Consider the following 72,089-nt stretch of genomic DNA (forward strand, 5'->3'; position numbering starts at 1 on the left):
TACTTCTTACTATGCAATTATTAGATTGTAGACCTGATTAAACAGTTTGGTTAAAAGAATTCCATTAACATCATTACAATGATATAGAAAATAATGTGCACAATAGAGTCACAGGCATGATCCTGACCTCAGGACTCAAATTAAAATAAAAGTGTCATATTTCTCCATGGTTCACATTGGCATCACCTAATAGAACTCTGACAAAAGAAAGTGTTTTGTTACTTTGTCTGTTGCCAAGAACACCTTAGAATGTAATTAATGCAATACACTTCTTAATGTGCATGTATGAATGGATACAAGTCATTTCATGTGCTGTAAAAACAGTTATCATTTCCAGTGTGATGATAGCAACAATTTCTACTAAAAACAATCAGCTTAATAAAGATAATGGAAAATCTCAGAGCACAGTGAACATAACTTGAGTGGCTGAGCATAAAGAAGAGTATTTAACACCATCGCAATTTATTCTTAGAGAAGAAATGTAAGTCCCTGAAGAATTTTCACGACTCTTTCTGCCATGCTATTTGTCAATGTCATGTAATAAGTGGTCCATAGCTTAGCTGGCAGCTCTGTCTTCTGTGCTGACCTTTTCTCTGCATGACCAGTGAGATTTGGTGTTCTTTATGGCAACAGTTACTACTCACTGCATATATAAATCAGTTGAAGAATGTGAACATGTAGGTTCTAACTCAACAGATGAGTGTTTATGCTTCATATAATTGTGTTTTCCTAACATGTGTGCAAGTCTGGTTATCACAGAAGAGGGGGAACAGATGGAGGGATGGGGCAGGAAGTTTATTTAAAAAAACAAGCATCCATTTATTGAACATAATGGTTGTAAATTACGCCATTTTCATTTTCATAACTAACTTATGATCTTTGGAAGTATTTTGGATGTTTTAGGTTTTTTTTCCTTTTTTCTCTGCAATGCCTTTTGTAATTAGTTGATTTCTTTTATTTTGGTATATTATGCTTGTGCTTAAAGATTTTCAGAAGTTTATCACATACTTAAGATAGTAATCCATTCATATTTGCAAGTTTACTTAAATATTTTACATAATATTTTAAGTACCCATGTTTACCCACAAGGCCAAGGTTACCTAATATGGCTGCAAGGAATTAAATCATGTCAGTTAGAGGGGCCAAAGCAAAACTGAGGCTGTGATGATTTTATTGAGAATAATCATACTTTTTATACCTTTATTAAAACATAATATAATGACAATTGTCTGGGCCAATATAGTTGTAGTTGCCAGAATGCAATGAAGTTTGCAAGTCATACAGCGTTCAGAAAGTTAATGTCGAAAACCAATTTTCTTGTTAAGTTCACATGTTTTCTTGACTACTATGGAAACATACAAAGAAACACAAAGTGGCCTGAATGTTTCACTGTCTGAGGGAGTGCATCGGTCTCTCAGGAACAGGAAGGCACATTGTGGCCCACGAGCTATGGGCTCTCCTCTGGAAACTTATGACAACTGCCTCTCAAAGCATGCAGACCAGGCCAACTCGATGGTTCCGGTAATAATATGTTTTTATTTTTTGAAGTACATATTTTCTGCTTCCTACTGCCTAATATGCTTTAGTGTTGTTATTTATGTCTACTTAATTTTCTCTTGTTCTAGGTTGCTTGCCATACCTATTTTATAACTTCACATATAGAAATATTCACTATTTTTAAGTATATACTTAGACTTTGATGAGTCGGTTAGTCCTTACCAGAGTGAAGATAAAGACAGTTTTTGCAACTGCAAAAGAGACCAATTTGTTTTCCCACAGGTGACTACCACATTTCCAATATTTCAGCCTCTCCATTTCCTGTTCCTGACTGTGCCACAAAGGAGATCACTTGATACAGAGGCTTTGGTGTCAGAATGTTTTCTGTAGCATCCCGTGCTTGTTTAATAGTTTATCTTTAAGTAGTATTTAGCTGTAAAGGGGAATCATATTTTTTGTGAGTTTTTGAGATTGAGTTTCTCTGTGTAGCTTTGTAGACCAGGCAGACCTCAAACACACAGATATCCACCTGCCTCTGCCTCCTGAGTGTTGGGATTAAAGGCATGTGCCACCACCTCCCAGCTGGGGAATCATATTTTTTAAAATGTATTTGCCAGTTGATAGGCATTTGAGATATTCTTAGGTTTTAGAGATCATATGCAAGTCATTATGTAACATTGCCTATTTTTATTATATAACATTGTCTACATGAGTCCTTGTGGAAGCCTACATTTTCTGTTTACTGGTTAAATAAATAGGATTGTCATTTCTGGGTTCTGTCATTAGCTGTCTTGGATGGCTAAATGTTTTTATTGTTACCAGCAGTATGTGAGAACTGCAGTTGCTCATGTGTTTGGTTTAGTTGTTGTTCATTTTATTTTTGTTTGTTTTATTTTCAGTCATCACTTGGTATGTTGCATTTTATGTGTGAAAATAACCATTGTAGTTTTAAATTTTATTTCTATGATATCTAATGATGTACTTCTTAACTTTATACTTGAATAAAAAAATCTATTCAAAAATTTTATCTTTTAAAAATTTTAGGTTGTTAGTTTCCTTAGTAGTTCATTGAAATATATAATTTCTGATGACCAAACCTAACTCACTTATGTGTTTTTCTTTGATGATCTTTGACATTTAGTATGTTCCATTTTACTATTAACAGTGTAGTTCAATAGTCATTTTCAAATTAATTGAGGTCAATTTAACCAGTTTTACTTTTGTGTTTGCCTTTTGAGTTTTATTTAAGAAAAAGAGTCAAAATTATGAAGATCTTTGTGTAATTTATTTTAGTTTAGATGTTATAGATGTTTAGGCAATGAATGGTTCTAATCCCAGGACTCAGGAAACCAAGGCAGAGTATGTATCAATCATGGGTTCAGTGCCAGTGGGTTTTAAATAGTCTGTCCAAGCTTTTTATGTAGTCTGAGCTAAACGTTGATAAACTAGTTTGATAAACAAACCAGCCAAAAAATAATTATTGTGTCTGTATAATCAGGAGATTTATTAATTTGGAGATTTAGTGGTATAGAATAGTGCCAGGGACTAGAATGCTGAGGGAATGGGGCAGTGTTAGGAAACAAAAGTATTGTCCAAAAGAACAGAAAGCCCAGGTGAAAATACAGGAAGGTATCTTAGTAGGCAAGAGTAGAGGAATCTAAGCATTGAGAAATGCAAAGGGCTACAGGGAATTCCAAGCATAAACAATGGTTTAATAATGGTTTCCATGTGTTCGAAATATTTAACTAATTAAACAAATTTCAGACAGGAATGGGAAGACAAACTCATGTAAAAGTGTCATTTTGGCACCAGGCAAAGAGAATGTCAAACTCATCCACAAAGTGGATATTGTGTTTGAAAGTTTGGAATTTGACCTTTAAAAGGTATAAGATTCAAGTTAATGGGGTAATAGTATCTTTAATTTGTGTATCAAAAGATAATTAGAGTAATGCTGGAACCAAGTTTGCCAGGAATTTTTAATTTATATTTTAGTCACAGTCTTGAAGAGCAAATTATAGCCAGGGTATTTATACGAAATATATACTGTAGCATATGTTAATATCAATAATAATTTATAAAAGAGTTGGATGTGGAAAATGGTTTCACTATATTTTAATTAAAAATATTTAAGATAAATAGATAAAAGACATACTACCACACTCCAAAAAAGAAAGATATGAAGGGATGAAACATCAGGATGTGACTCATGGAGTTGATTTAGCACAGAAAATCCAAGGATTTTCTGATAATTTTATTTGATGTGTAATTGAAAAGAAGTAGTTAAGAATTCCAATATATTGCCTGCATAATGAGAAGGACCAGAGTGTCATAAACAAATAGAAAGGCATAATTAAGGTAAGGAGAGATATCAGGAAGCAAGTAAAGGCATCTTAAATCTATGATGTTTAAGAGATGTTACAGGAAGAGTTAAGTATTATGGGATTGTTATCTGCCTTTTGGTAGTAGCTAGGACCTGTAGAGATGAAAATTTGAAAGAAACAACAAAATCTCTGTGGAAAGGATTATAAATAGAATCAAGAACAAAAGATGATGACCTTAGATGCGCCGATCTCAAGATGTAGTGACCTGGTAAAATTGCCATAGGTATGTACAGCAGTAAGAGTTGAAACAATTTTGTTTCTGTCTGCTTCTATTTTTTTTTTCTTTTTAGTGAAACACGGGAGCATGGTCATTAGCTAAGAGCAAAGTGGAGGAGGGGTAACAAGAGCTTTGAGAAGACTCGAGTTCTCAAATAATGTCCTGGAAAAATGTGATGGTTTCTCTTAATAGTCAACTTAATGGAATTTAGAATTACCAAGGAAACAAACCTCTGAACATGTGTGTGAGGGACTTTCTAAATGAGAATAATTAAGATGGGAGACCCATCATAACTGGATGATACCATTTCATGAAAAAGGGTAGTCTGAGGTCTTAGAATGAATTAAAAGGAATTCATTCCTTTGCCTTAACAATGAAAATGTAATGAATGAAGAAAGTGAATGAAGGGACAGACAAGTAAACTGGAGTATGAATTCCTTGTGAGTGTGCAGTATAAGCTCTTAGAGTTCATGTTCATGAATTTAAGCTGGATTCAACAGCACTGGATTCAACTACACTGCTTTTCTTCAGATACATCCTGCAGCATTGTAAGTATAGAACAGGTAAGGAAATGCATTTAACTATTTTATTTTATCAAAGAAAAAAATGAAAGAAGGAGAGAACCATCGGTATCTAAAAAACTAAAAGAAAGGAGTCATTTGGACCAATGGTTCATTTACAAAAGAATCTGAAGGAAATGGCATTACATTTTTTTTGTAAATCATTGCTTACTTTCAGTATAAAATACATTCACTAAGAAAAGAAGGTACCAAAATAAAGACAACAAGATAAATGGAAGAGGGAAAAGATAAAGGGAAGGGCTATCAGGAGCTCCACAATAGCCTATTACATATAATTTCCATATATTTATAATCTTCTGAGTTTTACCATTATGCTATTGCTTATAATTGTTGTTCTTATTTCATTCCCTGAGAATTTCATACATGTATAATCACATTCTAATTACTCTTATTGTCCAGACCTCTGTCAGCCAAGCCTCTTCCTTCCACCATTTCTCATGTTCATGTCCTTTAGATTTGTGACGCACTGAGTTTACCTAGGGTCCTCAGTATGACCACAGGTATGAGCTATCTTTGGAACTTGATAGGATCACCAGTTCGGACACATCTGAAAATAATGACTCCATATCCCCTTCAGTAATCAATAGTTCAGCAGGAAAGAGCAGAGCTCCATGAGCTCCTCCCTCATTTAGGACTAATAGTTGTCAGGTCTAGTCTTGTATAAACAACCACAACTGATGACTTTATGATTGCAAACTGTGTCATGACCATAAAAATGGAATTTTGCCAGCCTTCCCCCATCTTCTAGTGTTTACATTCTCTTCACCTTTTCTTACTATATTCTGTGAGTTTTTAATGGAGTGGTATAAAGGTCCTGTTTAGTAATGAACACTCAGCCATCTTTTTTTTTTTTTCTCAGCACCCTGATCTACTTAAGGCTATGTGCAACTCAAAGGACATATCTACAAGTGGTGAATTCAGCTTTACATATATCTGTTTAAACTGTGAGAATAAGATTTTTCTATGAGATATGCAGGTGTACAAATTCTGTGCCATTTGTTGCTAAAACTTTCTAAACAATGAAGAACCATTTACCAATTATTTGAATATGGTATATGCTCAATGGAATTATGACAGAAATCAATGCTCAATGTTTTAACAAGAGCATTGGCATGGCAGTTTTAGAATTGCATTATGATAGTCTACTTTTGTCATTCACTTCAGAAAATGATGAAATAGTCATTAGCACATGATGATATTACAGCACAGTAATCGTTTTTCTTCTACTCTTGTGTTAGATTGAGTGCACACCTGATGAGAGCTGTGACTGTTTTAAATCATGACCTTTTCATGTTCCCGAGGCTGCTAGGCTGCTTTTGGATACTTCACTTGGAAGTTCACCCATATGGTTAGCTAAAACACTAACATTGTTAATAAGACTATGAACTTGTTTGGAAACACAGGCTTTGCTTCCTTTGATGAGCTGGGAAGAGAAGCCTTGGCACAGAATCACATCCTTTCCTGGCATTACTTAAATAACATTTAATGAGTTTGATCTGGGGATGAGTCACTGTTCTGAGAATTGGAGGTCTTACAAAATGGTCACCTTGTTAGAAGGGAACTAAGTATGTAATTCCTTCATCACACTTCTATGATCTCAGTGTCTGCTATAAAGCTCATAGGAAAAAATTAAAAGTAAATTAATGTTTTCTGTGAAAATATTTCCTGTTTTAACAACAGTAAAGTGCATGTTACAAAATGTAAGATTAATTTTGTTCCAGTACCTTTATTCCTAAATAAGAAAAATTTCAGGTTATTCATTCCTGGTTCAATCTTTTCAAGATCATTCTCTACGGTAAAATGCTTGCATTTCATAATGTAGGTGCTAGACCATGGGACCGTATCTGTCATTGTTGCTTACAGAATAAAACAGGGAGGAAGAAAATAGAGGAGCTGATGAATATTTAATAATGTTTTTAATCAGTCCCACCAAATAAACATTCCTTGTGTTGTTTTGAAAATGAGGTTTCCCTATCATAGAAGCTTGCAAAGGGTAATTTTTCTTTTCTCCAGTGACACCTTAGGAAACTAGTTGGATAGTTAATGATTTTGTGATCATCAGTGAGTTCTGCCACAAGAAAAAAAAATGTGTTTTCTTAGTGAAGTTATCAATATATATATATATATTATATATATATATATATATATTTATGTTTCCTAAAATATTCACATATAAACATGCTATTTTACATTTTTTATATTTAGGAAATTTTTTGTTCTCTACATATCACCAAGCCTTTTTTATTGGCTTATTTCATAATTCAGTAGCATCAAGGAAAAATAGCAATCATAAGACATAAGCCATAAGGGCTTTTTTACATCATAGTTAAAACTAGAAATTTTAATAAATTCTTTGTGACAAGAGATGAAAATCTTCTTCTGGTGGAACCATTTTCAGTAAATTAGATAATAGTCACAAACTACAAGAAAAGCAGTCAGCACTGAGGAAAGGAGAATACTATACAGAATATTGTTGAAAAATAGGATAGAACTTAAATGAGGCCCAGAGATAGCAAAATATTTTTTTCAGATCAATTGTAATCATGTGAACTCCAGTTGGCTGCATGGGTCATTAGGGTAAAAAAGGTGTGTGCTCTTCGAAGTGAGCAATTTGAAGTTGTCTTCGTAATATAGCAAATTGGTACCTTAAGGATCTCTAGAAATGTGTGAAATGATGATTTTTATTTTGTTTTATTTGGCTGTATAGGCTATATGTGTGTATATGTGTGCATGTGTATGTCAAATGAATAATTCATAGCAAATGGGCTCTTCTTGGTTTTATTTTTATGGTTAACTATTATTATATGGAGAAAATGAACTCTACATTATTGAAAGAAACATCATGGGAAAAATTATGTTCTAATTTTATGTTTCTCTGGACTCTTTTCACGTTTTAAAGATTTTAACTAACTGAAAATACAAAGACAAAAAAGTGAGAGTACTAGTGGTGACTGGCAGTGAAAGAGGAGGTGGTTTTCATAATGGTCAAACTAAGTTACTAAAACATGTTTGCCACAACATGAATGTTAAAGCACGGCAGTTATGGCATTTCCTGATGTATAATGTTTAAATTTTACCACCAAGGAGTGTTAACACCCATTGAATTTTGAATGGAAGTCCTACATAATTAGTACTAAACTCTAGATTTCTGTACATTTTTTCAGGTTAAAAATAGTTTTCTGGAGGACTTTGAGAACCAGATTGGTAAAGATGGTCAAGGATCTGCCAGATCCTTGCTAAATATCCATGTTCTTCAATCTCCTGCAATCTTGCAATCTTCTTGGTTTTACAAACTTATTTTCTAGAAGCTTTAGATTGGAATGCTTAGAGGAAAACAGTTTTTCTGTATTTATCTTCAAGGAATGGCCATGCTTACACTTTTCCTTTTTAAGGTTTGTGTATAGAATTTCCCATTATCTCATTGCCTAGGTAAGTTCCATTTCTCACCTCAATCAAGGAAAAGCCACATGTTATGACATAATCTTCTTAAACAGCAAATAATTTGAATGATAGATATTATTTCTCCTCCTCCTATAAGTATATTTTAAAGCCAATCTATCAGAGGTTGAAGAGAAGCTTATATTCTCTTCTATAAAATGTGATTCATTTAAATGTCTCCTAGAAGGCTTACATAGCAGGCTGGCAGAGAAGAGTCTGGCTCTCCGGAGACAACATAAAGTAAGACCATTGTAAAAAAAAACTTTATTGACAGAATGATTACAGGTTGAAGTACTGTATATAATAAGATAGCTACTAAAGTGTTTAGGAAATCCTCCTGAACTTTTAAAAAACCTATGGGTAGCTATAAGTAAGTCTTTGCATGTAGTGTTGGTACTGAATAGCTAAAACAATAAAAATTATATATTGTTTTTATTTCTAAATAATGTAAGGTCTACAACAAATCCTGTAGTAGATGCACAGATTTTTCGGAAACTCTATATCCTGTCATATGCACAAACTTTCATAGAGCCAATATCCTGCACTAGTATGATACCCTTCATGCAATCAATGATCCTACAGAGTCATGATATCATCAGCCCAAAGTCCACATTTCACATTGAAGTTCAGTGATAAAAGGGAAAATAAGGGATATTCTTGAACTACTTGGTGTAGGGTAAGACTTTTTGAACAGAACACTGGTAGCAGAGGCACCTAGAACAACAATTAATTAATGAAACTGAAAAGCTTCTGCACAGTAAAGGACATCATCATTCAGACAAAGCAACAGCCTACAGAATGAGAAATACATCTGAAAGAGGCCAATATCCAACAATATAAATAATTTTAAAAAGTCCATACATCAGAAAAACAAATAACTTAATTAAAAATGTGATACAGACCTAAACAGAGAATTTTCAACAGAGAAAACGCAAATGTCTGAGAAACCCTTTAAAAAGTGTTCAACATCCTTAGTCATCAAGGAAATGCAAATTAAAAATATTTTGAGATTTCATCTTACACCCTTCAGAATGCCACCACATAAAGCCATGTAATTGAATGGCTTCAATAAAAAAATATGACAGCTCACAATGGCAAGAGCGTGAAATAAAGGGAACTTATACAGGCACTATGGAAGTCAGTATGCAGTTTGTAAGGAAGCTGGGAATAGATCTATCTCAAGAGCCAGCTTACCACTCTTTGGCATATATCCAAAGGACACTTCATCCTATCACAGAGACAATTACTCAGTCATGCTCATTGCTGCTCTATACATAATATCCAGAAATTGAAAACAACTTAGGTGTCTCTTAACAGAAGAATGTATAAAGAAATGTAGTATATCTACACAATGGAATATTGCTCATCTTTTATTAAAAATAAATTTTCCATGTAAATGGATGGAAATTTTAAAAAAAGCAACTTGAATGAGGTATCCCAGAGCCAGAAAGACAAATATCATATATTTTTGCTTATATGTGGATATTATCTCTTAAGTCAATGAAAAACAAGCTAAAGTTCTTAGCTATAATGAGGCTATATTGAGAGTAAAGGACTAGTAGGAAAGATAGATCTCTCTAGAAAAGAGAAATAGAATAATTATGAACAGGTGGGGGACAGGAAGCTGGAAAAGAATAATCAAGCAGGAGGTAGAGGGAGAGAAAAAGGAGACAAGCGAGAAAGTACCAAAAGAGATAAGTATATATAAGGGCTATTTGAGGGGTTGTATGGAAATCAAATAGAGTAGAAGTGTACTAAAACATATAATATATTAAAATTAAATGAAATTGGAAAATATCAGGGAAGACAGAGCACCAACTGGACATCACTCATTTCCAACTAAAGCTTCCAGTCCTGGAATTGTATTACTTCTAATTGAGATGTATTCCTATGAGGTCCCTTGCAAGCAACAAAAGAACTTGTGGTAGTTTGAATGTACTTGGCCCCATAGCTCTTAAAGAATGATACTATTAAAAGGTGTGGCTTTGATGGAAAACGTATGGCCTTATTGGAGGAAGTGTGTCACTATGGGGGTGGGATTTGAGGTCTCATATGCTCAAACAATTCCCCGTAACTAAGTTCACTTCCTGTTCCTTTGGAAAGATGTAAGAATTCTCATCTACTTCTCCAGTGCCATTTCTGCCTGCATGGTATCTTGCTTTCTACCATGATGATAATGGACTAAACTTATGAAATATAAACTAGCTACCCCAATTATTTTCCTTTATAAGAGTTTCTGTGGTCATGGTAACTCTTCACAAGAGTAAAAACCTTAACTAAGTCACTGCTGCAACCTAGTTTGTAGCCAAGGTTATAGATTGCCTTCCACAAACTTAAGGCAAAGCCTTATTTTTGAAGGAAACACCAACACAGCTTATCGAACACAGATAAGTCAAGCTGGTACCTATATAGAGCCTTCAAACCTACTGGCTAGTATTCCAGGAGCCAGAAGATACTTTGCACACTACCAAAGGGTAAACATAAGCTCCATCCAAGCTATGAACACTTTGATCTATAATGGTGTCCTTCTTGCAAGATATGCTAGTTCAATGGTGGCACAAAATTTCTGGGAGTAAGCAAACAATATCTTATAGGTTCCATTCAGCAAAGATGGAACCTATACAGGCCACTGTCTGTATGGCCAAGAACCCGAGACTAGACAGGCCAGGGACCTAGGGTAAAAACTAAATTTTGCCATTCTACTAAAGGAACTTAGAAATATAATGAATGAGTCTTATTGCATTCTGTGACATTCCCACATCAGTGTCTTGCTCAGCCACCATCAGTGCTTCGTCCTCCTGTAGCCAATGTAAACAAAATCAGAGACCTACATGAAGACATTACTCATAGTGAGACACTATGAAATACTCAGTCCTAAATAGGATTTCTCCACAAAATCCCTACTGTCAAGCGTCAGAGAACTCTGCAGAAGAGGAGGTGAAAGAGTTTAGGTGCCAAAATGAATAGAAGAAACAACAGTTTCTAACAACAAAAGGACTGATGCACAAATGAGCTCAGAAACTGAGGCAGCATGTTCAAGGCCTTCACAGGTCTGCACCAGTTGGGGTCCTAGAGCTGAAAGGAAAGTTGGACATGAAAATGAACTCAAGGGCTTATCTGAAATTTCTTGTCTTATAAAGTTATATCAGGGTTTTTTTTTTTAAATCAGGCCTATTTTTTAAATCCTCTTTTATTCTTATTGTTTCCTCTTTGCTTTACCCTATAAGTACCTTGAATATATATTGTGGCTTCTGATTTTTTTGTTTTTATAGGATTCCTGAGTTTGTAATTGAATGGGTCTCTGTGTCTATGTCTGTTTCATGTGCCGTTTCTTGTTGTTCTTATTCTTCCTCCTCATCTTCCTCCTCTTTCTCTCTCTCTTTTAGTTGTTGTTTTTCTTATTCCAATGTGTGATGTGATACATATGTGTGTGAACTTACTATATTATCTTTTATTTATTTTTTCACTTAGAAACAGGTTGGTTATCTAATGAGAGACAGAAAGGGGTAGATCCAGTGGGAGAGGTGGTGGGGAAGAACTGGAAGGAATAAATGGATAGAAATTCATAATCAGGAAATATATGAAAAATCCTGTTCTCAGTGAAAGTAAAAATACATTGGAGTTTATTATGTAGAGTACATTCTGTGGTTTGAACCAATGCATGTCAAGAATCTGTCATAACAGTACCATAAAAGCAGCTTACTGCCCTTTGTGTTGCCAATCATGATAAGCACTAATATAATAGTTTTTTCCAGATTGTTTTCTTTTCTGGAATATTACATTTTTGGAATTACATGGAATGTATTTTTCCAGTTTCAGGATTGACTTCTTTCATCATATATTCAATAATTTTACACCCTTTTTCATGACTTGATAGCACAGTTCTTAGTGTTAAATAATATTAAATTCTCTGTGTCATGAGTTATGTTGATATTTATCTCTCAAATAACAATTTTTTATTCCCAAACTTGGTAAATGGGGCAAAAGTATGCAGACTTCTGTGTCAATAGAAGGTTTATTTATTTTTATTTTTTGATAAAAATCATTGTGAGTATTTTATGCTGTTAATATTTTTAATTGGACCATTTAAATAAGTGCATAGTCATGTAGCATTGCTTTTTGTTTGAAATTCTTTGAAGATTACAGGTTGCAGCATATTTTCAATTTTATAAACTAGAAAGGATGAAGAACAATTGAAACTCTAAAATATGAAGGATGAAAATGGTACAGACATAATAGAAGTCATTTTTATATTCTCCACAAACTTAAAATACTCTCATCATGTATTTACTTTAATCTTAATTCCAATCCCATCTAAGAACAAACTTTGTACAATTTTTATTCTCTTGTATTTGTTAAATTGCCAGAACATGGTAATTCTTGGTGACATGACATCACAATCTTAAGAATGTGTAAAATGCTGTTGTTGGATGAAATAACTTATAGATTGCCATTACATAAGGTTGATGGTATTACACTCAGCCTAACTAATTCATACCTTCTCAGTCTTAATTTCTTTTTTTTAATTTTATTTTATTAGTTCTAGTTAGGGAACAAGCTTATTTCAGGTCCCTTCTCCCTCTCCCTCCCCTCACCCCTAACCCACCTTCCCCACCCCCAGCCACCCCCACACCCCATCCACCCACCACTCCCCAGGCAGGGTAGGGCCCTCAATGGGGGCTCTGCAAAGTCCACCAAGTCTTCCTATGCTGGTCCTGGGCCCTTCCCCATGTGTCCAGGGCCAGAGTGTAACCCTTCACGTGGGATGAGCTCTCAAAGTCCCTTCTTGCACCAGGGAAAAATACTAATCCACCATCAGAGGCTCCCTGGAGTGCAGAGGCCTCCTTATTGACATCCATGTTCAGGGGTCTGGATCAGTCTTGTACTGGCCTCCCTGACAGCATCTGGGGTCAATGTGCTCTCCCTTGTTCAGGTCAACTGTTCCTGTGGGTTTCTCCAACCTGGTGCAGACCCCTTCATTCTTCATTCCTCCCTCTCTTCAACTAAATTCCCAGTTTTGGCTCAGTGTATATCTGTGGATGTCTGTCTCTGCTTCCTTCAGCCACTGGGTGAGGGCTCTAGGATGGCATAAAGAGAAGTCATCAATCTCATTTTAGGGGAAGGGCTTTTGGGTTATCCTCTCCACCATTGCCTGGATTGTCAGATCGTGTCATCCTTGTCTTAATTTCTAAGTGTTGTATTCTTCAACTATAGGTGGACTTACCCATTCTCCCAGCGTGTCTATCAGTTTTTGTAATATATCTATGTATGTTTTGTTAAATCTCTCTCTCTCTCTCTCTCTCTCTCTCTCTCTCTCTCTCTCTCTCTCTCTCTCTCTCTCTCTCTCTCTCTCTTTCTCTCTCTCTCTCTCTCTCTCTCTCTCTCTCTCTCTCTCTCTCTTTCTCTCTCTCTCTCTCTGTGTGTGTGTGTGTGTGTGTGTCTGTGTGTGCTTGTGTGCCCACACACACATGCAGTAGTTTAGCACCTATAGTGGCATACCTGCAGAATCAGAGGATAACTTGCTGGTGGAGTCAGATTTCTCCATCTATCATATGATTCAGGGGTGTATCTTTGCTCAAGTGTGGTATTTTTACTGTTGGGTGATCTCACTTATCTTTAAATTATAATTTTAAAGAATATTTGAAGTGTGGTTTGTGGATAGAAGATTCTGTTCCACCTGGATCCACAGCTGTTTCATCCCAAATAAACACATAGATGCTTATATTAAGTATAAACTCTTTGGTCAATGCCTCATGTTTCTTATGAGCTAGCTGTCTTGTAATTATTAACCCATTTATATTAATCTATGTATGTCCATATGGTCTTGGTTTACCAAAGAATGTTGGGTGTCTTGCCTTCCCAGTAGCTACATGGCATCTCCTTGAATCTGCCTACTGCTGAGGGAGTTGAAGACTAGATAGTATAGTGATTGTGTTCCTTTTTTTTGTTTGGTTTACTGAGACAGTGTTTCTCTGTGGCTTTGGAGCCTGTCCTAGAACTAGCTCTTGTAGACCAGGCTGGTCTTGAACTCACAGAGTGCCATCTGTCTCTGTCTCCTGAGTGCTGGCACTAAAGTGACACCAACGCCCAGTTGTTTTCCTTGTTTAACAGACTCAGTATAGAAACTCACTAAAGATGTGTTAGGTGCAATAGGTTTGAATGACATTAAAAAATAATTTGATAAAACAAACTAGAATAGAAAATAAATTAGATACAAGACTTTGGACTCATCAGGAAAGAAGAGATAATGGAGTATTTTCTCTGATTTTGTCAAATACTAATGGACTAGACATTGTTGATGAACTTATTACCTATATATGGTATAGTTATTATATTTTTTGTATATAACTTTTATAACTTTTATTATATTAGTTATAAACTTTTTAATTTTAGACAAAAGGGGATATGTGGGGCCTTTTTTTTTTTAACAAATGAAGCCTCTCTAAAGGTCAGAGAATGGAGATTGCCACTAACTAAACACAAGTTTGCTCTATGTTGGGTGCTACATGTGGTTGTCCAGATGTTTCTGTCCTACTTGGGTCCTCAGCCATTTAGTTCCAAATAAACACACAGAAGCTTATGTTAATTATCAACTGTTTCAACAATGGCTCGGGCTTCTTAAAGGCTAGATCTCTCTAAATTATTAACCCATTTCTATTAATCTATTTATCTCCACATGGTCTTGGCTTATCAGAGAATGCCTGGGCATTCTAACTTCCTGGTAGCTACATGGCATCGCCTTGACTCTACCTACTGCTTGCAGGCCTCTATGGTTAGCTAGTGGCAAGCTCCATTCTCTGATATTCATGCAGGCTTTATATCACAATATCACCACAGTGATTCTTCTAGAAAATATACAGTTGGGATGTATTTCTTGATCTTGTCTGAGTCTCTATTTTATTCACCATGTTTATAGCATTAATATTAAAATGATTAATATCTATCACATTTGTTACTGTTATCTAGTCACTAACCTTTTGCTCCAGTTTTTCTTCTTCTCTTTATTTGCTATGAGGATATTTTGATTGATTGATTGTTTGATTGCAGTTGTTATTTTGTTTTCTTGAGAAAGAGTCTCATGGTGTAAACCACTCTGGCTTCAAACCCATGGTCCTCCTGACTCCAAACATCTCTTGAGATTATTGTCATACCATTATGTTTCGTCCTTTTGCAGTATTAGTTCAACATTTTGTAGAATTCATTTTCTCTTTCTAAGCACATCAAATATATACATTTTAAAAACATTTTAGTATATTCCACAGAGCTTAAAATATAATATAGATTTATTACTATCCATGTTTACTTTCAAAGAACACTATACTGGATCCTAGGTAGTATAAGTACTTTAAAATAACAAAACAGTACCAATTCCTCTCTCCCATTTCCTGTAGCATTTTTCTGTCATCTTGTTTAACAAATTATTTTCCATGAGGTCAATTGGGAACAAGTCTCATAATCTCTTATTTCTTTCAGTATTGAGGGGTCCATGCAGAGTATTGCTCATACTAGGCAAATGTTTGCCCAGTGCTGCACATCCCTATCCCTTATTGATTGTTGTTGTTTGGTTTGATTCTTGATGCTTTTAGTTTCTATATGTAGATTGGAGTCTCTGTCCTATACCATTTTTCTTCTGTTAATGTTCAACAAATATATCTAAAAGGCCCAATTGTTAAAGGGTTGGTTCACAAATTGTGGCACTATGAAATGGAGTGAAATTTAAAAAAATGGAGCCTAATGGAAGATCTTTGTGCAGTCATAGGAAACGTTGGGACCTTGATTCTTTTCTTTCTGTTTTCCATACTTTGTTTATTCAGACATGATTTATCAGTGGAAGCAACTAAAGTGCAAAGATCTTGAACAATGTGATTTTAGGTGTGGGTGGGTGCAGTGTGTTTTATGTTTTAGACTTTGTGTTTTGGTGATCATGAACTCAACTTTATACACTATCTTAGTTAGGGTTTCTATTGTAGTGAAGGCACAATAACCACAGTCCATTATGGTGGGACATGGTGGTATGCAGGTAGACATATAGCTGGAGAAGTAGATGAGAGTTAATCCATATTAATTTGCAGGCAACAGGAAGATATCTGAGACACAGGGCAAGACTTGAGCATATATGAGACCTCAAAGTTCACCTCCACAGACACATTTTCTCCAACAAGGCCCTACCTACTCTAACAAAATCACATCTCTTAATAGTGCCACTCCCTATGAACTTATGGGGGGCAATTACATTCAAACTACCTTTCACACCTATTTTTTCATATGTGGAAATGATGATGAGAATGTCTTAAGTTGTCTATTCCTCTCCTCAAGCTGGTTAAGTTATAAATAAGAAAATTAAACCAGGCAGTGGTGATGCATACCTATAATCCCATCAGTCAAGAGATGGAGGCAGGAGGATCCCTGTGAGTCTGAGTCCAGCCTGGTCTACAGAGTGAGTTCCAGGACAGCCAGGGCTGTTACACAGAAAAACCCTGTCTCAAAAAAGAAAGAAAGATAGAAACAAAGAAAGAAAGAAAGAAAGAAAGAAAGAAAGAAAAAGATAACATCAAATAAAAAACCCACTTTTATAAGCTCTAAGAACATAGTCTCTTATGGAGTTTAAACTTATAAAAATATCTTATGTATTTCAAAATGTTTATATTTTTTCTCCCCAAGCAGAAGCACTTAGGGATATTTTTGTAGTATTCACTGTGAAAACCTGGAACTTCTAGAAGCAAACCTCATAGACCGGTTATGAAGTTCCTTGAAGATCTTACTTCAGACTTTTCCATCAGACAGAAACACAACTACTTTAATTCTAGTTGAAATTTTCCAACCCAGGTACTTGTTTCTAGAGAGGGTATTATTTGTCTATTCTGTCTATTCTGGTATACTGTGGTTCTCTGCATTCATCTAGCTGCCTCTCCAAATTGGAGAGTGTTGTTTTCCCATAACTACAATTTTGTTTTAAGCCAGTATGAAGTCTAATGTAGTTATAGAGAATTATTACCATTGCCTATCTATTACAAAGCAATTTATTAATAGGTAAAAGAAGGCATGAATTCAAATCTTCACTGGCAGGTTTTTAAGAAATGCCACCTATAAGCTTCATTACTTCTCGTTCTCTAGATTTCTAAAGTGCTAAGCAAAAACACTTAATATGATGATATTTATACTACATAACTTAGAAAATCTAGATTTATGGTTTAATAAACTTACCTAAGAATATCATGCAAATTTCACAATCAATATGTTTGGTACACTTTATTTCTTACTGTATGGTAATACAGTCTTAGAATTGTTATAACTATTTAGAAATCCTCCCCCCTTTTTTAGCTTGGTGTTAAAAATTGTTACTAATTTGGAATAAAAATTGCAACCTCCAACTATGCACTCATTATGAAAGACAGGATTCCAAATCAGTATTCTCTACTCTAAAACACGATCCCTAGACAGTAAACTGACACAGAGGTATTTAATAAGTTTATATATTACAGAGAATGTAGAATATGACTAACTACATGCAGGGTCACAAAATAGTGTTATTTTACTGATCATAATATCTTCTAAACACTTCAGCGTAATATCTACCAGTAAGAAATTTTGGATTTTATTAAAGTGTATTCACTAAATGAAAAGCCATAAATGCACATATAGATATCTTTGAAGGAATCCTAAGAACAGAGTCATTCAGCTTAAAATCATGCATACATGTGAATTTCTCTCAACATTTTTCATGTTTGGTTGCCAAACTCAGTAAATATAAAGAAAGGCAAATGTGAAGTCTCTTAAGAACTATTTTGACAGACACTGAGATTAACAATTGATAAATGGGACCTTCTGAAACTGAGAAGCTTCTGTATGGCAAAGGCAACAGTCAACAAGATAAAACAGTAGCTTATAGAATGGGAAAAGATCTTCACCAACCCCACATCAGACAGAGGAATGATCTCCAATATACACAAAGAACTCAAGAAGATATTCACCAAAACACCAAACAATCCAATTTAAAAATGGGATGCAGATCTAAATAGAGAATTATCAATATAGGAATCTAAAATGCCTCACACTTAAGGAAGCACTCAACATCCTTAGCCATCAAAGAAATACAAATCAGACAACTCTGTGATAGTATCTTACACTAGTCAGGATGGCTAAAATAAAAAAACAAAAATGACAGTTCATGCTGGAGAGAATGTGGAGAAAGGGGAACACTCCTCCATTGCTGGTGGAAATGTAAACACGTACAGTCACTTTGGAAATCAGTATGGCAGTTTCTCAGAAAAATGGGAATTAATCCACCTCAAGACCCAGCAATTCTACTCTTAGGTATATACCCAAAGGATGCACATTCATACCACAAGGACTTCTGTTCAACTATGTTAATAGCAGCATTATTTGTAATAGCCAGAACATGGAAGCAACCTAGATGCTCCTCAACCAAAGAATGGATAAAGGAAATGTGGTACATTTGGACAAGGGAGTTCTACTCAGCAGAAAAAAAACAATCTTGAAATTACAGGCAAATGGATGGAACTAGAAGAAACCATCCTGAGTGAGGTAACCAAGACACAGAAGAAAAACATGGTATGTACTTCTCATAAGTGGATATTATACACAGAGCAAAGGATAACCATACTACAACCCACAACCCCAGAGAAGATTGAAAACAGGACCCTAAGAGAGACATACTTGGAACCCTGAGAAGGAGAAAGGGACAAGATCTCCTGAGAAAATTGGCAGCATGAGTGAGGGAGGAAGGAGAAAGATCAGGGTAGAAGGGGAGTGGCAAGTAGAACAGGAAGATCAGGAAGTTCAGTTTGGGAGAACATAGAAGGAGAGCAAGGAAAGAGATACCTTTACAGAGGGAGCCATTGTGGGTTTAATGAGAAACCTGGCCTTAGGTAAATCTCTAAGGATCCTAAAGGATGACACCAACTAAACATCTAAGCAATAGTGGAGAGGCTATCCTAAATTCCCCTCCCCTAAAATGAGATTGATGACTACCTTAAATGACATCATGGAGCTTTCATCCAGTAGCAAAACCAAGATTCACAGCTAAGCAGCAAGCCAAACTCCTGGAATCCAGTTGTAGAGAGGGATGAGGGTTAGCAAAGAGGTCAAGACCATGTTAGGGAAACTCACAGAAACAGCTGACCTGAGCAAGTGGGAGCTCATGGACCCAAGACTAAGAAACAGCTGAGGAACTCAAGTAAGCAGAGGAGTTAGAAGGAAGACAGAGGAGTGGTGTGGAGGAAAGAGAACATTGGGAGACATCTGAAGACTTTGATTTTATAATTAAAACAGAGAATGGCATGATCTGGTTTCTTGTTTTAAAGCATCACTGGGAATATTGAGGCTAAACGTGTTGTGTGAGTCGAAAACTGTATTGGAGACATTAGTTATTATTGCTGCTGAGAAACATTATAATTATAACATTATAAACATTATAAACATTATAAACATTATCAGGCCTTGAGGCCAGATAGTGGAACCAGAAAAAGGAATAAGAAAAAATATTATGGAAAGACTATAAGGAGTACCTGGAATGTCTTCATGGGATCACTTGAGTGTGAGTGCTGGAGGACAGATAAGGTTTTCTCTGTCCTTACCCCTCTGTTTCCTACACTTGACTATTCCAGGTCACAATGATATGTGTTCAGCACTAACAATCTCTAGTCCAATTCACCTAACATTGTCCATGGAAGAACCTTGTTCCCCTTCATAAATGGAAGATCAAATTTTACTGTTTTATTGCAAGTCAGTCCATAAAAACAAGCTTCAATGCAAAGAACAAAGTGGCAGTTAGGAAATTAACAAATGGAGGTAATCCAGGAGAAACTTTCTTGATGGGGGAATGTCCTTCTGTATATATCCTTTTCTTATTGGTTGATGAATAAAACACTGCTTGGCCAATAATGGCAGGAAGATAGGCAGGACTGGGAGACAAGGAGAATTCTGGGAAAGGTAGGCAGAGAAAGACCTTAAAGGGATGCCATGTAGCTAGCAAAGGAGTCTGGGCATTTTCCAGTAAGCCAAGACAACATGGAAATACATGGATTTATAGAATTAGGTTAATAATTAAGACAGAGCTAGTCAATAAGAATTCCTAGCCATCAGCCAATAGTTTTATAATCAATGTAAGTCTGTGTGCTTATTTGGGGCAAGGCAGCTGTGGGACTAGGTGGGATAAATAATTCCAGCAACACTTTCCTTATGTTCTATCAAGGTAAATGATGTGTATGTTTGTTCTCCGCTTCGTCACCTAGGTCAACAATAAATGTATAGTTTCCTGATGAGAAGGCAACAGTTGAAGGTCATAGGTCTGCATCTATTTCCTATTGAACAGCTTTGCTGGTCACAAAAGCACAGACCTCAGTTCTATTGTTCTCATCATAACTCAAGTCACCACTTTCTCTTCAAAAGATGTAAACCCAAGACTATGGTGTTCTCCCCCAAACTCTGAACTTCACCAAGAAATCAACTTTTGGGTTTTTGTTCCTTTGTTTTTTTCCTGGATACTGGTTCTGAGTATTCAGCTACGACAGGCAAGTATTTCAATCTGACTGGACTAACTATATATAAAGAAATATTAGGCAGGAGCCTGTAAACTAGACTGATTCTATGAAACCATGCTACTATCCTTATTGTATTCTAAATGAACATCTGTATACTTGGTATTTGTACTAGAACTTCAGTTTTTGACACAGTTTCAATCATTTTCACATAATCTCTATGAATTAGAAATTGGCCTTTTTATAAATTTTATGTATGCTTTCCAACTTTTTTCTTTCAGTCTTTATATTTATTAAATGACTTCATATAGAAAACAGATATCTTTTAAATATTTTGTACAAAAATTGCATTTCCTTGCCAGTGGAATATTTAAGTCTGCCTTCTTTTCTTCCTTCCCTTCTTCTTGTTTTCTCTCTTTCTAGTGTCTTCCCCACAACCTTGCCTTATCTTGGCTTTTGGCAGTAAATAGTTAGAGATTCTACAAAACATAAAAACACACAGGGATAATTGGTATCTGGAAAACACCAGGCAAGTTCTTGCCTCCTAGGAAACAGTGACTCTCGGGGTAACTGCAGACCTTTGTGGTTTCCATGAAGAATCACTGCTGAGGTGACTCATCTGTATGCACCACTAAAAATATTTTTAGCATTGATTTTCCTCTGCCATTGATCTACCACCTGACGCCATCAATAATGAGGTTTGTCGGCTGATTTCTTAGCCTGTCTGGAATTTTTCTTACTCTTTTTTTTTCTTTCTTTCTGCTGCCTGAAGAGAGTCTAGTCCTTCAGCAGGAACACTTTTCTAACTTGAACTTGGGAGTTTGCAGCCTACCTTTGGGTCTTCCTCCCAGACCTACCCCTCCTTCTCTCTTGTGCCTTGTCACTGTTACATAATAGGAAATTTTCCATATGGTTCACCTCCTGAGAAATGCATTGTTTTGTTTTGTTTTTTCAGTTTGGTATACATTGGAATGGAAATTATATGAGACAATTATCTATGGTAAACTGCAATCGCGATGCTGCAAGAATTGCTTTTTCTTTGCTTCTGATAGAATTCTGAAAGGCATCTAGAAAGCTGATTCAACTAAGTTCTTGATGAAACACCAATTCTATAAACTGTGCCATGCTCACTTACCGAAATTATCTCAAGTTTGGGCCTAAAGGGAGAATTTTTCTGAAACACAGGCCTGTTCCACTGTGGCAGAATGCTTCCCTTTATAAAAAGCAAGAATATGGAGTAAAAGTAGAGGGAGATAATACAGAATTCCCACACTACTTGTAAAATAAGATGAATATGCACAGGCCCTTCTTTCAAGGCTCCAATCCTGGACAAAAATATAAACCAAAATTTGTCGAAGCACCTACCTACCGGGACATGCATATTCATTATTATTCATGAACTTAACCAAGTATTTCACTGTCTGAACAGAACAGATGGAAAAGGCCAATTTATTTTCTGGATACAGAATATTGAATTATGTGAGGGCTGGGAAATGTTCTCACTGTTGATCAAGACAACAACAATCAGTTATTAAGAAACAATGTAAGGAACCAATGAATTTATGTATATATCTTTTTTTTTACCTCTTTTAGGGATTCACAAACATCATGGATGGTTTTGTGGAAGACAGAGTATATCTGTAATGTATTCCTTATATTTCAGCCTTTAGCTGAAATTAAGATATCTGTAATACTCAGAGAAGTCCATAGCATGCCTCCTTCCTGCCCAATATAAGCAACCCCCCCCATGATGTATTTATAATACACAAACTGGAGAGTTAGACCCCATTGCTCTGATATATTGAGAAGCAAGGTTTGTTTATGATACGATATTCCTGTTTAAGATTTAATAAAGACCACTATCTGTTTTGTATTGTCATGGTTGCCCCATACTTTTTCTTGTCTTACTAGTATTTAATGCCATCTTTTTGAGGTTTGCTATTCATATGACCTTATGCTAGGTGCTTCTTTCCTACATTAATTTATTAATTTATTTTTAACTGCATTATTTAATATTTTATTATGTACTATTTTAACATTAGAGTTTAAGAATCTAATCCCCATTCTCTTCTTATTGAAAAAGTTTTCCTGGATGTGTGTGTGTGTGTGTGTGTGTGTGTGTTTGTGTGTATATATTGGTGAATATGTATGTATATGTTTCACAATGATCTCCTTGAGTGATCTAACTTTTATTTTATTTTATTTTATTTTATCAATTTATTTATTCATATTTTAGGAATTCTTTCTTTTTTCATTTTTCTTTTCTTTTTTATTTAAATTAGAAACAAGCTAGTTTTACATGTCAATCCCAGTTCTCTATCCCTCCCCTCTTCCCATGCCCTCCACCAACTCCCAATCCCATACCCTTTCACCTCCCCGGGGAGGGTAAGGCCTTCCATGGGGTATCTTCAAAGTCTGTCATATCATTTGAAGCAGGGCTTAGACCCTCCCTGTGTGTCTAGGCTGAGATAGTATCATTCTGTGTGGAGTGGGCTCCCAAAGTCCATTCGTATACTAGGGATAAATACTGATTCACTACCAGAGGCCCCATAGATTGACCAGACCTCCAAACTGACATCTATATTCAGGAGGTCTGAAACAGTCCTATGCTGGTTTCCCAGCTATCAGTCTGGGGTCCATGAGCTCCCACTTGTTCAGGTCAGCTTTTTCCGTGGGTTTCTCCAGCCTGATCTTGACCCAACTGCTCATCACTCCTCACTCTCTGCAACTGGTGTCCAGAGTTCAGCTCAGTGTTTAGCTGTGAGCGTCTGCTTCTGCTTCCATCAGATATTGGGTGAAAGCTCTGGGATGGCATATAAGGTAGCCATCAATCTCATTATCAGAGAAGGGCATTTAAGGTAGCCTCAAAACTATTGCATAGATTATAGGTTGGAGTCAACCTTATAGATCTCTGGACATTGCCCTACTGCCAGATTTCTCTCTAAACCTATAATGGCTCTCTCTAATATTGTTATCTCTTTTCTTGCTCTCCTCTATTCTTCCCCTGACTCGAACTTCCTGCTCTTTCATGTCCTCCTCTCTCCACTTCTCTTTCTCCTAAATCCTTCTCCCCTCCCCACATGCTTGATGACTACTTCTATTTCCTTAGGGGTTATAGGTCTATTTAAATTGCTTATCTCTTCTTGATTTAATTTTGGTAAGTGATATCTATCCAGAAAATTGTCCATTTCTTTTAGAGTTTTGAATTTTCTGGATTATGGTTTTTCAAAGTATGACCTGGTGATTCTCTGGATATCTTCATTGTCTGTTGTTATATCCCCCCTTTTCATTTCTGATTTTGTTAATTTGCATTTTCACTCTCTGCCGTTTGGTAAGATATGATAAAGGTTTGTCTATGTTGTTGGTTTTCTGTAACAACCAACTCTTCATCACATTGATTCTTTGTATTGTTTTCCTAGTTTCTATTTTATTGATTTCAGCCCTCAATTTAATTATTTCCTGGTATCTACTTCTATGGGGTAAGTTGGCTTCATTTTGTTCTAGAGTTTTCAATTGTGATGTTAATTCTCTAGTGTGACTATTCTCCAGTTTCTTCTTGTGTGCACTTAGTGCTTTCCTCTTAGTGCTGCTTTCAAAGTGGTCCATAATTTGGGGTTTGTTATGTCTTCATTATCAATGAATTCTAGAAAGTTTTTAATTTATATTTTATTTCTTCCTTGCCCCAGAAATGGTGCCCTTGTGCATTATTCAATTTCCATGAGTTTGTAGGTTTTCTGCAATTTTTCTTGTTATTGAATTCTAAATTTAAAGCATAGTGGTCTGATAAGATGCAGGGGGTTATTCCAATTTTTTTGTACCTGTTGATGTTTGTTTGCTAAGTTGCCAAGTATGTGGTCAATTTTAGAGAAGGTTCCACGTGGTGCTGAGAAGAAGGTATATTCTTTGGTGTTTGTATGGAATGTTCTATAAATGTCTTTTAAACCCAATTGGGTCATAACTTCTATTAGTTCTTTTGTTTCTTTGTTAAGTTTCTGTCTGATGTATCATTCCAGTGGTGAGAGTGGGGTGTTTTTAAGGTCATTCTCCTATGCTTCATCTGCTTTGTGATGTTCAGGTCTTGCTGGTGTGGAGTCCCTATTCCCTGGGGGTGTCATATTGGATTTCTGTTGTTGAATGTGTTTTTATATTGTCTTCTTCCCTTCCCTTCTTACAGTAGATGAAGGAGAAGTTTCTTCCTATCCTGGTGTGTAGGGGTTCAAGGTTCCCTTCTGGTGGATGCAAACAGGACCAATACTCTGATGGCTCTCCTCTTCACGTGGGTGGAGGCTGGACTAGTACCAGGACCTTGGCAGTCTCTGGATGGGCTGAGCCACTCAAATAGGATCCCCAGTGAGCAGTCCCCAGGCCTTAAGCATCTCTGAACAGGTCACTGAAGTTCATTTTTAATTCTTGTTGAGGTTTTGCTCCACCACATACCTATTTCTATAGGAAAACCTATCTTCACATTTCTAAATTGTACATATATTTGGGATGGTCAAAGGGATGCCCTGCTTTACCCAGTGTCTCATGGAGTAATTGGCCAGAGAAGGCTAAGCACTTATTTGAAAGAGAAAAGAAAAACTTCAGAGAGAGACAGAGAAGGTACAATTGGGACAAAGGTAAACATTTTCTTATTTTTTTTTAAGGCAATGAATGATTTGAAAGAAAAAGTCCTTAGAGTTTAAAGTTTTAGATATAATTGCTATCTTTTTAGCATAATAATTTCACACAATTTTAGGAAAACTAAATAATTAAGGCAAGTGTACACAAACCACTAATAGAAACTTTGTTTTCCTTTAAGATTGCTGATATATTCCATATACACCTATGAAAAATGAGGGATTAGACATTAAATGGTATCAAAGGTCAAATAATTTTATTAATGGTTATCTTGAATCTTTGAGATCAATGAACTAAAATTAGCAGTGGGGCACAGCTGTGGAATGTGAGAGTTTGTAAGAATATCCTTGTAGGAGCTGACTGCTAAAACTTCAGGAACTTTGCAAACAAATTGTTACTTATAATCATTACTGTTATGTAAAAAAAGTCATAGTGAAAGTATTAAAGTAAATTTGGACAATATTGTTTATTAGTCATTAGTTTGTTGTGCTTTGTAGATTATACTATTGATTATGTCTATTGTGTCTCAAAATATATAAATTTACTTGTCAGAAATCCATGTAAAAATGTTCCAGGTTAAAAATACTATAAGATTCTACTCAGTCAAAGTGACCATTGTCATGAATACAAATGATACAAATGCTGGCCTGGATGTAGGGAAAGTGAAGCTCTTACAATATGTGTGAGTATAAACTAGTGCACCTCCCTGGAAATCAGTTTGAACACTTTTTCAAAAGATAAGAAATAGAAATGGCATATGACAGACTTATGGCACTTCTGAGAACATGTCCAAAGCATTTCACATCCTGCAGCAGAGGGGCTTTCATGTCCACATCCATTGATACACTATTGACAATAGTTAGAAAATTAAATCAATGTGGATGTCTGTCAACAGATAGATGTACAAGGAAAATTTGATCCATGTGTACAATGGGCTACAACTCAACTATAAAGAAAGATGAAATCATGAGGAAGGGGAGAGGAATTATGGAATCCTGTCATTTGGATGTGACATGACTACTATACCAATGACTCACAGCAACCATGGTTACCTGTTCAAAATCTGCATATGATCAGACCTGTAAAAATCCCAGCATGGCAAGGACATATAATCTCTACATTCCCACCCTTTACTGTTATACAACTAGCAGTGGATTATTGCTGGGGAAATCATTCTTTTTGGAGGATGTGTCTCCAAATGGCCCCACAACTATGTATTTATTACAGCACTAACCACACATGGTAGGTTATCAAAAAATCAAAATATAGGAATGTGGGAAAGGGTGTGGTGGGAGAATAATAGGAGAGGAGTTGGAGGGGAGAAATGACAAGATATATGGAATTAAAGTTAATTGTATACATGTATAAAATTTCCAAGAATAAAAACACATTCCACATTAACATGTCCTTTGATATTACTGTTGTTCTTCTCAAGCGTATGCAGCCATTTTTAGGAGAGAGACTATCACAGAAGAGTTCCTGGTATTCTCACCCTTATAATTTCTCTGTCCTTCTTTCATGATGTTCCCTGAGCCAGTGATTCAGGGGTTGAAATCTAGATGTTTCATTTGGGGGTAGAGACACCATTATCTGTTGATATCAACATATATGTAGATTTCTGTTTTTCTGTGATTCCCTGACCAGACAAAGAACTACAATCAGCTTATGACACTGTGAACAGGAGAATTATCCTCTTTCAAGGATGAGCATGTTTATTTGTTTATCTGAAACATACTGGTTAATCTTGAAATCATTTGTATGCCACCAAAAGAAGAGTCAGCAGAATGTGTTTGCGTGTGTGTGTGTGTGTGTGTGTGTGTGTGTGTGTGTGTGTGTATGTGAAACAATAAAATAATAAGAAGCGATCTACACTAGAGTGATGGAACATTTGAGGGCTTTGTGGAAGGGTAACTAGGAAGTGTTAGAAGAGAGAAAAGAAAATAATGTAATCATATTTGAATTTAAAACATATATTAAAAAGTAACTTAAACATTAAAGTGCATTTCACTCACTATGCATTGCTCTCCAATTCTGCATTATGATACCAATATGATGTCATAGAAATAGGATTGTAGACAGAATAATACCTTAGAAATCAAAAAATGTTGCAAACTGGGTTTTGTTCATATTGATTTTCAAGGGTTGAAATGTTAATTCAATGTGTATTGTCACGTCATGGGTCAAATTTTAAAGAATGATGATAAACACTTAGAATGGTCTGTCTGGGGAAATGAAAACCAATGACTACTAGCAAAAGATCAATAATAAAGGAAGGTCAAATTACTGGGGTTTGGTAGATGTTGGAAGACACAACTGAACCCAAGACCCTACAAAATTCAAGACTACACTTTGTCACTGAGATATAACTCCAGCTTGCAATAGACACATATGGCTAGTTAATGCATTCCATACTAGGCACAGAACTGGAAGAAATATAAGTTCTTGTCTGAATTCTTGGGCACAGAGCATTGAGTGGAGTGGAGTGGAATGGAGTGAACTTGTTGAAAAGGAACACAGTGAGTATCAACCAGTTATAGGAAGAAGTGATTCAAGAGTAATCTAACCAATGGGCAGTGGGAATGCTGTTGTGGAGGCAGAGACATTAATAAAGTAGAAATCTAGATAGATCTAGAAGGAATCAGAACACAATTACAAGTGACATGGAACTGGGGTATGCATATTTCTTACTAAAACAAGACCATTTCTGAACTTTTAATTAATCAGTAAACATCAAGCAAGAAGCTACCTGAGGAGAAGGGGGTAGAAGAGACTTAGAAGCTGGTCAGTAGGGAGACTTCTGAGGGGAAATAACTGTTAAGGGATTTTTATACATATCATGGCACCACGCTGTGATATGAATTTTTCTATCATTCCTGTATGAAAGAAGGGGGGAAAAGCAGAAAAAAGGAAAGACAAATGAAGTTTCTCCAATGTATTTGACATATATATATATATATATATATATATATAATATATTGAACTTTGGTATGATGGTAAGATTGGATTTATCAATGATTAAAACAAAATAAAGACTAGTAGAATAGAGTAGGTTACTTAATACTACTCACATAATTGTGTTTAAATTTCTCTATGTGTCATGTATCCTATTTGTTTTCATAAACTGCAGCAATAAAAAAGCTTAAGCAAATCTGGAGGAAGATCCTACTATATTCTTCAAGGAATTAAAAATAAGTCATCATTTTAAAATTTAAGTTAGAATTAAAAATATGAAGAATAGAATATGTATGCCTCCTTAAATTTGAGTGAGATCTAGAATGCCCCTTAGGTTTTTATTCTGTGGCAGCACAAGGCCAGTCTATGCAGCTGTAGAAGTATCCGTGCTGCACATAGTTGGGGAACCAACCCAGAGCCTTCCTCAATTTTAGACTTAAATGCTATGCTAAAATATCAAAGAAAACTACAATATGAAACACAGTGTATAATATTTTATTGCCATTGAAATAAGGAAGCAATGTGTTTGTTATATTTAGAAATAAATATGTATGAAAATAAACAACCAGAAAAGTCTTATAAAAGCATAAGGAAATGAATAAAATCTATGGTTATTAGTTGTACATTAACTTACTAAATTGTCTTTAACAGGGAAAGTAATTTGTGTGGTATTATTAATGATTTTTATAGAAAATAATTCCAGATTTTCTATAAGAAAATTAAGTTTTACATATCTTATCATTTTAAAATTTCCACAGACATATTCTGCGTCTTGTATTTCAGCTTAATGCAAAGTCAATATCATGAGTTCTCTTTAAAATTTGTTACAATAAATAAAATGAAAAATGTAGAGATCATTTATTTACTCTTTTATATGAAATTTTGATGTTTGATAGATTTCATTTTGCTCTATTTTATATTGCCTGGAAATAATTTGTACAGAGCATTATTTTTTTCTTATGTTGTTAGTAAAATAGAGTTCAGAACATATCAGGATATAGAGAATAAAAGATAATTGCTGTGGTTAGTATTTCCTCAACCAGAGAGACCTCAAGTAGATTCCTATTTGTTTACACTTGGTGAATTAAACAAATATTCAAAATAATTAGCAAACAGGGAACATTTTGGTAGACTGTAGACAGAGGCATTTTGAATCAATAGTGTTGGACACTCATATGAACTCCAATAGGCTACATGGAGGGAAGGGCCTCAGTGAGCACTAAAAAAATGAGTAGTGTTTGAAGGCATCTAGGGAAACTAGAAGTTTTCATAGATTTTGAATAAACCTTACTATTTAAAAATTTTCAAATAAATAAAGGGCTAACACATCAAAATTAATCATGTCCAAAGTACATAAAACTTATGAATTATGTAATTGAAACTGGAATTTGGAAAGTAAGTTTTCTAATTTCACTTTAAATTTTAACTTTAGTATTGAATATATTTTAGGCATTTATCCCATGGAATTTTCAAAGGGCTTGATTTTATAAAATTTTATATTAGTATATATGTGTGTATGTTCATACTCGTGTTCATGCATGTACCATGTGTATGTGTGCAGGTGTGTACTATGATATGAGTAGTGTGTGTGTGTGTGTGTGTGTGTGTGTGTGTGTGTGTGTGTGTGGTGTATTTGGATTCTTATGCTATGAATTTTTATGGGTGAGTGTAGCATGATTGTGGGAGCACAAGTATCAGAGTATGGTTGTATGTGGAGGTGTGCTATAACATGATTGTGTGTGTGTGTGTGTGTGTGTGTGTGTGTGTGTGTGTTGTATTTGGATTCTTATGCCATGATTTTTTATGGGTGAGTGTAGCATGATTGTGAGAGCACAAGTATCAGAGTATGGTTGTATGTGGAGGTGTGCTATAACATGATTGTGTGTGTGTGTGTGTGTGTGTGTGTGTGTGTGTGTGTGTGTGTGCGCGCGCGTGCGAGTGCACGCTATGGTATGCTGGTATGCTTATGTGTATGGAGGGCATGGGTGTGTGGGTACATGTGCCATGGCATGCTTGTGAAGGTAATAGGTCATCACACAGAATCAGATGATCTACTCAGTTTCACTGATTCTTTTGCCTGTGCTTGGGACCCTTTTTCTCCTATTGGGATGCTCATCTAGCGTTTATATAAACCATTTGCTTTCCAATTTTTGTTACATTAGCTCTCTGAACTCATGGTTTTTGTTCTGATTTCCTCACTGCCCTGGCTAATTTTTGTGTACCTTGACTGAGTCATGAAACCAGTCATTTGATTGAACCTTATTCTGACTACTTCAGTAAGGACAATTTTAAATGAGATCAATATCAGGCTGATGAAAGGGATTAGCCTCCCTGACACAGATGGGGCCACCTAACCAGCCTACGCATAATAGCACTACAAGCCTCCTCTCAGGTCAAAGGCCATTCCTCCAGGCTTCACTGTCCTTATCTAGGACACTTTTTTTTCTGTCTTTAGATTTGAATGGAAGCACCATTTACCCTGGATGTTGGAGCTGTGACCTCCAGAGTATAACTGGGACTTTATGAAACTTCTGGGTCTCAGGCATAGGCCCAGGCCTGGAAAAATACCAGGAGCACCCTGGGCCAGATCATGAGACTTACCAGCCTACCAATTATGTTAGACTATTCCTTATATGAAATTTCTTCTTTGATGAATAAATGCAAATACACAGTTCTGACTTTTTAACGGGCTTATTATATTCTAATTCCTTTCTAGTTTCTCACTCTTCTTACACATCTATCATCCAAACAACTTACTTCATTTTATCTCTTCATGGCAGAACTCCTTAAGCATTTCCTGTGCATCAAAATTTTCCTTGGCTTATCATCCATTTCAGGATAAAACACTTCTGCTAACACAAAGCATCTCAATGATTCAGAGCAGATTTGCTGAATCCAGGTTCTTCTACAATAGTGGTTCTCAATGGTCCTAATGCTGGAGCACTTTAATACATTGTCTCACATTGTGATAACCCCAAACATTAAATTATTTTCTTTTCTACTTCATAACTGTAATTCTGTTACAGTTAAGAATCATAATTTAAATACCTGATCTGCAAGTTATCTGATATGCAACCCCTGTGAAAGTGCATTTGACCTCCAAAGAAGTGTTGACCCACAGATTGAGAACCTAATAGTTGTTTTCTGAAGCTTATCTCTTTGGCCATTTCTCTCATCCTTCCTGGAGAGTCCTTTCTCCCACTCTGCCATTGGTCACCCTCCCATCTACTCATCTAATTCTTACTCCTTTTTAAAATTCATCTATTTATTTTATATCCCAGGCACAGTCTCCCCCTCATTCTGCCCTCCCAGTCCTGTTCCTTCATTCCCCCTCCCAAGTTGTCAATGCCTTCCTCTTCCATCTCCATCCAGAAAAATGTACTAACTCCTTCTCTTAATACTTGATTCCTGTTGCATTTCCACCTGCAAACCTCTTTCATTCTTCTTCTACCTCCTGTGTGATATCTTTGTTTGCAGCACAGGGCTCTAATACTTGATTATTTTTACATCTTCATGTTCGGACAAAATGACAAAATCCTGTAGGTAAGTAATTTCATCACATGATTTCACTGATTGCCAAACACATAATGACCATGGTCATTCCCCAAAGCTCTGTTCAATACATGAGCGAACAATCAGATTTAACAAAGAATAGCCATTTCAGGAATTTATCCAAATCTGAATTAAAGTATCTATGTTTTATAATTTATATCTGCCATGTCAGATCCACTCTGTTCTGTTCCTCCAGAGGCTGGTATTTTTTAGATTCTTGCTCTCCGGTCTCAGACCTGTTTCACCTGATAATAGTTAGAATGAAATGATTGGAAGATAGAAATCAATTCAGGTTGGAGACTTATTCCATGGCACTTTCTAGGTCAAGTCTTGAGTTGTCAAGTAAATACATTCTCTTCCAAAAGCTTTCCGAGGCTCTTGTCAAAGAGCTGATATTTGTTTATTCCCCTGTGCTTTGGGACAGAAATGGCAACAACAATTGTGTCCTCACAATTGTTCTGAGGACACTTGTTCTTCTATTTCTGGCTTTATTTAGGTTTGTCCACACTTTCCTTTTAAAAGCACTTCTCTTGAAAACAATTCTTTTTTATTATTTTAATTAGAAAGAAGAGTATTTTACCTGTCAATCCCAGGTTCTTCTCCTTATACAATATATTCTGAACCACTGTCCCTCCCCCAGCTCCTCCCACATCTTCCATATGAGTTTTTCAGGAACCACTTTCTTAAACTTTCTACTGTCTACCCTATTAGACAGTATACTAGCATACCCCTGCTGGGATGTCAGTGGCTGGAATGATCTTTCTCCCTCACCTTCTGTAATGTGTCTTACAAATCAAACTTGAAATTATACTAGCAACATAATTTAGAACTTAGACTGGGATCCAACACATGAGCCATGTCAATAAGGTTACAGTAGGCAACCACATCACGAGAGACCTCACACTATTTTATGATAATTAAAGGTATTTTGCTGAGTTAATGTTCTTTTCAGTTTAAAAGATAGATTTTAAGTGGGCATAGAAACTGTCAACAAAATGAGAGACCCTGAGATCAGCTAGGACATTGAAGGTAAGAAGGTGAATTAAATTCATTATGAGACAATAATCTTACTGGGAAAACAATAGAAACTTGGAAATATTGAATGACTCAGCAATTTTGTTAAAATTTGAAAGGTAAGATTATATTTTATTAAAAATAATTAAAATTATTTAACGATGGTTTCTTTTGTTCTGCATATAGCTTGTATACATTTGGCAGGACATTCAGAAGATACTCTTCTAAAATATGTCATTTAAATTTGAAACAAAGGACATAAGATTTCAGTCTCTGGACTTACTGATGTTTGCCACTCCTACATCACATACCTGGTTCTGTACCTGTAATATAGTAATGATGACAGAAAGTGAAGAAGGTATCATATGTAAACTCTGTCCTTCTTTGTCTGCACATCTAGTGAAGAATTAATGTCTTCAAAGGTCTCGTATGAACATTCAAATTTAATGACTGAATTGCATGACTGGTTCTGATCATTGCACAATGAAAATTTGCTGAACTCATCAAGTGAGTATGCACACAATGGCAATTTCTCTTAGTATATGAGGAGATCTATCTTCCTTTTAATTTAGACATCCAATTCATGAGATAATCAGAATAGTTATCGACAATTTGTATCTTGTAATTATCCTAACTGCAAGTTTATCTAAAACAATGATGAAGCATGGAACAGAATTCAAAAGTATTTGGGGTCAGTATTAGATTTGGACAATGTTAAGTATTTACTGGTATCTAGTGCCACCTTAGTATATGTACAGAAGGCATGGATGCCATCAAAGGAGTGCCAAGCTGATTTCTAGGTGATTCATAGTTCTGGCATCAGTGAGTACATATTCTTTGTCAAAAGACATTTTAAACTATAAATTCTCACCAAGCAATACATTTTACAAAACACAGTCCAACCAGGCAGTGGTGACTCACATGTTTAATCCCAGCATTCTAGAGGAAAATGGAGGAACATCTCTGTGAATTTAAGGTCATTCTAATCTACAGAGTGAGTTCAGGGATAGCCAGGGCTACATAGAGAAACCCTGTCTCAAAAAACAAAACAAAACAAAACAAAACAAAACACAGTCCAACTATGTATAATGTCATGTACTATTCCTAAAAACTGATAGTCACTCCTTACCCACTTATAAAAGCTCTCTCTGAGAGCAAGGTCTATTGATTGATCATTGGTGGGGCTGTATTGACAGACCTTTAGACTACTCTTACCTGACCCACTAATGACTGCCTGTTGGTGTGCTGATACATTCATCAGCCTAGGATCATTCCATAGTCTACAAAACATTTTCTTTTTTTCCTCCATTTTTTTGTATTTAAATTAGAAACAAGATTGTTTTACATGTCAATTCCAGTTTCCTCTCCCTCTCCTCCTCCCCTGCACCCCCCCTACTAACACCGTACCTATCCCATAACTCCTAAATATGAAGTTGGGGTGGCAGTGAGGGAAAAATTTACCTTATTGTTTTAATTTGTCTAATTTCTTAATAAATTTAGATAAAAATGTAATTGCTGTACAAATAAGTGTGGCTAACCAGAAAGATAAGAATTTAATCCTTTTATTGAAATACACACAAACAGGTGGATATATTTTATTTAGTAGTATTCCACACATTTCGTGTTTCCATGTTGTTGGAAATATGTGAGATTCAATTGATCCCTCTCTAGCCCAGAAAATGAAGTTTAAAGGCTATGCATTGTAACACATGGTATCATGGTTTATAAAGTTATTGCAACACCAACTAACACAGTAGACAGATATTATATGAAGTGATTCAAACGCAGATGGAAATTTTAGAGCATACAAATTGATTAAACACCTTTGAAAATGAGGTGGGATACAATTTTAGTGGCTGTAAGTTCAGTCAGAAACACTTCTACCTTGCAGCTAAGAGTTTTGATAGGGATCACACTAGGGCATGAAATTGAGGGAAGAGAATTTTAATGGATCAATTAAAGGGGAAAGTTATAAATATTATTCCACATGTAATATTGCAACATATATGGGATAAACTCTAAAATCACTTCATACAAACAATGCTGATTTTGTTGTTATCATGATATGGCAAATGCATTTTGACTGTCAAATAGCTTTTAAAAAATTTGATCTTTAAAAATTTATATATCACTTCTTGGTAGATTCATACTTGTCTGTACATCCCACCATAGTCTCCCCAGGGATAAAAGTATATCTAATATAAGATGTGTTTTTGTTTTTGTTTTTTTTTGTTTTTTTTTTTTTTTTTTTTTTTTTTGGTTTTCAAGACAGGATTTCTCTGTGTAGCTTTGGAGCCTTTCCTGGCACTTGCTCTGGAGACCAGGCTGGCCTCGAACTCACAGAGATCTGCCTGCCTCTGCCTCCTGAATGCTGGGATTAAAGGCATGTGCCACCAATGCCCAGCAGATGTATGCTTTTTTAACACAGTCTTTCTCTGTCCCTCCAGCGAGCTCCCAAATAACAACATGGAGACTCAGTATTTAGGAAGGTTTGGCTTTAGTTTACACTTGTTTTTAACTAGCTTTTTAATTTTTTGACAGGGTTTCTCTGTGTAACTACTCTAGCTGTCCTGGAACTAGCTCTGTAGACCAGACTGACCTCAAACTCACAGAAATCCACCTGCCTCTGCCTCCAGATTTCTGGGATTAAATATGTGCACCACTGCCCTGCTTACTTAGCTTTTATAACTTAAATTAACCCATTTTTATTAATCTATGTTCTGTCACATATTGGTCAACCTGCTTCCTCCTTGTCTCCTCACATCTCTTGCGTTCCTCTTCTCTGAGTCCTCTCTGTCCCTGGAAGTCCTGCCTAACCTCTTCCTAGCTATTGGTCATTCAGCTTTATTATAACAATCACAGCAATGCATTTTCACAAAGTGTGCAAATTTCCCACAGAATGATTTTTTTCTAAAATTAGTATTCTATTGTACTTTAACAATAATCAAGCTTTGATAATTCTAAGGCTAATGAGAAGATTTAGGATTGCATCACAGAAGAATGGGTTAACAAACATGTTAGGGTTACAATTGTTGCAAACACTGGCTACTAAAAAAGATTTAATGTTTGAGAAATATTAATGAAAGTGTCTTAACAGCGGCAGCTGGTTACACACAAAAAGAATTAATCTTTTTCTTTGTACTTTAATGTTTTGAACATATGATATTGAATGACTACACCCCCCTATTTTTAATTTTCTCTGAGGCAATTGCTGTTTGGCTTGTTTCATTCCCTCTGCCATGTATACGTGTACATGCATGTGTGTATTTAGGTAAAGGGATCATTATTAGATTTTAAACATGGTATATCAGGCAAATAGAGGTGGTGGAAATTGAAGACTTGTTAATTGGTGTATTTTATTTAATCATATGTATCAGAATGTATTAAATGAAAGATATTTACTATGGGAAATTATAAATATATAAAACTTCCAGGATGAGATTGATAATTTTAGCAGAAATTTGCACATTTTTTGGATAAAATTTAAGTAACCAGGATTTTATAAGGGATCTCCATGAGGGCTGTGTTGCTGGGTTTCTTCGTTTACCTCATATTCAGCACTTAATTTCAGGCATACTTTTCATTATGAGGAGTCAGTTCCTGCTTCATTCACTTTCTCATTCCCACTTCTGTCCATTGTCTAATGTAGTCTGCTCATAGCCTTATCCCTCAAATATCATGAGTACATAATGCATGTATTTTTTTCATGAAAAAAAATGTAGTAAATCAGCCAAAACTATTCATATTACTCTCTTGAGGGATGATACCTTGATTGCTTACTTGGGTCTATAATTGTCCAATTCAGTCACTTGCTAAGTACTAGTCTAAAATAATGCCATCAGCAGTCAGTGCATTTCAGTTCATACATGAAAACTATTATGGAATGTCCTCATTTAAAAACCCTATATGCTTAAATGAAATCAGTGCTTAGATATACTCGTTTATTTTTTTCTTCTTTTCTCAATTCATTTAATATCTTATTTTTAAATATTTTGCTTTTATAATACTTAAGTGTGTTTTTTGAGCATATAACCTGGCCATTTGCTACCACTTCAAATTGTATTTGTTTGAAATAATAATCTATTAGTGTAAATAATAGTTGATATGTATGTATAGCATTTGTATTTCAAAATATTAACCTTTCACTGAATTGATTAAAAGCATATAATATGACTTTGAAGTATTTTGAAAACCTGGCTATAGAAAATCAATTGAATTATTTTCATTGTTTGGTAATGTTGCTTCATTTTTCAAACACAAAAATTATCCTGTGAACCTTGCCAACGAATAGTTAGTCAAAAGTGAAAGTATAAGCTACACAGAAGAATCAATAAGAAAGAATTTAAAACAAAGGAAAGTAAGTGGATTAATTATGGTAAATAACATTTAAACATCTGTTTAGGCTATCAGGTACATACAAAGAGGAATTTCAGAGATATTAACTTCTTTTTCATTTTATTATTTGCATTTTTATACAATGGATAAGACCCATAACCCAGTTCCAAATAACAAAATTTATGCTCTTTTATCTGTGTTAGTTTATTAAAAACAACAAACCATTAAATGTGATGACAATTATTCTAAAGACATTAATTTTCTCACTTTGGGTAAAATGTCTTATTAAGAATCCAATCAGAGACAGGGTTTACCAATTAATTGACTTTTTTCTTATAGCTACAATTTCATCTCTGTCACTATTTTGTCTAAAGATGTACAGAAAACTCTTGTACACAGCCACCATTTCAAGAAGCTAAAGTAGCAGGTGGAGAGCAGTCATCAGGGCTTCCAGGGACATTGAAACACACACAAGTGTTTATGAGGACCAGCCACACTGCACCTCCACCAACAATCAGATTTGGGAGGCCATATCTGTGTACATGATTGTACATTTTAGTCTGTACACAGTTTCCAGACCATACTACAAAAATTTGAAATGATTGAGTTACTGCTAAAAATGTTCTTTATGCATGTTCTTCAAGGATCCATAAATTAAAAAAAATCAAACACTATTCTGATGTTTTAAACAAGAAATCACCAAAATAACATTAGATATATATTGCACAAATGATATAAAGTATTAAGTTACTAGGGACTTTACATCCTGTTGTAATTTCCAAAGGCCATCCTGCATCATCTTTCTTTTCTTTCTTTCTTTCTTTCTTTCTTTCTTTCTTTCTTTCTTTCTTTCTTCCTTCCTTCCTTCCTTTCTTTCTTTCTTTTTTATTTAAATTAGAAACAAGCTTCTTTTACATGCCAATCCCAGTTCCTTCTCCCTCCCCTCCTCCCCTGCCCCCAGCTAACCCCTATCCCATCCCCTTTCTACCTCCTAGGAAGCTTGAGGATTGCAAGGGAGATAACCAAAGTCTGTCATCTTATTTGTAGCAGGGCTTAGACCCTCCCCTGTCTGTCTAGGCTGAGAGAGTATCCCTCATTGTGGAATGGGCTCTCAAAGTCCATTCCTATTCTAGGGATAAATACTGATCCACTACCAGAGGCCCCATAGATGGCCCAGGCCTCCTAACTGACACCTATGTTCAGGGGTTCTGGATTGGTCCTATGCTGGTTTCCCAGCTATCATTCTGGGGACCATGAGCTCCCCCTTGTTCAGGTCAGATGTTTGTGTGGGTTTCTCCAGCCTGATCTTGATCCTTTTGCTCATTACTCCTCCCTTTCTGCAACTGGATTCCAGGAGTTTGGCTCAATGTTTAGCTTCGGTTATCTGCTTCTATTTCTATCAGCTACTGGATTAAAGCTCTAAGATGGCACATAAGGTAGTCCTCAATCTCATTATTGGAGAAAGGCATTTAAGGTATCCTCTCCACTATTGCTTATATTGTTAGTTGCGATCATCCTCTTCTTCCATCTTCTTCTCCTTCCCTTTCCTCTAATTCCCTCTACCATCCCCCCATGCTCCCAATACCATCTTGCTCCAGTCAGATTGGCTAAAATCAAAAACAACAATGACAATTTATGCTGGAGAGGATGTGGAGAAAGGGAAACACTCCTCTGCTGCTGTTGGGAGTGCCAACTTGTACAGCCACTTTGAAAATCAGTATTGTGGTTCCTTAGGAAAATGGGAATCAATCTACTACAAGATACAGCAACTATGCTCTTAGGCATATACTCAAAGATGAACATTTATACAACAAGGATAGTTGTTCAGCTATGTTCATAGCAGCGTTATTTGTAATAGCCAGAACCTGGAAACAATTAGATATCCCTCAACTAAAGAAAGGATAGAGAAAATGTGGTACATTTGCCCAATGGAGTACTACCCAGTGGAAAAAAAACAATGAAATCTTGAAATTAGCAGCCAAATGGATGGAACTAGAAGAAACCATCCTAAGCATAACCAGTCACAAAAATACAAGCATGGTATGTACTCACTCATATATGGATTTTAGACATAGAGCAAAGGATTCCCAGCCTACAATTCACACTACCAGAAAAGTTAGAAAACAATGAGGACCCTAAGAGAGACATACAGGGTCCCCCAGAGAAGGAGAAAGGGAGATATTAATTTCTAAACCTACATTAGCAAACCCATATAAGGATAGAATTCTGTTTCTGAGCATGGTAAGTATTTATTATGTATTTTTATTTAGATGAGGACACAAAGATGGATAGTAAATAGTTCATAGTTTCTCGTTGCTAAAAATAGGTAAAATGTCTTACCTAAACCCTGAAATTGTAGCAGATGCTGTAGGATCCAGGTAGCAAAAGTCATTACACCTCCTAGAAGCACAAACATAAAAAAACACTAGATTGAAAAAAATTATTACAGGATGTTTTTTTCTACTTTAATTTTTAAGTTTTAAGAATTATCTGTAGTCATTGAATCAAGATAAAAGACTTCTGCTTTTAAAAATTATACTCCTTAGTTAGATTTAGTATTTTCTTTGTGGTCAATTACTAGATTGATAATGTTTTCAGTGTGCTGTGGATATATTAATATTTAATGAACATTGCTTTAATCTATATATTTCTTTTTGTTATACAATAAAACCAGAGCAGGTCTTTAACTAATTTTAGGAATGCTTATGCTCCCTAAGGTGTGTGTTTTATTTGTCTATTTATTTGTTTGTTTCATTTGTTTTAGAATCCTTTGGTAGTATCTCATGCTAACAAAATGAATCTTAGTTTCTTTAGATGAGAGAGAAAGCCTTCACACCCTCATTTATTTCCCCTCTCTTTGTGCCTTCATGTCTGACCTATTATGAACTGATTCACACTAGAAGACTATGTAGTTCACCAAAGTTGGCAGGAGTTCTATGTATCTGTGGTTTCCTTTCAACATTCACAGTATATTTCCTAAATGGATGTACCTAAATTACAATCATAATGCAAAACCAATTTTAAAAACAAATACTCAGTACCTACAATGAGTTTATTTTTTAGCTGACTAACATAATGGTAAAATAATGATAACAATAACGGTAATAATTGTATCAATTACATGTTCTGAAATCAGCATTCTTTGTGGGATGCCACATTGAATCAATAAATGTATATATTGTTTATGTTTGCCTTTTTGACCCAATGAGAGTAAGTAAAAACTACTGACTTGGAATTTGCAAGAACAAATTGCAATGAACTATATTTACCCTGTTGTGCAATGTATCTCTTGAACTTATTCTTTCTTAAACATCTGTTCAACTCTACCCACCCTGATCAGTCCTGGTAACCAACATTCTGTTTTAATGTCTATGTGTTTAAATTAAATTTCATGTCTTGATGAATGAGATCATGTGACATTTGTCATTTTCTGTATGATTTATCTTAATCAATGTCCTCAAGTCCTTCTACATTGTCACAAATGACTATCCATTTTAGGGGAAAATAATCTTTCATTATATGTGTATTGAAGCATGATCCTAATTAGTCTTATCAATAAAAACCTGGAGTCAGGTATCGGCAAAAGCTGAAAGATCAGAGAAGCAGAGCAGCAGCCACCAGAGACATTTTACCTCTCCAAATCTTCATACTGAAAGGGCCAAGATCCTGTCCAGCCCCCTCCTTATCACTTTCTCTCTCCACCCAGACTCACCACTTCCTGTCTGCTATCAGAACAGACCTCCAGAAGTCTATGGTTAACTAGTGGCTACCTCCACACTCTGATCACCAGACAAGCTTTATTTGTCAGAACAAAAACAAAATATCACCCAACAGTATATTATACATATAATATTTCATTTTGGGTAAAATAAAATAATAACAACATATATTATATCAGCTTTAGTAATCTATTATTGCATAAAATTGATTTTAAATCTTGGCTGTTATGAATAGTGCCAATGTTAATATTTTTGTGCTGGTGTAATTTGACTTACTGACTCCATACCCTTTCTAAGGGATTGCTGGATTATATGATAGTGCTGATTTAGTTTCTTGAGGAGCTTTTCATAAGCTTTTCATCAATCAAATTTTGCAAAAAGTGAGCTAGAGCCACTCCTTCATATCATGTCAAATAGTTATTTTTGCAGTTATCATTCTGACAGGTATGAAGGGATATTTGAATATGGTTTTAACTTACATTTCTTATTCATTAGAAATGTATATGAACCACTTCTAATATGCCTGGTATTCATTTGTATGTTTTTTGAGAAACTGCTAAGTGATTCTTCCCATGTTTGTAGCAGGTCACCCTTATAATCTGCATTTTTTTTTTTTTTTTTGGTTTTTTGAGACAGGGTTTCTCTGTGTAGCTTTGGAGCCTATCCTGGAACTTGCTCTGCAGACCAGGCTGACCTCGAACTCACAGAGATCCACCTGCCTCTGCCTCCGGAGTGCTGGGTTTAAAGGCATGTGCCACCAACACCCGGCCATAATCTGCCTTTTTTATCTTCCTCAAGTATTTTGCATTTTACCCTTTTTAGATGTCTGGTTTTCAAATATTTTCTCATTCTACAAGATGTTTATATATTTGTTTGCTTCCTTGGCTATGTAGAATTTTTTTGGCCTACTGGTTGAGTTTTACTGCTGTTACTTGCTTTTGCTTAGTTCCTATTAAAAAAATTGCTTCCTAAACCAATCCCAGGTCTTTTGCTTTCTTTAATAGCAGTGCTAAAATTTTGGGTCATATATTTACTTAAGTATAAAGATTCTGCCCTCAGCTTTATGTGTAATGTAAGGTAGGGAACTTGCTTCATCTGCTAACGTGTGGCTATCTAGCTGTCCCTACATATTTATTTTTAAAGGGTTTTTCCTCTACTGTATGTGCATTGCATCTTTATAAAATAAAAATAACCAAAGGACTACAAATATATGAATCTGTTCCTGGTCTTTTGTTCTTTTCCTGAGTCTATATAACTGTTTATAGACCAACACTCGGCCTTTCTGATTATTATGGCTTTGAAATACATTTTGTTGTCAGGTACTGTGATACCTCCAGCCTTGCCTGTGTTTCTGTTTTGTCTCAAAAGTTGACTGAAATATTCAGGGTATTTTCTTACTGCATATGAATTGGATAAGTTTTATTTCCATGTAACAGTTGCTGAAATTCTGATGGAGTAAGTATTACATCTTCAGATTGCTAGGTAATGTGGATATTTTAATATTAATAGTGTTTCTAATTTATAATCATTAAATATCCTTATTTATTTGTCTTCTTTAAATTCTGACCTCTCTAATGCAATTGGCCTTGGATATCTTTCCACCTCTCTCTATTTTAAGCACAGATACATGTTTAGGTAGATTGACACTTGGGGTAATTTTTTGTAATTTATTATTGGTTTCTAACTTAAAGTGGATTCTGGAGAGAGATTAATCCTGATTATATAGCTTGTACCTAAAGTGCTGGCCTAGACTGGACACTAAGAATTGCTAAGGAAAATGGAGTCCTCACCTAAGGAATTAGACTATATGAGCATGTTACAGTGATGTGTTATTAATTGCTTTAGCATTAATGTACCTGATGTAAACACAAGTGAGGACATATTTGCTTTCCTCATGGTTTCATAGGCTATTGGTCCAGTATGGTGAGAAAGGTGCAGTAAAGCAGGTCATAGTGGGAGGAGAGTGGCAAAAGCTGTTCATTTCACAATAGACCGGAAAGACATGTAGTGATATATTATTTATGATTTATTAAAGCTTGCCTGAGGGTTCAAAATGCAAAACTAGCCACAAGGTGGTGGTGGCACACACCTTTAATCCCAGGCCTCAAGAGAGAAGCAGATGGATCTCTGTTAGTTCAAGGCCACACTGGGCTACCTGAAATTAATCCAGTCTAAAAGAGAAACAGCTCACACAAAGGTGATTTCAGCTCTTGGGATCCCAAGCCTTTAATCCTACCACTTGAGGTATATAATATAAGATATTCAGTCTGGGATTTTGGTTTCCAGGGACATTTGGGCAACTAATTAGTCAGCAGCCAAGATGAGGGCAGGATTGCTTCAGCCTGGGGAGATGTAAGAGCTACTGACTCAGCTGCTTTGCATCTCTGGTTTTTCAGTTTGAACCCCAATATCTGTCTCTGAGTTTTTATTATTCGTACTAAAAGCTGAGTACAAGGGTGAACTAGGGCCCTAGCTGTCTCGTGGCAGGGCTTGCTTTTACTAACTCATTATCTCCAGCAAGGATTCGTCTTCTAAAACTAGGTCTTCCCTCCACAGCTGCACAAGATAGTACCTTCATCCAGAGGACAGTTTTCAAAACATGAGGCTAGGAAACATTTTAAATTCAAATCCTAAGAGATGTCATGGGTATGCCAAACTTATTCGGGGAAGGGTAAATTCAATTGAGTCAGAAAAAAAAAGTACTATGTAGCAAAACCTTAAAACAATTTTTTTGGGTAATTTTCTTTTGTTTTGAATCTCAGAGCTTCTGCATCACCAAGACTTTTTGGTTAAATTGTAAAACTATCAATTTTCAATACTTGTTATTCTTTCCAAAACTCTCTAAACACTACTGCCTTTAGTTGGGTAACAAGTGTAGGTGGAGTCTTCCCATTGTTGGTTTGGAGTGATGCACATATGTTTCCCATTTTAAGCAGCACTAATGGTGAAAGAAAGCTGATCTAAGAATACTTTCTCTTGATTCCTCAGATACTTAAGAGAGTCGATGCTCAGTTTACAGTAATTCTAAGATTGCTTCTTTGTTAAACACTATATACATTCTCTTCATTTTATTTTATTTTGATTTTTCAAGACAGGGTTTCTCTGTCTACCTTTGGAGCCTGTCGTGGCACTCTCTCTGTAGACCATTCTGGTTGCAGACCACATAGATCCACCTGCCTCTGCTTCCCGAGCTCTGTGATTAAAGGCATGCACCACCACTGCCTGACACTACATTTTAATTTTAAGATTATTTTAATACACACATTTTTCTAAGTTATTTATTGTTTTATTTCTAATTCCTAATTTAAAAGCACAAAAGGTTATTGTACTTTGATACTCACTGAGCCAAAATACATTTTCCAGGTTATAATATGAAATATATTCAACAATGTTAATTTAACTTAAGGGAAAGTATGTCATATCACAACATTTACAATTACTTAGAATTTACAGGTTTATACTAACCAATAATAATCATTGATAGGTAAAGTTTTGTTTGACAGGAATTCTATGCTGCTACATTCTTTCCTTAAATAAAGAAAGAAATCTATCTGAAAGCAAGTATCACATTTGCAATTTTTTAATTAATTTTGTGCTTTATAAAGAGGAGTTTCAAATGAAAGCCAGTGAATATGCTTGCCATGGCACCCAGAAGGATGCTTCTATTTTGCCAAAAAATGTTCTGCCACTAATGTGAAGCCTGTTGACAAACTGCTGTTTATATGTTGTCCCTATGAAGCCAAGTCAATTGTTTCACTGTGGGAATCTGGCTCAGTACCAGGCACTGTCTGTGTCATTGCAGACAGACATGCTTAGGGAAGTGAAGGCTCAGACCTACTTTTATCGCACATGTCTCTTTATTTAATCAAAGTTTCAAGAATATATGAAAATTATTGGCGACCAGACAATCTTATAACATATAATTCTGTAGAATTACACAAATGCTTAAAACTTAGTTTCTTTAGATGCTACTTAGGAGGTAATTGTAAATGATGGCTAGGTATATGCCAGGTTACAAATCCTACCTTGTATAATTTTATCATTAAAAATTAATACAGGAGTAACTTTGTAGGTCCTGTTTACTCCCTAAATTGGTGATGGCCTCTCCAGACAATTTTGCCTTCTACAAAACATTTGATAAACATCTAGAGAAATGCTTTCTTTCACAGTCTGAGGAAAACAGTGCACTCATTTTTGATTTTCAGACATAGAGCAAAGGAACCCTAGCCTATATTCCACAGTGTAGGAGGAGCTAGGAAACAAGGAGGAATCCAAGAGAAGATTGCATAGTCCCTCGAAGAAGGGGATGAAGACAAGAACCCCTGACCAAGTTGGAGCCCTGGGGCAGGGAGAGGAAGGAGAGTCTTCATCCAGTTGCTGTTCGAAGAGAAGAAGAAACAGACACCCATAGTGAAGCACTAAACCATACTACTGGAATTCAGTTGTGGAGAGGGAGGAGGGTTGAGCAAAGGAGCCAAGACAGGGATGGAGAGACCTGCAGAAACAGTTTACCTGACCTACTGATAGAATGGAGATTCTAGTCACAAAGCTGGGGAAACAGCATTGGAACAAACCAAACTCTCTGAATGTGGTTACCAGCTAGGAGCCAAAGACAGTCTATGGCTCCTCTGACAGCAGAGCCAGTCTTTATCCCTAGAGCACAAATGAATTTTGGAAGCCCATTCCCTATGGAGGGATACTATTGTAGCCCAGATACAGCAAGGAGGTTCTAGACCCTCCCTCAAACAATATGACAGACTTTGAAGGTCCTTGGTAGAGGCCCTCACTATCCCTGGAGAGGAGGAGTCTGGGGTGGGGGGGGTGGGTTGGGGTGGCTTGTGGCTTGGGTGGAGAACACAGGAGGAGGGAAAGACAAGGGAATGGGATGATGGATATGTAAATATGTGTAATTAAAATAATAAAAATTAAAAATACATAAAAAGTAAAAAGAAACTCTCAAAAAAAAAGTCACAGTTGAGAAAAACGCTATAGCATTCAGTAGATCAGGATCAGTGATCCTGTTTGTACAGGGCACATTTGCACAGCAGAGAATGACCAATCCCCAAATGACAGGAGTGTCACTGCCAAGAAACTACCCTGTGTTTTAAACACTTGAAGGACAAATCATTAATACTTATAGACTAGCAAGTTTGATGGGAAGTTAAGGAGGCACTAAGCTAGTGAATGACAATGCAGTCTGTAACTGGCATAGTTGCAGAAGAATATTGAAGGCAGAAGACAGGAAAGCTGCATGATACTTGTCTAAACTATGGATGCTGTCAGTTTGATTTTTCTATCCAGTGTTTGTAAAAAGAGAAGGGTTTTTCACATTGTTGATAAAAATTGTGTATTGAAATCATTGGAGAGCCTTTGCAAGCATGCACTTGTGGCCTGGTGCCTCTTAAAGTCTTCCAGGTGATGTTGGCCCTTGATTAAGAGCCAATAAAGGCAGGGGCTGGAGAGATGGCTCAGCTGTTAAAATCACTGGCTACTCTTCCAAAGGACCCCAGGTACAATTCCAAGTAACCACATGGCAGCTCACTGTCTATAACTCCAGTTCCAGATCTGTCACCTTCACATCAATGCACATAAAAGGAAGTATTTTTTGTTTTTTGTTTTTATAATAGTCAATTAAAGCACATTTTAAACATTAAAAAAAAAGATATCAGGAAGGACAAAGTTGTGGAAAGAAACAAAGAGCAGTACAAGCAAAAAACAAAACTAATCATGTGCTGAAACTAATCTCCTGTTACTGATCAAAATATGTATGTAAAGATCATGATTTTAAAAGCAAAAACAAAACAAACAAAAAACAGGATTGTTTGGGTTTTGGTGTGTGTGTATGTGTGTACATGAGATACACACAAAATAGTTCAAAATGTTGAGAGAAGTAGCATACCCGGGCCAGATAATGATATTTCTGCATAATTAATATTGAGTAATACAGGTTTAAGTCCAAAATATTATTATATCTAGAAGAAGCATTGTAAATCACTCAAAATAAAAATTCACATAGGTAATATAAAAATAACTTACCCATGGCTAATCAAAAAACCTTGAAATATACACCAGAAATCCTGAAAAAGTTATAAGGAGAGGGACAAATTAACTGGCGTAATTGATCAAATATTACTCTGTTAAAACATTATATATCAATTTCTGAACCCATACAATGTATAAAGCCAAGAATGAGCCCCAACTTAAGAACTATGGACTGAGGACAATGTAGGCTCATTTCTTTAAAACAAATGTGCAGTGCTGTCAGTCTTGATAATAAGGGTAAACTTGAGCGATATATGAAGAAACTATACTTTTCTGTCTATTTTGCTATAAAAATAAAACTATTTTAAAAGACAATCTATTTTTAAGAAGGAAACTTCAATAAGATCCCATGTCTGAAAATACATCAATGAACATATATATATATATATATATATATAATTTATTTTGAAATATGAATTTATCATAGATATTACATTATATCGACATAGTGGTCTTTTCATCATAATACTAATTCAGTGTTATATAGTCAGTATTTATATCAGAAATTCTAACTCAGTTATTGACTGTATAACACCAACCTCCAGAAGAGACATCTGAAAGCCACTCAGTTTTCTTCATCTGCCATTAATATTACATACTTTGTACATTATCCCAATGAATGTTAGAAAAGAGTTTTCACAGGTAAAAATGATGGCTTGCTAAGTAGCATTATCTTACCTAGTTGTTCTCATTGATGGAATTAGTGGTGGTCAAAATAGATGGATAGGCTATTAGCTAAATATGATAGTCTATGCAGGAGTAAAATGCAAAAAAATAGTATTATAACCTCTTCACACACTTAAGGATGCACATATACATAGCAAATAAGGTGAGCTAAATTTTGCAATGACTTATGATCATATATTTATTTATAACATCCAAAATAAAACAGTGGAAATGTCAATTTTACATAATAATTGGCAGGCAGACATCATGGTTCATTATCATGTGTGAATTAAATAATTCAATAGGAGGTACAAAGATCTATAAAAAGAGCACCATCAATGAATATGACCGCATATTAGAGTAATTTACAAAATTACATAAATTGCATTTATTTTGAACTCAATAAATACTAAGTATACACTCTTTATAAGCCCACAATAAAAGATTTGAAAGGCAATGACCACTAAGTACATACAAAGGGAATTCCCAACAGACATTAGGGATTTGACCTCTTAAGAGAGATAGTTTCCTGTAGAAATACATTCATAAAAAAATGGCTCAAGAAAAGGATAGATTGAAAAAAAACAGATAAAAACCTTCCCTTGTTAAAATTAGCTCACCAGTTAAATGGAAAATAACAAAGATCATTGTATTATATTCAAAATCAAATGCAAAATCCACCAAATGTGTAATTTAAGTGACATAGTAATATTTACATATAGAAATAGACAACAAAACTCTTAAAATATTAAATAGATACAGATGATTTGATTATAGTGTTTCATTCTCACTGGGGCAAAACAGTAAAATTAGGAAGTTTCAGATTTATTTTATTTATAAGTCTGTTAATTCAAAAGCAAGTTAAATGAAAGATTAACTATAGTTTTAAATGACTGCTTTTTTAAGTGACATGTCATGTGTTTTTTTGTGTTCTTCATTTCAAAATGCCCAAGAGAAAAAATATATCATTTTTTTACCTAAATATTTTGCTATAGCAGGAGACATCTAAATTTATATTGAATTCTTCCTGGGCAAAAACAAAAATTAAAATCATAAAGAATTTTATGACACATATATGATTCCTCCAAAATAACATCTCTGACCCTAAGTGGGATTTAATTAAATCAGAAAATATACTAATAGTTCTTGTTTGATTACCAGCTGAGAAATCTGGTCAAATGTTCAGATTTTATCTACACATTTAGTATTTGTCATTTTTCTTTAACAATTGCATTATTTTAAATGATAAAGAAAATGAATACTAGGTTAGATTTATTGATATTTTCTATAGGCAAAGCAACATTTTAATTCACATATGTTAGTCTTTCAATCATCATGAATTGAGTGTTTTGTGGATGTAATGTATGTATTCAGGGTTAACAAATGCACAGTTAAAGCAAGGTATTCAGTGTGGGTTCCACAGACATTCCCGTATTCTGAATATGCTTTGCTCCTCAGAAGTGCAAGAATTATGTGGAAATCATTCATATATGTTCAAATTGTCCTTAAACTTAGATGAAAATGATGCTAAAAATCTCTGAAGGAAATAAAGCACATTTCACTTATTTTTAAGTGATAATAATGAATTGTTAAACAAGGTGTTTTCTGCTCATTTTATTCTGTTTTTGAGTATAAGAAACTTGGAACCAGTGAGATGGCTTAACAGGTACAGGCATCTGTGGCCAAGCTTGAGTTTTATTCCCCAGCGCTACACTGACCTGCAGGCTATCGTCCAACTCCACAAGAGCACTTGGCCCTGTGAAAAGAGAAACCCCACACAGAAGAAATCAATGCACAAACATGTAAATCAGTGCCAGAAGATATAAGCTGTATTGTATATAAGTCACAAATAGTTACAAAATTGTGATCATTAAAGTAGATAAATTATTTTTTTCTAGCTGGTAAAATGCAAAACAGTAACGATAATTGCTTGAGGCAATATGATAGATATGAAAAAATAAGCATGGTCTGTTTTAAAAGCTGTCTACATTCATTTGGGGAGTGTGTGTGTGTGTGTGTGTGTGTGTGTGTGTGTGTGTGTGTGTGTGTGTGTAGACTACATGTGTCATAGCATATGTGTAGAGATCAATATACAGAAATTGGTTCTCTCCCTCTACCACTCTGGTTTGGGAGGTGGAACCAGGGCACAAGTTTTGGCAGAATAAGATTTCCATTTTGTTTCTGTGATAAGGAACCCACCCAACCACCCAACCACCCACACACACACAAAACAAAACAAAACAAAACAAAAAACAATTTAAGGAAGACAGCTTTCTTTCTGGCTTGCAGTCTTTCCAGAAGATACAGTCACATGGCAGGGAAAGCATGGTGGCAGGAGTGGGAGGTCAGCTCTTGACATTGCTTTCACAGAGAACCACCAGAAGGTGGCATTGGTTGTAAAAATCTCCAAGTTCATCCCCATTGGCATACTTTCTCCAAAACTCTACCTTCTAAATTCTCCACCATCTTCACAAACCACACTGCCTGTCCACTGGCGACCAAGTGTCCAAACACAGGGGTTTTGGGGTGTTATTTCATATTCAAATCCCAACAGATAGCAAGTTTTCTTATCCATAAGCCATTTCAAGAGACCCTAAACAATAGGTATATTTTTATTAAAATTTTCAGTATTTAGCTTTCTGTATATTTTTTCAATAAAATTATCATAAGGGCACAGCATGGTATTATGGGCTGGTTAGATAGACGCGTTTTTTTAAAATACTTTATATTCGGCTAACAGGTGATTCCAGCATTTACTAAATTGTCTATATAAGTAACTGAAGATGGAGGTTTCTGTCCTTCCTAGTCCCACAGCCACTTTGCCTGCAAATAAACACGCAGATGCTATATTAATTATAAAACGGTTTGGCTGATGGCTAGGGCTTCTTACTGGCTAGCTCTCTTAGTTACTAACCCATTTCTATAAATCTAGGTATTCCCACATGCTCTTGGCTTACCTGGTAATGCCCCAGCATGTTACTCTTTCTGCCTTTACATGGCATCTCTCTCTGGCAGCTTTTCTCTTTTCCTCTCCTCTACTCTCCTCATCTCATAGCCCTGCCTATACTTGATGCCTGGCTACTTCCAAATCAGTATTTTATTCATTAACCAATAAGAGAAACATATATACAGAAGTACATCCCTCCATCAAGTAGCCACTAAAATTTCCTATTATTATTATTCCGGAGACAGAAACCAAAGCACAGGCAGTAAAAAGTCATGCTTTGTTTTCTCCACTCCAGGTACAGATTCAATGACAAATTGGGAAACACCAGTAAATGTTACCTCTATTCTTAAAAGGAAACAAATACAAACCAAAGACAGACCAAAGCAAAACAAGACATCGGTTGGTTATTTTACTTGAAAATATTTACCTTAGAAGTAGAAGATATAATAAAAAAGAAGCTGTGAAGGCTTCAGGAGAACCATGATATTTCTGTTTTTATATCAGAGATGCATGCTATGGGAATCAACTCCACAAGCAGTGATCCATTCACCTATGCTACTTATGAGACTATTATAATGCTGTAAGAACTTCCTAATGATGTCTTTTAAATAAAATTAATTATTTGTAATTACTCTATAAATATTCAGTTTCTCCACTTTATTTCAGGGGCATCAATTTTCACTATCAACTATAATTTTAATCCACTCTATTTTTCCCTTAAAATATTCTCTAGAATTTGATTTTAAAGTAGTTTCTCTGGGTATATTTTCCTTTCATACTCTTATTTATCCTTTATACATATTTATTATTTTCACTCCCGTAATGGTAATTGCTATATGAATTTATATAACTGGAATATAGATTTTCATATAAATTAAGACTATAGAAATTCAGTATTGCTTCTTACTTGAAAGGCAAAATTCAAAGAGCCAATTCTAGGTTGCAAGAGCCAAAACTATGACTCTGGAATAATCTTAATATTTAGCTTAATATTGGACACAATTGTTTCTATTATGACTTTAAGACAATGATGTAACTGATCAGCTCAGTTATGTAAAACACAGTGATGTAATTGTGTTGTGTCCTCTGGTGCAGGCCATCCTGACTGTACATTCTTGATACTGTATTCCAGCGGGACAGAAGGGGACTGGAAAGAGAAGTGAGGGAGGAAGAAATCACAAAGATTTGTCATACTTCTCCAACTCATTTCCTGAAGTAGGCGGAGCCTTTCAAAGTCAGTCCCCTGATCTTGTGTAATGAAATATTAGGAAACTGGATGTAGATAGATCAGTAGACATCTGAGGACAGGGGGAGAAATCAAGAAGGAGGTAACATAAATTATGGAAGGAGGACCAGCTGGCTGGTGAAGAATGTCTGACAGGATTACAGGAAGAGAGCAGAAAACTGCCAAAGGCAAAAGATGTTTCTATATATGTTTGTTTGACCCTTTAATACATATGAATTGTGGGTTTGTTTTCATGTTGTTTGAAAAATCATTAAACCTTGAACTTCCTGTTCAATTATTTTTCTGGGTTTGGATTCAATATTTATTGACTTGGAGAAATTATAGTTCAGTGACCATTATAAACTTTAATACCACCTGAACAGTCATGATTCCCATGCGATATGAAAATAAGTAGATATAATAAAGATATATTAGCACTGCTGTATAAAGAAAGACTCTTGTACCCAATATAATTAAAACTTGGCCAATATTCTGGACAAATGACTAGGTTAATCATAAATCTACATAGGCTTATGACCTAGTTAGCATTAATTGTCAAGTTGATACAACCTACCATCATCAGAAAGGAAAGCCTTGGTAGGGGAGTTTCGAATATCAGATTGGACATGTCTGTAGGATAATAGTCTTGTTAATTAATTGATGGAAAAGGGCAAGTCCACTATTGGTAGTATACACAAAGACTAGCCAACCATGGGTTGATGAGTGAGTCAGAGAGTAAATTGAAAGAAGAGTTCTTCCATGGTTTCTCCTCCAGGTTTAAGTGTCTGCCCTGACTTTCCTCTATGATGAATTGAGACTTATAAGTATAAGTCAAATAGAGCTTTTCCCCTCCAGAGTGCTCTAAATCAGAGTGCTTAGTTACAGCAACACAAAGGAGACTATAATGGCATATAAAGAAAATAAAATGTCTATAGAACGAGTTACATGTGCTTGTTTTTTTCTTGTGGTCCTAGATATTATATAAAAATTTGTGCTTTACTTATAGGCATTAAATCTCTGTTGGTTATATTGTTATAGGTGGCTTTTATAAATGCTGTATCTTTGAATGTAGTTATATATTGTTTAAACTTTAATTGGTAAAAGCTATAACCTTAACTACTGATTTCTATGTTAGCAAAGTTAGAATTAGTAACTGATATAATGTAGAAAGAAAAACTTCTTTAAGTGGAATTTATAATAAAATACTTGAGAAACATTTTGGAACCAAGTTTTATTTATTCTGTGTTCAAAATAGGTATTATATCAAGAGATGTGATTAAGAAATTGTTACATATTACTACATATTTGCAAAGTTGTTCCAGGACTGGTAGTTTACTATAGATTAATTCTTGGTCATTTTTCTTTTCAATAAAAATGTCAGATGTCATATTATTAGACAAGAAAATGAGAGAACAGCTTAGAGCAAACTGTTATAAACACTGTTATTTATAGAGATAAGTAGTAATAGGGAGTTTTCAATGAATCCATTAGAAACTGTGTTAGTTCCAAGCTGTATTAAAAGCAAGGTGACTCTGATTGGGGGAAACCCACAAATTATCATTTAAAGGCCAAATCATGTTCTTACAATGATCCATTCAATAAAGCACCCATCAAGACTGTCAGGCACCTAACTGAACATTTTGCAGACAAACCTACATGCACTGTGCAAAGATAAAGGAATGCACTTTGTTTTATTCGATCTCCAGCTCACATGGTTGTGGTTAAGGTATAACTTCAGTTCACAAATCATTACTATACATTATAATTAATAAATACATTACTTCCATTAGCTTTGGCAACTAAATACAAGTCTATAAAAGATAGCATTGAATGCAATGCTTCTCATAAATAGCAAGTTATTTTAATTAAAATTGCTGAAACTTACAGGTATTGGTCCATAAACTAGTAAGAGTGATTTGAAATAGTGTTTATCATATTTCTATGTATAAAACATCATCTTCACCTTTATGCCACCGCCAAACCATCCAGACTGAGAAAGATCTGACAAATCCAGGACCATCTGAACCTGGCCACTGCTGCATAGGTAAACACAGCCCGAAACCATGGGACTGTGGAATGCTCAAGGCTTGCATCACCATGGGATCAACTTAGACAAACAACATCCAGGTTGCTTTGAGAAAGTTGGTATGAGGCATTACCACTTAAAGAGAAATGAGAGCTTCTTGCCAACTGTCAACCTGGATAAATTGTGGACATTGGTCAGTGAGCCAACAAAGGTTAAAGCTGAAAACGAGCAAACAAACAAGCAACAAACAAAGCAAGACTAGGGCTGCCACCATCATTGATGTGTGATTAAGCTACTATGAGGTTCTAGGGGAGGGAAAGCTCCCAAGCAGCCAGTCATGAAGGTCAAATTCTTCTGCAGAAGAACTGAAAAGATTAAGGTTGTTGGAGGTGCCTGTGTGCTGGGGTCTTGAAGCCACCCAGAGTTGTTTGTTAAATGCTAATATTTAAAATAGCAACAGCAACAGTAGCAGCAACAACAACAAAACCATCATCTTTCTTAATTGGTAATGCAGGCATTATTTTAGATTTTCCTTTACCTTCCAATATATATTTCTATTTTAATTGCAATTTCTCTGAAGAAAACCCGATCTGTAATACTACATGAGATGAGTAGGTTATTGAATCATATTTTTGCATGTGCCTAGCCCAAAGTTCCATAAACACTGTTGAAAGGGCTTTGAATTTTACTAAACCTACGAATCACTAAACACTTAGACCTTGTATTGAATAGGAAAACATGGTCATAACAGAGCTTTTATAAATCATGTGTTACATTTTAAGCTTCTATATTAAAACTACTGATTAGGGTACTTCCTAGTGGGGCTGAGACAAAGTTCTTCTAGAAATATTGAGTCAGCTAAATATACCAGCTGGGTGGAAAGCCCTGTTGAGTGTTCTGGGTTCATCCGTAGGCTTGCTATGTCTGAGTCCTCTTTCTGCCTTGTCTCAAGTTTCAACTCTCTCAGAGTGCTTATGTGTTTTTACTATTCCTTGGTCCTGATTTGCTTGTAACTGACACCCAGTGATTATCTAACATGGTTGGAATAATTCTTTACTATTAAGTTGGTATTTTGCAAACTTTCAGTCTCATGGAACGTTAATTATGTAACCATTCCAGAGGATATTTATGACCTTATTTTGAAGTTTTTCCCACTGTATTAGTTACTATTAATATTTGTGTGTGTCTGTGTGTCTGAAGCTCATGGTCAACATTGGATATCCTTTAACAACTGCTTGCACTTTTATTTTTTGAGACTGAGCTCTCAATAAACCTGTAGTTCTTCAATTTGGCTAATTTGCTAGGCAATGAGCCTCGGCGTGTTCTCAATACTTTGAAGCAAGAATGAACCTACTTTCTTTTAAATTTCTCTTTTCTTTATTTATTATTCTTTCATATAATACCTCCTGGCAGCAGCCTTCCCTCTCTCCCTTCCTCCCCCTGCCCCAAATCCAAGGTTCTTCCCTTTTCCTTCATGAAAGAGCAGACCTCCCATTGATATCAATAGAACACTGAATAACAAGATACAATAAGACTTTCTTAACTGAATCACATTCCTAGCCTTTAGAAATTATTTTTCTTAAAAATCTTTAAAATGCAGTCAATGATTTCCCTAATTTATAGAACAGGCTATCTTATATTTTTAATATTTATGTTTATCAGTGAATAAGTGTTTTGTTTGCACATATGGATGTTTACCATGTATGTGCCTGGTGCTAGCAAAGGTCAAAAAAAGGGTTTCAGATTCTCTAGAACTGGAGGTACAGGAGTCTTGGAACTGAAATGAACTTGATTTAACTGCAAAAAGTCTAGAAAATGATCTTAACCACTGAGCTACTTCCCCAGCCTCAGATCATCTTAATTTTAAAGTCAGACAAAGCAGCTTCTCCCACATCACAGAACTTCAGAGATTATGGTTTTTCATCAGTACAGTGACAACTATGGAAACTCAGATACACAACACAGAATGAAAAGAAATAAAATAAAAACAAAATCAAACACAACAAATTAAAAAATAAAAACCTTTGAAGTAGCAGAATTGCAGGTTTCTGTATTGTTGGTGATGATCTTTTAGTGAAACTGTCCTAGAGATGTCTGTATTTGTGAGAATACATCAGGTTCTTAGTTGTTAGCTAGGAGGAAAGCCATAAGACCTAAGAGATTTTTAAAGGGGAGTTTCCAAAGAACCATCAGAGGGATTTTTGTAGATAAAGTACAGCCCCTGCCTCCAAGGATTTTACAATCAGGTTAATGACTGTATAAAAATTTAAATGTATTTATAATTTTTCTTTCATTACCTTATTTTATACATACCTAACTCTTTTCAGTGGTGTAAACATCTGTAAACACTGCTATTAGTTTTCATCTTCTTAGAGGTCAAATGCTGTCTCTTGGAATTTAGAGGTAAGAAAGTTGAACCATCAGTAGAGATAACTTTACCTAAAGTCATTCTGAGATGGCATTAGAGTGAAATTTTCACTCCCCTGACTTCAGAGACTAGTAAAACATATCAGACAACAGAATTTTAGAAATTTATACCTAATTTTTAATTTTCACATTTGTGTTGGACCACAACTTTTTACGTCTTCATCCCAATCTAGAGCAAATGTTGTTTGAGCAATGTGTCTAATCAACTGTTAAATTTCCCTTCTCTAGGGGTATTCCTAGAGCTGAAATCAGCCAACCATGCTGTTTGCCCACCACAGCTTTCCTAAAGCAAGACCTTCCCTCACTGTTTGCTTAATGTTATGCAGATACACAGCAGTAGTTGTTGCTTTTATTTTCCTCAAATCATTTTCCATTCCCTTACACACGTCTTGTCTGTATTTCTCTTCTGCAAGGAGCTAATTTATGGGATAAAACTCAGTACACATTTATTGAGTGAATAATCTACTAGGAGCCGCATATGTGTCATTCTTCATACTTCAGTTTCCTTGGTGAAGAAAGAGCTGGTTTTGTAAGTTACTATTTTCCTCATCAGTTTTTCACATAGCTTTAAGTGTAATAAAACTGAAGAGTATCACCACTTATGTGCTTACAATTTGGTAGTATGTTTTATCACTGAGATAAAAGATTAAAGTATTAAGACTAATATTATTTTCATGATATGTATGGTTTATGTTTCAAATCCTTGACCATTGCAGTATCATGTATTGCCTCAAATGAATGGGATTAAAATATGTATCCATTTGTGCTTATTTTAATTAAGTTGGTTGTTTCAGGGTAGGCTTGCCTGTGTGGCTCTTCTTTCACACTGTTCATCTGGGTGAACTTTGCTGTTTGATAGAGGTAAGATCCATTCTTATTTAATAGTCTTCTACCAAAAGCCCATGCTGTAGGTTTCAGCTACTCATGGGACTTCTCTTCTGATATCTGCTTCAGGCTAAAGTGTGATCAGAAAAATTTCACTCATAGAACATTTAAAAAAATTATGACCATTGGTATTTTGCTAGTATGTATGTCTGTGTGAGGGTGTCAGGTCCCCTGGAACTGTAGTCACAGACAGTTGTGGGTTGCCATGTGAATGCTGGGAATTGAACCCATGATCTCTGGAAAAACAGTCAGTGCTTTTAACCACTGGACTACCTCCCCAGTGCCTACATTTTTAAAAGGAATATAGCTTATATGGCTAATTCTCTCTCTTTCTCTCAGCAGTCCTTAGTTATCCATAGTTCTTTGTGTAGAGGTAGGACCTTGTGAGATTTTTCTCTTCCATTATAGCATGACGATAATTGTAGTCATTGCTCAGGTCAGCAGCCATATTGTTGAAGTACGATAGGAGTAGTTTGTCACTTCTAGGAGACATGATCTCACAACAGAGTTCCTGGTTCTATGAACAACTCCTGCTCACTTCCCTTGATGCTTGCTATGTCTTAAGTGTCTTACTTTCAGGTGGATTGTCATTCATAATTCTAAAATCTGAAATTCAAAATGTCATAATATCTGAAACTTTTTGAGCACCAACACAACATGATGAGTAGTAAATTACACATCTGACCTTACATGATGTGTCACAATCAACTGTAACACTGCTACAGCAGGATTATTGCCTAAGTTAATGTCAAGTTAAGGGTACAAAGTATGTTGGGGGATGTCCTTGTGTATGCTGTGAAAATATGTGTCTCTTAATGTTGGTGACTAAATGCTGATTGACAAGTAGCCAGGCAGGAAGTATAGGCAAGGCTGCCAGACTAGGAACGCTGGGCAGAGAGAGAGAGAGAGAGAGAGAGAGAGAGAGAGAGAGAGAGAGAGAGAGAGAGAGAGATGTTATGTAGTTGACAAAGGAGTAACATGCTGGAGCATTATGGGTAATCTGCAGGCTCGTAACAATAGTTTAATAGAATTGTGTCAATAATTAAGAGAGATCTAGCCAATAAGAAGCCTGAGCTATGGACCAAACAGTTTTTAATTAATATAAGGCTCAGTGTGTTTATTTGGGACTAAACAGCTGGGGAACTGGACAGGACAGAACAGAAACTCACTCATCAAATGTATATATAAAATAAATGAATCCTGTGTTTTAGTTCTGTCCCTGTAGCTCATTAGAATATAAATGTGTATATTTCCAAATCCAAAACACTCTTAAATCTCTAACATTTGAATTCCAAAGTGTTTTGGAATATGGACATTCAGCCCGTATCTATTGTGCACATGCATAGCATTTATCCAATATGTCAATTTTTTGAGATAAATTATCTGTGACCTAAAATCTTTCACTGATCTTTTAACATTATACATGTAAAAGCTGTATTTGATATTCTTAATCTTGGTTTTTCATTACATTAGCCATATGTGTTATAACTCTTTCACTTTGTCCTTAACTTATTTGATATCTTTCTATATACCTTAATAGTTCTCCCATAGTACCTCTATTTTTCATAAGTGTCTTAGTTAGGGTTTCTCTTGCAGTGAAGAGATACCCTAATCATGGCAACTTTTCTAAAAGAAAACATTTAACTGGGGCTGGCTTATAGTTCAGAGGTTTAGCCTATTATCTTCACAGAGAGAATTAGTTACCCACATGTAAGAGCCCTGTAATTGGTTATCTAATTACAAGTGACTGGTCCTAAAATCATATACATACAGGCATCAATGAACAATCATAACGGTTTGCATTTATATGTCTATGCATGTATTCATATATGTAACAGTAACAAAGACATTGTGTCTATGAATTTGAGAAGGAGGTGGGGAGGAAATCCATGAAAGGTGTTGGAGAGAGGAAAGAAAGGGGTATAAATTATGTAATAGCATTTGTATTTTAATTTTAAATATATATTTAAAATTATATATATCACAAAATTCATGATGAGGCAGGACCAAACCCATCCTCACTGTATCTAGGCTGAGCAAGGTCTCCATAGAGATGGGCTCCAAAAAGCCAATTCTTGAACTAGGGATGATTCCTGGTTCCACTACCAGTGGCCCAATAAACTGCCCAAGCCACACATCTGTCACCCACATTCAGAGGGTATAATTTAATCCTATGCAGGTTCCCCAACTGTCAGTCCAGAGTCAGTAAGCTCCCACTTGCTCAAGTCAGCTGTTTCTGTGGGTTTCTATGCCTTTAATCTCCCAGGTTCATTCTGCTAACTAGAGGGGTAAGCAAAACCCATTTAAAAATTAAGAGTATGTCCTCCAAGTGAGGAGACTTTTAACTTAAAGTTAAATTTAACTTAAAAATAAACTTAAATGTTAGGCAATTTGTATATTTTATGCATCATCATAATGTGAATGACTTTGTTGACTCCCTATGGGAGGACCCATGCTCTCTGAAGTGGATGAGGGGTGGAATGGGGGAAAGGTGGGGGGAGGGAGGCAGAACTGGGATTAGTATATAAAATAAAAAATTATTGTTTTAAAAAATAAAAAGTAGCTGGGAAGTGGTGGCGCACACCTTTAATCCCAGCCTGGTCTACAGCCTAGTTTCCAGGACAGCTCCAAAGTGACAGAGAAACCCTGTCTCAAAAAAACAAAGGGTGAATGAATAAATAAATAGAATAAAGTCTCATACAATAGCCAACTCTGAGGTTTAAGAGGGATCATGTGAATAAGGTGTTCAATCACAAAGACAAACCACACATGGCAAGAACATATTTTTCCATGGAGCCACATGAGTAATAACAGCTGATGCGAGCTCACTCCTATTTGCTACACCAGGGAGGAACAGGAAACCACATTCCAAGAATAATTCTGTGTTTCAAAGAAACTGGGATCATAAATCTTGTCTGTTTTCTTGGTCTGTATTTCACAAGCACTCAGGATTCCCCTTTCTTGCACTGTGTTGTGACAACTTCCATTTTTGTTTTTCAAACACAAGGTATCCAGAGTGGTTTTAATTTGAGATGTATAGATTAATCTAATTGTCATTTGATGCATGAGAATCCTATGTGCAAGAAAATTATAATGTTAGAGCAGTGAAAGCATTGTGTTAATAGTCTTCCACTAAAAACAGAGCTCCAATACTATTAGTTACACTATTGTATTGATCAGAGAAATCTAGCCAATAACTTGATAAGAGACCCATATAATTCAATGTTCTAGTATCTTATCTAATGTAAGCCCATACTTGTCTTTAATAGGAATACAAATGTTATGTATGATGCCTCATGAAAATGGAAAGTGATACACATTCCAAGGAAAAATTAAATGCTGTCTGTTTTTCAGATGATTGAAGGAGTCTATGACAATCCCAGGGTCCTTTCATAACACACTCTGGTAAAACAAATTCTCCCTTGGTGCACAGGGCTTTACCTTATCCACAGATGAACAGGCATGACTTCTGATGATATGGTCTACACTTCCTTTGCCATTTAGATGGAGGTTTTCCATCTTTCTGGTGACTTCCACTGTCTCCATGCTCTCCAATAGTGTCCGTGATGACCTTGGTCTGAAGGAGCCAAAGAGGAATCGGTAATATTTCTGTAGGTCCATCTGTAACAACAGATGCACACCCCTTCCCAATTTTTCTTCTAGAGAAGTAAAAATAGGGCAGGTTAATAATCAGCTTATTTATTTTCTTCTGCAGTAAAACCAAGGAAGTTAGAGTGTACACAAGTTTTGAAGTGTGAAATGCTGAAATTAAATTACAAGTTTAATGTAGCCGGGCGTTGGTGGCGCACGCCTTGAATCCCAGCACTCAGGAGGCAGAGGCAGGTGGATTTCTGTGTGTTCGAGACCAACCTTGTCTACCAGAGCTAGTTCCAGGACAGCCTCCAAAGCCACAGAGAAACCCTGTCTCAAAAAAAAAAAAGAGTTTTATATAGATTAACAGATTAATCTACACTGTCAGTTCCTCCTGTTGGGCCGATGAAAAAGAAGTACTAACAGATTGATGAATAACTGGGTCATGAATATCTTGTATGCATTAGATGAGCCACCAATAACATAAGTATCTGCCTCAGGAATGGGAGCAGTTTGGACAATTTTGTAATCACAAATTCCATTCATATGAGAAAATACCATAGGTTGCCAGCTGGGAAATCATTTCATATCCTTTCATAGTAAACTGTAAATTAAACTTGAAAATCCATAGAGTTATGTAACACTTTTAAGAACTGATGGAAGGGGGTTGGCCTAGGCCCTATGCCAAAGAATAAGACAGACTCTGAAGACTCCCTATGGAAGGCCTCACCCTCCCTTGGGAGCAGAAAGGGTATGGAATAGGTAGGGTGTTATTTGGGGGGGGGAGGGGAAGGGGGGAGGAAAAGGGACCTGGGATTGACATGTAAAATAATTTTCTTTCTAATTAAACTAAAAAAGAAAAAAACTGATGTTTAGTTAAGTATAATATAATACAGCAGGGATGAAAATCTTGTTGACATCAGGCTCTTTCCTGATTTACTAATTGTACAAAAGAAGTAAGGTAAACATTTAGTATTTTCTGGCCCTTATGGTATAAGTGGATCTATTCTAAAGGCTTATCCTCTTGTCATATAATACCTATATGAGACAATTTAATGGGGAAAATAAGTTCAAAGGCAGTAAAGGATCCATATCATGCATAAACGCTACAAATAGCTGTAATTCTTCTTTCCCCTCTCAAGATAGTATTTAAGGACTGTTCAATGCTGACTCTCCTAGAGTTTTAATCAGATTGGTAATTGCATAATTAGGCATACAGTTTGATTTTGCTGAAATTGCCCTGGAAATATCAAGCTCAAGCTTGGCTAATGAGGACAGGGAAGAATTGGGAAATGAACTCCCTTTCCCTGTGGTGTCCTAGCTTGCCTAGGTTGTAAACTAAGTATTTGCATAGGCTTCCCTAAATCCTGTTAGATTTTCAAATTCCTCATCTCATGCTTCAGAGTCATTTTGAGGCAGTGGAAGACACATATCTAAAGGAGGCTTCAAGAAAGTAGCCAAAGGGTACCTTCACCAACCTAGGCATCATCATTTTGATATTTGATTTTTGCCTGCACTGGGAACACACCTCCTTGTTTGCCTCTTATGTTGATTTAAAGATTTAATCACCCAGTTTATATTCATTTAAGGGATTAGTAATCTCTTCATTATCCTTCTTATCTTCCTTAAGTATTTTAGTAACAGTTTGAATCAATTGACACAAGTGACCCAAAATTAAATGCCAATCTTTCCCCCTTGTTTTTATGCCTTTCAAATGTTCTTTTGGACTCTATCCCATACTTCCTCATCTAAAGTTCCTACTTCTGGAAACCAGGGATTATGATCTTAGACAACTTGAAAGCAGCCTGATACTTGTGATTTTAATACTTTTACCCCTTCTTTCTTGAAAACAAAAAACAAAAACAAATGAAAAATCAAAAATCAATGCACTAACTCAACATATGGCAAAGCCTTCCATAGTTCCTCTTTCATTTTGCTTGCTCACCCTCTTCTGTGGGTGTTTCCACTCTCTTATCTCATAATTGGTTTCAGGTCCCTTATTCTTGAGGCAACTGCTTTACCCCTCTAGTGGACAGCATGAACCTGGGAGAGCAGGGGCATAGAAATGAGGCAGACTAAAATCTCATGCAAGAGCCGATTCTATTCAGAGCATCAGGGTATTTATACTCTGATGGCGGGATGTCCTTGTATAATATGTTTCTCTTATTGGTTGATGAATAAAACACTGTTTGGCCAATAGCCAGTAGAGACAAGAAGATAAGTGGGGATAGGCAATGAGGAGAATGCTTGGGAGAGAAGCAGAGAGTACACTCGAGAAGACACCATGTAGTGGAGAAAGGAGTAACAGGTCAGATCCCTTCTCCCGTAAGATAAGACAAGTGGAAAATACTTAGATTAATAGAAATGGGTTAGTAATTAAGAAAGAGCTAGCCAATAAGGAGCCTAAGCCATCAGCCAACAGTTTTATAATTAATATAGTTACCGTGTGTTTATTTGGGGGCTGAGAAGGGCAGTGGAACAATATTCTGAGAGTTAGGTGTTCAATCACAAGGACAAGACATGTGGCAAAACATATTTTTCCATAGAGGAATATAAATAATAACAGTTGTAAGCTTACTCCTATTTGCTACACAGTGAGGAACACAAAACCACATTCCAAGAACAACTCTGTAGATAGAAGTTTCTGTTCTGCCTGGTCCTTCAGCTGTTTAGTCCCAAATAAACATAGAGGCTTATTTTAATTATAAACAGTTTGGCCAATGGCTCGGGCTTCTTATTGGCTAGTTTTCTCTTAATTATTAACCCATTTCTATTAATCTAAGTATTTCCATATAGTCTTGGCTTACTGGAGAATTCCCAAGCATCCTATCTTCCCATAGCTACATGGCATCTTTCTGGCCACTCAATCTCTTCTTCTCCCCAGCCTTCTCCTAGTCGGGTAGCCCCACCTATACTTCATGCCTGGCTACCAGCCAATCAGCATTTATTCATCAAACAATAAGAGAAACATATATTCACAGCATTCAGAAGGACATCCTCATCACAATTCTGTGTTTTAAAGAAACTGAGTTCACAAAGATTGTCTTGTTTTCTTGGAGTTCTCTCATAGGCACTCCGAATACCCCATTGACTGATTCTGTTCTCAGACTGTGTTCCAACCTCAACTAATATTAGTAGATAAAAACACTGCTTTTGAGGAAACTGATAGTTGAATGTCCATCAGGAGGGTACAATACCACTATACAGATAGTGCTATAAAACCCAGTATTCCGAAATGGAAAATTGTTATTTGACTATAATTCATTATATGATAGCCATATAACCTAAAAGAAATCCATCACAATTAAAATTTAGAGTACATTTATTCGTGTTCAAGTTCAATAAAATCACCTCAGGTCTTAATAGATATATGTCCTATGCAGTTGAGGAGAGCATTGTTTTAAACATGTCACAATTAGGTTTACATATTATGTTTACATAGACTACTTGGTGGTTACATAAAAAATAAAATTTTCAAATCTTCTTGATTTTATTTTTTATTTAAATTAGAAACAAGATCGTTTTATGTGTTAATCTCAGTTCCCATTCCCTCACCTCTTCCCCTACCCCCCCCAACTAAAATCCTACCTCTCACATATCCTTACTGCTCCCCAGCGAGGGTGGGCCTTCCATAGGGGGTCATCAGAGTCTAACATATCCTTTGGGATAGGGCCTACGCCCACTCCGTGTGACTTGGAGTATCCCTCTTAATTTTATTTTTAACAGTAAGTTTTATTTTATAGAGAAAATTTTACAGCAAAATTAAGTGGAAAGAATGTTGCTGCACTCTCACCCACTGCCCCCTCTACAACTGTGGTGGTTTTAATGACAATGGCCACCTAGATTCATGTGTTTGATGTCTAGTCTACAGTTGGTGGACTAGGAAGTGTGGCCTTGTTGGGGGAGGCGTGGTCTTGTTAGAGAAGATGTGTCACTGAGGTGGGCTTTGAGATTCCAAAAGCATATACTAGGCTCAGTGTTTGTCTCTTTCTGCCTGCTGCCTGAGGATCTGCACATAAAACTCTCAGCAGCTTCTCCAGCATTTTGCTTTCCTGCATATGGCTGACCATGTTCTCTGCCTTGATGGATTTAAGCAAACCCCAACTGAATGCTTTCCTTTATAAGAATTGCCATTGTCATGGTGTCTCTTTGCAGCAAAGGAAAAATAACTAAGATAGAAGTTCGTCTTTTAATATTCTTCCTCAGAGAGGCATATTTAAGGGAAAGGACAGTCTCATATTCCTACACTGGAATATTATTAGGAACAAAGTTAATAATGGAGTTTAGAGCTCCCTCTTGGTGCTATACATCATGTTTTACTCTTTTCATCTTTATTTAAAATTTTATAACATATATATATATATGCATATATACATACATACATACATACATACATACATACATACATACATACATACATATGCTGTTGTTTTTGAGGCCGGGTTTCTCTGTGTAACAGTTCTGGTGGTCCTGGAACTTGCTGTGAAGACCAGATTGGCCTCAAACACACAAAGATCAGCCAGCCCCTGCCTCCTGAGTGCTGAAATTAAAGGTGTGTGCCACAATGCCCAGCTTACAATATATTTTGATCATCTTTTATCTTCATCATCCCCTCCTTCCATAGGTCCTTGACTTCTGTGCCCACCCAACTTAATACTCTCTCTCACACATTCTCTTTCTCTTGCTCAAAACCCAATAAGACAAAAACCCAAAACATTACAAACAAACAAACAAACATCAAATCTGTTTTCAATTGACTAATTATTCCTGAGCATGGGGTCTGCCCTGGAGTGTGGTTGATATACCCAGTGTTTTTTCATTGTTAAAAAAAAAATCTAATTTCCCAGAAAGTATCAAATACAAATAGTTTCTGAGTTAATGGTGGGATTTTGTGCCAACTTCTCCTTCTCAGTACTGGTAATTGATCTGGTTTGGAATATGTGGGTCTTGTACATGCTGCCCCAGTCTCTGTGAGTTTGTATATGCATCGATTCTGTTGTGTCTAGGAGATACTCTTTTCTTGGAATCATCCACCACTTATGGTTCTTGAAATCTTTCTGCCTCCTTTTCCATCTAGATCCCTGAACCTTGAGGGGAAGGCTATGGTGAAGACATCACAGTATAACTAGGTTCTCCAAAGTCTCTCAGTCTCTGCCCATTGTCTCTATGTTAATTCCCAGTTATTGCATGGGGGTGATGAGAGTTGAATGGTAGATTTATCTGTGGGTAGAGTGATGTCATTAGTAGTTATTTTATTGCATCAATTGTCCTATATCCCCAGTCTTCAGATGTGTTTTAATTTGCAGTCCCCAATGAGTTTGTTAAGAATTTACCTCCTATAATTGCTCCCCTATGATTATCATCTCTGTATTTTCTTTGTTGAAGTGTCTATTTTGAGTCTTTCACCATGTTTTAAAAATCGTTTCCTTAATGTTAAGTTTTCAGAAAAGTCCATGTATATTTTGAGAACTTTTTTCTTTTACAAATGCTTTCTTTAGGTCAAACAATTCATCTTCTCAGTATCTTAACAGTGTCTATTTCAGATAAGTTCTTAGTTTTGAAAAGTCCATCTGTTTCTCTTATTTCTCATACACCTTGCCTTTGGTGTTATGAAAAGAAACAAAAAGCAAAAAAAAAAAAATACTATTTTATCCAAATTGACCTAACTTCCAGAGATTTTTATAGTTTGATATTTTACAGTGAGGATTATGGTCTACTTTGAGTTCCCTTTTTTTAAATGTAAGATTGTATCAGGATGGTTTATGTACATGAAATTGAAATTGCTTTAGAAAGGGAATCTTTTCAGCCAACATACTATTTAAATGTTTTATAACGATAAGTTTATTAAACTTATGTTCTGCAGTCTGCATTATGTTGTATTTATCTACTGTTTCTTTTTCCATCCTGGTAATCAGTGTAGCTTTACAGCAAATCTTGAGGCAGACCATTGTCAGCCCTTCACCTAAATATACTTCATACCATAGGTCTTTGACCTCTCGAAAAGAACTTTAGAGTCAAGATATGCTTATGTCTACAATATAACTTGCCCCAGGTGGGGTGAGATCTCATGGAAGCTATAGATAGTGATGGGAATCTGATATCACTACAATGGTGAGTATCCTGTGCCAAGTTATAAAATGCTACTCCATCTTTCTAGTTTGTTGTTGTTGCCTTATTTCTTTCATCAGAGTTGTAGACATTGCTACATGTATTCATTATGTAATGTATGTTTTAGTCTTAAAAATTTTCCACAGTGCTAACTTCAGAGGCACATTAAAGATTGAAACAATATGGAGATTTACAAGACCCATGCACAAGGATAACATGAATATCATGAAGTATCCCGTTTTTCAATATCAAGGAAAAATGCTCATATATAGTTATACGGATTTAATAATGGTTTTGGAAGTTTAACTGGTTAAGATGATTGGCTTCTCTGGCCTCCTTTGAATACCATTACACAACTTCCAGTAGAGGAATTGGGATCCCAACCCACCTGCATAACCTCTGACCTACAATTTGCCCTGACTACAAGGCAGTGGACAGAACATGGAGCCGAAACTATGGGATGGCCCACCAATGACTGGTCCAGCATGAGACACACATTACAAGAGGGAGCCCACACCTGACACTGCCTGGAGGACCAGGACCCAGACACTAGACAACCAAGAAACCTAGGATAAAACCAAACACGACTGGGAAAAAAATAGAAAATACCTTCGATGAAATTACTGCTTTGCTATACTCACAGATTGTTGTCTAGCCCCATTGTCATCAAAGAGGCTTCATCCAGAAACTGATGGAAACATATGCAGAGACCCACATCCAAACATTAGGCAGAGCTCAGGTAATTCTGAATTTCTGTTGAGATTTCTTTTACACTTGTGCTGTTTGGAACATAGTCACTTGATGCCGAATTGTTTGAGGATTTTGCTGTTGCTGGTTTCTAGTTTGATTCCATGCAGTAGACATAGTGTAAGTTCTGTCTTTTGAAATTGTTTCCCTGTGTCTTATGACCCAGAATGTGATCTATCTTAGTGAATTTTCTATTGATCCCAAGCAGAGATATCTGCTGCCATTGAGTAAAGTAATTTATGGGCACTAGTTCTGCACAGGTGCTACTTTAATGAATATGTTCAAGCATTTTCTAGTTCTAGTAAAACTGGTGTTTATGAGGAACAGAGCTTTGTCCTGGGACAGCTGGCTCCAACCACATGTGGGAGTGCTGCCTCTCCTGCCCCCACCCCCACACTCAGGAACACATGTCTCGACCTCTCACCCTGGGTGTGGGAGAGCTTGCCCAGATGGCACCGGCCTAGGAGAGCTAGCTTTGACCCTCGCCTGAGAAGGCAGTTCCACTGGCTGAAACTAACCAACTCAGCTACCAGACAGACAGACCACATCCTGGTCTTGGGTTGGCCTTATCATAACATCTACACCATCTATGGACTGCTGGAGTACTTGAAGGAAATGGTCCTGCAGAAAGATAATCACAGGATGCCCATGACTTGGGGATACAGCAGGATATCCAAGAGGAGTTTCCCTGAGGGTCCTGTGATGATGGTTTGTCAGGGGCCTTGAACCAGACCAATGATTCATTACAATGAGCACTTGTGGGTGGGGCTGACTGAGCAAAAGGGTATACTGTATGACTCACCATAGTTCCTACTGCCACTGGGATGAATGGGGAGGTGTTTGAAAGACAGAGGAGTGAGATAGCTTTTTATTTTATTTTGTTTTGTTTTTTAATTAATTTAGGGAGACATGCTGCAGGGGTGAGGTGCAGATATAGAGGGGCTGGGGGTTGAGTAGGATTGGAATGCATGATGTGAAATTCCCAAAGATTCAGTAAAGAATTATGTTTAAAAAATGTTCAGCTATAATACTTGGGAGAGCAGACCCTGCTCCTCACAACGGTAGCACAATAGAGCCATCCTTGTTGGCAGAGCTGTGGGTAAGCCAGAACCAAAGCTGTAAATGTGGGAGACTTGTCCCCACTACTTGTCTGTCATGCTGCAATGTGGGTAGGGGAGAGATGCTCCTTTCATCCCTCACCCCTTACTATCTGCTATAGATGAAATACATAGGACAGGCAACACAATAGAGCTGGACCTGATAGTGTAGGTGTGGAAGAGCAGACTCTGGGGACATAAAAGCAGAAGAAATGGCCCCACCCCTCACTCATTGCTGCAAGATGTGAGTTAGCCAGGGCAATGCCAGAGAGCTCACCCTGGTGGTGAGGATAGGGGAAAACTAGCAGACAAACCAACCCTGTAACCGCCCAGGTCCAGAACCTGGTTATGACTTGGCCTACCCTAACATCCACCTCATCTATCATCTGCTGGAACATGTTTAAGGACCTGACCCACAGGCAGTCCTAAAGCTGCAGGATCTCCACAATACAAACAACAGCAGGATATCCAAGAAGATTCTTAACCAGTTCCCTGCATGCATCAATAGTGTAATAGAAACCAGGGGCCTCAAACCAGACCAATGACTCTTTGCAAGGAACACTTGCTAGTAAAAATACACAAAGAGGTTAACTGCGTGACTCAGTGTGTCACACTGGAGCTTCCACTAGATTTTTTTGGTATTTTTATTTATATTAGAAACAAGCTTGTTTTACATGTAAATCCCAGTTCCCTCTCCCTCCCCTCCTCTCCTGCCCCCCACTGACCCCCCTATCCCATCCCCTTTCTGCTCCTCAGGGAAGGTGAGGCCTTCCATGGGGGAATCTTCAAAGTCTGTCATATCATTTGGAGCAGGGCCTAGACCCTCCCCTGTGTGTATAGGCTGAGAGAGTATCTCTCTATGTGGAATGGGCTCTCAAGATATTTTTAATCCCCCCTTTCCTCTTCTTTTATCTTAAATTTTGTTTCATTTTGGTGGTGGGGGTGCAGGAGCAGAGGGCAGATGCAAAGAGACAGGGAATTGAATGGGATCATAATACATGATGTTAAAGACACATAAAATAAATAAAAAGAAAGAAAAGGATTTACAACTCCAATTGTAATACACATAGAAATTATTTACAAATAAACATTTGCTACAAATGTGCTTACAAAGTTTGCTTTTTATTGTTATTCTTATATATAATTATTGATTTTTATTTTTTATAATATTCATTGTTTTATCTTCTGTGCATGGGTGCTTTGCCTGCATGTATGTCTGTACCACGTACATTCCTGGTGCCCAAAGAGGCCACAAGAGGGCATCAGATTTTTTGGAACTGGAATTACAGACTGTTATTATCTGCCTTGTGGGTGCTGGGAATCAAATCTGAGTCCTCTGGAAGAGCAGCCATATTCCTAAACACTGAGCCATCTCTCCAACTCCTTGGATATAACTATTGTTAAGATTATTGGCTCCTTCAAAGTTATGACATGCCCTCCTTATCTGTGATAACTTTTCTGGTTATGGTAATAGGAAAAACACTTGGCTAGAATTAATTATAGGACCTGATGGAATTTTTGGAAACAAAATCCATAAACATATGTTCTTTATTCTTCCTCAAGAATGGCTATTCCTTTGTGGGGAATGGAGGAATTTCTGATGGCATGAAGTCCTGAGTAAATGTGTTTTGTTCACATAAGCCAGACTATCAAGGACCAAAGTTTTAGATACATGGGAAACTGACAAAGTCTTCCACTGAGGCAAAGCTCATAGGGATGACAAATTCTTTGCCTGTCTGCCTGTTGACTGTGAGAGCAGAAAATATCTACCATAACTTTCTCCCCCTAGATGTTTACAGCCTGAAGACTGTTCTCCTATAGAGACTTCTTTTCCCAGAGTAGCTTAACCTGCCTTCTTGATTCAGGAATGGACCACAAATCTGCCATTTTGTTCAGCTAAATTAAATAACTCACCTCTCTGTTCAACTGCATATAATAAATACACTGAGATTCGTGACTGCAGCAGCTTCTCCATCAGAGAACCCAGATCACTTTATTACAGCCATTCTGTCCATGTGCATCTTCTGCATCTCTCACTGGCCCTCATTGGGATTCTGGGACAGAAGTCATGCTAGAATGTAGAACCCATTGAGGTTTTAATTTTCAGTCTTGTTAGCACATAATATCAAGTTTCCAGTTACTATTCTACAAGAACTAAATAATACACACACACACACACACAAACACATACACACACACACACACACACACACACACACAAATTTCCATTCATAAACTTATATTACAAACAAGATGATCTTCTATACTAGCCTGTTTTTTGCCTTCAGTTTTGGTAATAGAAGTTTAACCTATAAACTCATTTTTTGGTAGGTCCAAGAAGTTTTGTTGAATTTTCACTCTATTGAGTTTTGCACTTAGAACTTAAATATTGGCCTGGAAACTAGAAAGTCTGGTAATATTAAGTGTTAAGAGGCTAGTGTATTTTCTTATAAACAGGAAATAGTTAAAAATGTAATAATATTATTTTATAAATACCATTAAGTAGATTATTAAAGCAATATTGCATTCAAACAAACCAAAGAACTTGTAATTGAATAAAACTGAGCTTTATTATAAGACTTGTAGGAATTAGTTATATACAATCTAAGCCTCTATCAAATTTTGTAACTTATTAATTACATCCACTTTTGAAAAATGCTACTGGAAGTTAAATGAAGATCCAATTACTATAAACAGAATCAAATCAAAATAAAGGCATAATAATAATAATACATAGGAGTCTCTTCTTAAGTTATTTTTTCTTCTTTTCTAATTTAACCTCATTAGAGAGTTTCATCAGTCTGGATTAATAGGCATTTATAGTACTCAAAGCTCAGAAGTGAGACTTTTCTGATGGCTGGTGGCATGAGGTAAACACCAGTTTGGCACTGAAAGCTAGAGGCAATGAATTGGGGATATTACATATATTTTGATAGATTATCATGAAAAATACTTCAGAAAATGTTGCCTTTTCTTATTACAGCAACCCTGTGTTAAATATGTCTTTAAATACTACCTCCTAAGCTCTTCCAGACTTCATATAAAATTATCAAGACAAATATATGTAAAGTTTGTTTCAAAGATTCAACAATATTAGAGTTTTGTTTTCTTAGTAATCCTTGCTGTTAAGAAAGTTTACCAAATATGCCAAATATGCCAAAAATGCCAAAATATGACAATGTTGTGAGGTTGATAGCAATTCTTCTGCAAACTCCTATAAACACAAAGTTTCTCTCCTTGAGAACAATGTAAAGAACTATTGACAGTTATGAGAACTTTAGTTTTCAAAACTCCAGTAATTGGCTCAGGAAATTCCCCCTTAAGGAGTTATTTTACCTTCTGCTCAAATCCAGACTTTTTCACTTCCAAATTATGTCATCATGTACAAGTAATACGATGTCTCAAAGCCACAAATTCCTCACTGAGAAAGTGGTGATAATTCCAAACTTAAAAGACTGTTTTGCAATTCATGGCAAAGTGCAAGTGTACTATTAACTGTGTGGAATAAATTAAGAACTCCTA

The 72,089-nt window shown here is 36.0% G+C and overlaps 1 pseudogene; it reads left to right on the forward strand.

Annotated features, from left to right (window-relative positions):
• The first annotated feature begins 1,449 nt into the window (after nucleotides 1-1,449).
• LOC100760216 lies at nucleotides 1,450-54,124 on the forward strand (annotated as a pseudogene).
• The last annotated feature ends 17,965 nt before the right edge of the window (nucleotides 54,125-72,089 follow it).

This window comes from Cricetulus griseus, chromosome 2 (assembly GCF_003668045.3).
Source record: "Cricetulus griseus strain 17A/GY chromosome 2, alternate assembly CriGri-PICRH-1.0, whole genome shotgun sequence".
Taxonomy (NCBI): Eukaryota; Metazoa; Chordata; class Mammalia; order Rodentia; family Cricetidae; genus Cricetulus; species Cricetulus griseus.